This window comes from Salmo salar, chromosome ssa10 (assembly GCF_905237065.1).
Source record: "Salmo salar chromosome ssa10, Ssal_v3.1, whole genome shotgun sequence".
In the NCBI taxonomy this organism is placed as follows: domain Eukaryota; kingdom Metazoa; phylum Chordata; class Actinopteri; order Salmoniformes; family Salmonidae; genus Salmo; species Salmo salar.
The window spans coordinates 20,390,187-20,462,275 of record NC_059451.1 but is presented as its reverse complement, the minus strand read 5'-3'; the positions used below and the strand labels follow the sequence as shown (position 1 = coordinate 20,462,275).

General features: G+C 43.6%; 2 protein-coding genes and 1 long non-coding RNA gene across 7 annotated transcripts in view; 1 reads left to right on the top strand and 2 right to left on the bottom strand.

The window, feature by feature from the left end:
* Positions 1–11,749: 11,749 nt before the first annotated feature.
* LOC106613732 (MAU2 chromatid cohesion factor homolog) lies at positions 11,750–20,054 on the bottom strand. Of its 2 annotated transcripts, none has more exons than XM_014216286.2 (19): positions 19,312–20,054; positions 18,990–19,007; positions 18,737–18,808; positions 18,523–18,618; positions 18,318–18,412; positions 18,131–18,158; positions 17,806–17,961; positions 17,477–17,623; positions 17,251–17,341; positions 17,040–17,143; positions 16,782–16,859; positions 16,575–16,649; positions 16,381–16,464; positions 16,252–16,301; positions 14,531–14,608; positions 14,305–14,416; positions 13,478–13,568; positions 13,230–13,357; positions 11,750–13,072 (listed from the first exon to the last, which is right to left on the bottom strand). In XM_014216286.2, the coding sequence occupies exons 1-19, from the start codon at positions 19,627–19,629 to the stop codon at positions 12,998–13,000; spliced, it is 1,896 nt and encodes a 631-aa protein (XP_014071761.2). In that variant the 5' UTR covers positions 19,630–20,054; the 3' UTR covers positions 11,750–12,997. The 2 variants fall into 2 exon arrangements, with proteins under 2 accessions (XP_014071761.2, XP_014071762.2); XM_014216287.2 differs by having other exon boundaries at positions 16,584–16,649.
* Positions 19,823–37,419, top strand: LOC106613733 (mitochondrial coenzyme A transporter SLC25A42). Of its 3 annotated transcripts, none has more exons than XM_014216288.2 (8): positions 19,823–20,112; positions 20,466–20,602; positions 22,820–22,919; positions 23,047–23,072; positions 25,904–26,070; positions 29,281–29,397; positions 34,187–34,338; positions 34,446–37,419. In XM_014216288.2, exons 2-8 carry the CDS (start codon positions 20,522–20,524, stop codon positions 34,769–34,771), a joined length of 969 nt encoding a protein of 322 aa, XP_014071763.1. In that variant the 5' UTR covers positions 19,823–20,112; positions 20,466–20,521; the 3' UTR covers positions 34,772–37,419. The 3 variants fall into 3 exon arrangements, with proteins under 3 accessions (XP_014071763.1, XP_014071765.1, XP_014071764.1); XM_014216290.2 differs by having other exon boundaries at positions 19,833–20,112; positions 20,497–20,602; XM_014216289.2 differs by having other exon boundaries at positions 19,940–20,179.
* Positions 37,420–53,329: 15,910 nt separating this feature from the next.
* LOC106613731 (uncharacterized) overlaps positions 53,330–72,089 on the bottom strand; it is a 45,767-nt gene continuing 27,007 nt past the window's right edge. For both annotated transcript variants that reach the window (XR_001330548.2, XR_001330547.2), the window contains exons 4-5: positions 69,752–71,114; positions 53,330–53,878 (exon numbers count right to left, since the gene is read on the bottom strand). This is a non-coding gene — a long non-coding RNA (uncharacterized lncRNA). The remainder of the gene's footprint in view (positions 53,879–69,751; positions 71,115–72,089) is intronic.

The following is a 72,089-nucleotide window of genomic DNA, read 5'->3' as shown; positions in this document are numbered from 1 at the left end:
TGAATTCAAAAGAATGTTGTGCTACAAAATGATGCCTATTTGAGAAAATCCTCAGGAGTTGACTAGTAGCAGCAACTGTATAATTGTATTAGTAATTTCAGTGCATAAGGAAAATAACATTTGTACAAAGTAAACCAAGCTGTTTACCACAACCTAATAACAATCCTTAAATTAAAATCAATTATTGAGGGTTGTCATATCTGTTTGGCTATTCTCTCTTAGTTCTTATCTTTGTGTTCCAGCAGCCACATAGTTGTAGACTTGCACAAGGACAACTTGGCCTTCATCCTGACATTTCTTTCCTCCCATTCCTCACTGAGGCCAGACAGTTCTAGTTTCTTTGGCCCAGTGTCTTTGGAACCGTTATTGCGAGTGTTCATATCTCTTTGGCTGCCTATTTCTTTGTTCTTCTCTCTGTGGTCCAGCAGCCACAGTGTACCCTGAAACAAAGATGCCTCTGCCCTTTTTCTGGCATGCCTTTCCTCCTCTTCCTTAGTGGGACAATAATAATGTTTGGCAAAGTCTCCTGTCTCCCCGAATCCTCCCATAGTGTCCTTGTAAACAAATGTCACTGTTCTGCATTTAACCCAGCATTCTGTCAGCTGTCAGCTGGTCATGCATCATCTGCAGCACTTTGTCCATGTTATGCTAGTCCTCAGAGAGGGCTGCAGCTACTCTGCAGTGCTGCTGCCACTGCAACTTATGGTGCAGCTCCTGAAGCTCTGACCGGAGTGGCTGCTGCTGTGAGATGACAACCTTGCGTACCAAGATCAGAAAATGGTGGTCAGAGTAGAGACTCTTGCACTTCAAGGCGACTTTAAGGCCTTGTTCTTTGTCTATATGACTCGGTACTCACTTGTCAGAGTATGGAGCTTGGTCTGGAGGCCCTGGTAGTCTAACCCAACGTCCTGGAGCTTAGACTGCAGGCTGTGCTAGGAGGGTTTCATGTTCAGAGACCATGGTTTTATGTTCAGACATTAACTCCTGGTATTCAGCGAGGAGGTTGTGATGATCCGAGAGGAGCTCCTGAAGCTCCCCCTCCAGCGCCTGGTGATTAACTTCCAGTGGTTGGTGCTGACGGTTTGTTGCTGCAACATCAGGGCTTGGTGCAGTGACATCAGGGCTTGGTGCAGTGACATCAGGGCTTGGTGCTGCACCATCAGGGCTTGGTGCTGCAACATCAGGGCTTGGTGCTGCGACTTCTGAGCCTCACATGCTGAGCTTTCTGTCTGCAGCCTCTCACTCAGCTGAGCACTGTGGACTTTCACTGTGTCCAAGGCTGACTTCAGCTCCTTGACCATGGCTTCACCTTCCACTAATAGGCGGTGGCAGCGACTGCTCTCGGTCTGCAGGCTGGAAGTTAGGTCACTCTGTTCTTGATTGCTCTTTTGCAAAATGAATGGGATTTCTCAGCCTTGACCATCTCTGAGGCCACAGCCTCCTCCAAGTCACTGCAGACCGCTTTGGTCTCTTGACGCTCCTCCAGCACAATCTAATACTTGGAGAGGGCATCCTCGAGGTAAGCCTCAAGGTCAGCCTGGAGCTTCTGTGTCCTGATCTTTCCTCTGATAGATTAGAGGTCGTTCTGACAGCGCTCAGGCTAATTTCTGCATTGACCTCCAGGAAGGCCTTCACTTGAACCCTCAGGTCCTGCACTTGGGAGCTCTGATCTCGCTTTTCAAAGATCTCTCTCTCTCGGCTCTCTCTCGTCTCTCTCTTTTAACTATTCACTTTGAGCTTTATCTGCAGATGTAGTAGCTCTATCACCATGGCCTGCCTCAGATGGGCACACTCTTTCAGTGGTTCTTGCTGCTCATAGAGGGCAGCCTCGACGTCTAACTTTCTGGCTCCTGCCGTGTTCCTCTGCCAGTTCAGAGGCCAGTTGGTCAGCCTTCAGCATAAGAGAAGGCAAGAGATTACTCTGTTCCTGCGCTCAGCTCCAGCTTCTCAGTCTCTTGCTTCTTGGTCTTGCTCTGCTCCATCTTGAGGTCTGAAGCTATTTTCTTGGTTCTCAGCCAGAGCTTCATGCTTGTACAATGCTCCTTGTCCAGTGACGCCTGTAGAACAGCTAGCTGCCCCCCTTTTCTTCAGAGCCTCCCTCAGTGCAGCCATCTCGGAATCCTCCCCATGGGATGGATGTGCAAGGGACGTAGATGACTTGTTCCCTTCCTCAGCCTACTTTGTTTTTGCTGGTAAAGGCAGAGTATGTGGAGGGGGCAGGCTGTTCCTGGACCTCGTTAGCAATAGATGCGGCAGACTTCTCACGTGTCTCCTTAATGATAGAGGTAGATTCCTTTTTCTGCATTTAATCCTGGGGAAGCAGCACCAGATGAAACATAGATATTTTTGTATCAGTATGTGGCCACTCTTAGAGCATCTTTACTCACATTAAAACAATCATATAAAAATAATTCTCACCTGTGTCCTGAGGGATGGAAGGGAATGGGGGGCCTTGTCATGGGCCTGTTCTTCACACTGTACCTGGCTGAGGCAAAGAAGTCAGAGAAGGTGGAAGAGGACGATTGCTCCTAGAGGAGGCAGACTGCTTCTGGGCCTCAACAACAGGGACAGACTTCTTATTAGATTCCTGATGCAGCAACATCACATGAAACAAAGGTATTTAGCGTTAATGTGGCATCTGGGGCCTGTCTTGTTGGATCTTTACTCTTTACTGGCTGCTCCTGGATGTCCATAGAAATACTCTGAAGAGACTCCTCATCAGACTGCTGAGGCAGCAACATCACATGAAACATCTAATATTTGTACGGGCCACATTTAAATAATGTTTGTCCACCCAGTGTAGTAGAACCTGTCTGGGCTAGGGGGCAGTATTTTCACGGCCGGATGAAAAACGTACCCAATTTGAACAGGTTACTACTCTGGCCCAGAAACTAGAATATGCATATTATTAAAAGATTTGGATAGAAAACACTCTGAAGTTTCTAAAACTGTTTGAATGGTGTCTGTAAGTATAATAGAACTCATATGGCAGGCAAAAACCTGAAGAAAAATACAAGCAGGAAATTAAAATCTTGTGGCTGTACTGTTTTCAAGTCATTGCCAATGGAACACACAGTGACTAAGGATTCATTTTGCACTTCCCAAGGCTTCCACTAGATGTCAACAGTCTTTAGAAAGTTGTTTGAGGCGTCTATGATGAACAGAGACCGAATGAGAAGGCAGGGAAGTTGGTGACCCCGGGAAGGATATCAGTTCATTGGTGCGCGTTCATGAGGGAGTATCCTCTGTTCCAAAATGTTTTTCAAGACACAGGAACCGTCCGGTTGAAATATTACTGAATCTTCATGTTCTAAAGGCCCTAAAGATTGATGCTATACAACGTTTTACGTTTGAACAAACGTAAATAGATTTTCTTTTACTTTTCATCGTGACATTGTCCGCGCGCTTCCTACATTTGGAGTAGCTGAACTGAATGCGCGAACAACAAGGAGTTATTTGGACATAAATTATTGTAATGAAACGGCAGGGAGCAGGTTTCGAACCCTCGACCTTCAAGCCCGAAGTCCGGCGCGCTATCGACTGTGCCGCAAAAGCATGCTCAAGCGGCAGAGTCGATTTCCGCGCTTATAAACCCAGGGTAGTCACACTACTCCCTCCTTTCAAAGAGCGCATCCTCGCGCTAGCTTGCGACTCTACGTCTTACAGGAACGCGCTCACCGGCCAAGCACATGCACTGTCGTGGATACAAGGTCCGATCACTTCTGACACCAATGTAATGAAACGGCAGGGAGCAGGTTTCGAACCCTCGACCTTCAAGCCCGAAGTCCGGCGCACTATCGACTGTGCCGCAAAAGCATGCTCAAGCGGCAGAGTCGATTTCCGCGCTTATAAAGCCAGGGTCGTTACATTATGAACTTTATCGAACAAAACAACATTTGCTGTGGACCTGGGATTCCTGGATGTGCCTTCTGATGAAGATTATTAAAGGTAAGTAAATATTTCTAATGCTATTTATGCATTTAGATGACTCCAAAATGGCGGCTATCTGTATTGCGTAGTGTATTTTTCTGAGCACAGTACTCAGATTATTGCAAAGTGTGCTTTCCCAGTAAAGTTATTTTGAAATCTGTCAATGCGGTTGCATTCAGGAGATGTTAATCTATAATTCTTTGAATAACAGTTTAATATTTTATCAACGTTTATGACGAGTATTTTTGTAAATTGTAGTGATGATTCACCGGTAGTTTTGGGGGAAATAAATTTTCTGAACATCACGCGCCGATGTAAAATGCTGTTTTTAGATATAAATATGAACTTGATAGAACAAAAAATGCATGTATTGTCTAACATAATGTCTTAGGAGTGTCATCTGATGAAGATTGTCAAAGGTTAGTGCATAATGTTAGCTGGTTTTCTGCTTTTGGTGACGCCTGTCCTTGCATTGAAAATGGCTGTGTGTAATTTTTTGTCTATGTACTCTCCTAACATAATCTAACTTTATGCTTTCGCCGTAAAGCCTTTTTGAAATCGGACAACGTGGTTGGATTAAGGAGATGTTTATCTTTCAAATGGTGTAAAATAGTTGATTGTTTGAGAAATTGAAATTATTATATTTTTGCTATCTTGTCAAGCAATCCCGTTACCGGGATGAGAACGGGAAGGGGGTCCCCTAGAGGTTAAATGTTACCTGTTTATTGAGGGAAGACTTGTCACTTCCCTCTGCTTTCTGGCTTTGGACAGAAGAGGTAGCCTTGCCATCACTATTGTGAAAGGATGATGCTGAGGAGGCAGGTTGCTTTTGGATCTGGTCAGCAATGGTGGAAAACTGCTCCTTCGCCTCCTCAATGATACAGGCAGACTGCTTGTGGGCCTCCTTGGTGATAGAGGAGGCAGACTGCTCTAACTGTATCTCATCCTGGGGCAGGTATCTCATACATGTATGTGGCCATTCTAAGAGCCTCTTTACTCACACTAAGAACAGCAGGGTGATTCTTACCGGTGTTCTGAGGGATAGAAGAAACCAGGGTTCTTGTCGCCTCCCTTAGTGGACATGTTCTCCACACTGTGGCTGAGTGAGTCAAAGAAGGCGGTATATTTCTCCTGGACTTCAATTATAGAGACAGACTTCTCCTGCACCTCCTCCACAATAGAGGCAGACTTCTCCTGCACCTCTTCAACAATTGAGGCAGACTTCTCTGTCTTCTTCTCACCAGTCCTAATGCAGCAACATCACATGAAACAGAGGTTCCTTATATTACCTTTAGGTCAAATTAAATACATATTTACCCACCCACTGTGAGTATATGTGAAGTAGATATAATCTTACCAGTTTATTGAGGTTGGACTTATCACCTGCCTTGGATGGTTCCTCCACTGCTCTCTGGGTTTCGGCAAAGGAAGCAGCATTGCCAACAGCATTGTGACACGAGGATGCTGAGGATGGTGGATGTTCCTGGATCCCTTCAACAACAGAAGAGTCAGACTCCTCTCTCCTCTTTTCATCACAGGGCTGGGGCAGCAGCATCACATGAAACAGAGGAATCTAGTATGAGAATATTGGTCCATTTTCAGAGCAGCATCTTTACGGACTCCTCCTTGAATATGCGTATTTCTCCAAAACTCAGTCGTCCTGAGGCTGCACAGAACTGCCAGGACGTATAATCAATGGAGACACTCAAGATTTTTTATCCTGTATTTCTCAACACATTCATGAAAATGGCCTCCAAACCTTCCAGCTGGGGGAGATCTTCTTGAGCTATACTCCACCTTGTCTCAGGGTAGTAAGTTGGTTGTCTGTTGATATCCTTCTAGCGGTGTGGGGGCTGTGCTTTGTCCGGGGCTATCGTAGGACGGTGCCACAGTGTCCCTGACCAACCCCTGTCTCAGTCTCCAGTATCTATGCTGCAATAGTCTATGTGCCGGGGGGATAGAGTCAGTCTGTCCAATTTGGTGTAAATCTTATCTTGTCTACTGTGTGAACTTAAGTATGCTCCCTCTAATTCTCTCGTCTCTCTCTTCTCTCTCAGAGGACCTGAGCCCTAGGACCATGCCTCAAGACTACCTGGCCTGACGACTCCAGGCCCCGTCCCTAGTCTACCTGGTCGTGCTGCTGATCCAGTTTCTGCTGCTTTGCCCTTTTGCTATTGAACCAACCCTAAACTGTTCACCAGACGTGCTACCTTGTCCCGGACCTGCTGTTTTCGACCCTCTCTCTCCCTCTCCCTCCCTCTCTCTCCCTCTCTAACGCACCTGCTGTCTCAATCTCTGAATGCTCGGCTATGAAAAACCAACCGACATTTACTCCTGAGGTACTGACCTGTTACACCCTCTACAACCACTGTGATTATTATTTGACCCTGACGGTCATCTATGAACGTTTGAACATCTTGAAGAACGATCTGGCTTTAATGGCCATGTACTCTTATAATGTCCACCCGGCACAGCCAGAAGAGGACTGGCCAACCCTCAGAGCCTGGTTCCTCTTTTCTTCCTTAGTTCCTGCCTTTCTAGGTAGTTTTTCCTAGCCCCTGTGCTTTTACATCTGCTTTACTTGTTCTTTTGGGGGTTTTAGGCTGGGTTTCTGTATAAGCACTTTGTGACGTCTGCTGATATTAAAACGGCTTTATAAATATATTTGATTGAAACCTCACCGATTTATTGAGGGATGTCTTGACACTCTTAGAGGAGTTTTCACCTCCCTCACCATTTATCTCCTGTACTTCCTGGCTATGAGCACAGGACAGTAGCCTTGTCCCCAGCACTTGGACAGGAGGGAACAGGAGTGTTGCTGCAATGGATAGTAGCCTTTTAAAGGGCTCCTGACCAATTCTGCTATTTTGTGTGTTTTTTTTGTGCTGATTGTAACTTTTTTGAAAATAAGGTTTCTGCCATCGTTTCCTATGACCGAAAATAACTTCTGGATATCAGAACAGCGATCACTAACCTTGATTTGGATGAAGTGGAGTCGCAGGCTTAGGACATACTGCTCACCCTGGACCAGGCCCTAATCACAAGACTTGGAAAAGAAAAAGGTGGCGTAAGAGAGGCCAACGTGCGGGCACCCTGACGAAAATAAATTGGTGAGTGCATAAACCGCCTCTACCCTCCATTCTCTTGGCGAACGTGTCACTGGAGAACAAACTGGATGAGCGCCGTTCAAGACTATCCTATCCTAACGGAACCTGAAGAACTGTAATATCCTATGTTTCTCTGAGTTGTGGCTGAACAAGGACATGGATAATATGCATCAAGCTGTTTTTTTATGCATAGGCCAGACAGAACGGAAGCATCGGGTAAACTCAAGGGGGAGGTGTGTGTCTCTTTGTTAAAAACACCTGGTACTTAATCTCTAATATTAAGGAAGTCTTGAGGTTCTGCTCACCTGAGTTACAATACGTCATGATAAGTTGTAGACAATATTATTTACCAAGAGAGTTTTCATCTATATTTTTTGTAGCTGTCTATTTACCACCACAAACCGATGCTGGCATTAATACCGCACTCAGCGAGCTGTATAGGGCAATAAGAAAACATGGGGCGGTCCATAAGCAAACATTCTGAGGCGGCGCTCCTAGTGGCCAGTGATTTTAATGCAGTGAAACTGTAATCGTTTTACCTCATTTCTACCAGCATGTCACCTGTGGCAAAGAAACTCTAGACCACCTTTACTCCACACACAGAAACGCATACAAAGCTCTCCCTCGCCCTCCATTTGGCAAATCTGGCCATAACTCTATCCTCCTTATTCCTGTTTACAAGCAAAAACTCAGTCTGGAAGTACCAGTGATGCACTCAATATGGAAGTGGTCCGATGAAGTGGATACTAAGTTACAGGACTGTTCAGGGATTCATTGAGGAGTTTATCACATCAGTCACCGGCTTCATTAATAAATGCATCGACGACGTCATCCCCACAGTGACCTTATGTATATATCCCAACCAGAGGCCATGGATTACAGGCAACATCCATGCTGAGCTAAAGGCTAGAGCTGCCGCATTCAAGGAGCAGGACACTAATCCGGACACTGATAAGAAATCCGGCTACACCCTCCGACGAACCATCAAACAGGCAAAGTGTCAATACAGGACTAAGATCGAATCCTACTACACCGGCTTTGATGCTCATTGGATGTGGCAGGGCTTGCAAACTATCATGGATTACAAAAGGAAACCCAGTCGCGACCTGCCCAGTGAAGGAAGCCTACCAGACAAGCAAAATGTCTACTATGCTCGCTAAGAGGCAAGCCACACTGAACCATGCATGAGAGCACCAGCTGTTCCGGATGACTTTGTGATCACGCTCTCCTTAGCCGATGTGAGTAAGACCTTTAAACAGGTCAACATTCACCAGGCCACAGGGTAAAACGGAATACCAGGAAGCGTACTCAGAGCATGCGCTGACCAGCTGGCAAGTGTCTTCACTGGCATTTTCAACCTCTCCCTGACACAGTCCGTAATACCTACGTTTCAAGCAGACCACCACAGTTCCTGTGTCCAAGAACACCAAGGTAACCTCCCTAAATTACTATCACCTAGTAGAACTCACATCCCTAGCCATGCTTTGAAAGACTGGTCATGGCTCACATCAACACCATCATCCCAGACACCCTGCCCCAACAGATCCACAGATGACTGTATGGCCATGCACAACTCCAACACTGTCATTAAGTTTGCCAATGACATGACGGTGGTAGACCTGATCACTGACGATGATGAGACAGCCTATAGGGAGCAGGTCAGAGACCTGGCAGTGTGTTGCCAGGACAACAACCTCTCTCCTTCTACGTCAGCAAGACAAAGGAGCTGATCGTGGACTACAGGAAATGGAGGGCAGAACAAGCCCCCATTCACATTGACGGGGCTGTAGTGGAGCGGGTTGAGAGCTTCAAGCTCCTCACTGTCCACATCACTAAGGATTTATCATCGTCCACACACATACCAACACAGTCGTGAAGAGTGCCCGACAATGCCTCTTCCCCCTCAGGAGGTTGAAAAGATTTTGCATGGGCCCTTAGAAAGTTCTACAGCTGCACCATTAAGAGCATCTTGACTGGCAGCATCACCGCTTGGTATGGCAACTGCTTGGCATCCGACTGCAAGGCACTACAGAGGGTAGTGCATACGGCCCAGTACATTACTTGGGTCAAGCTCCCAGCCATCCAGGACCTCTATAACAGGCGATGTCAGAGGAAGGCCCTACTCCAGCCATCCAAATCATAGACTGTTCTCTCTGCTACCGCACAGCAAACGGTACCGATGCACCAAGTCTGGAACCAACAGGAACCTGAAGTGCTTCCACCACCAAGCCATAAGACTGCTACATAGTTAGTTAAATAGTTAACCAAATAGCTACCCAGACTATCTGCATTGACCCTTTTTGCACTAACTTTTTTGAAGTCACATAGGCTGCTACTATTTATTATTATTCCTAGTTATATGTACTGTACATATCTACCACAATGACCTTGTACCCCTGCACATCAACTCGGTAATGGTACCCCCGTATATAACCAAGTTATCATTACTCATTGTGTATTTATTAGTACTTTTATTATGAGGTGCTTTACTTTTCTATTATTTCTCTATTTTCTTTGTCTCTGCAGTGTTGGGAAGGGCCCTTAAGTAAGCATTTCACTGTTGCTCTACACCTGTTGTTTAGGAAGCATGTGACAAATAAAATGTGATTTGATTTGAGAGGTAGGATGGTCCGCCACCACCTCCTTTGATTCTCTGGCCTGACATGGCTCTGCAATGAAGGAGCATTGATTTCAAGATAGACCTATTTGTACAGACACAGTACATCTTTTTTAATGGTAGAAAATAACTGTTGAGATGATAGTATTAGTATTTTAGTATTTTATTAGATCCCCATTAGCTGATGCTGAAGGAGCAGCTACTCTTGCTGGGGTCCACACAAAAAACACAAACATGGCATAATACAGAACATCAATAGACAGCTCAGAGTTGCATATTTGAATACTCTGAAATCTTAGGAACACTTTACATGGAATGGTGGCAAATCATCCAAAGCATACATATCATCTTCTGAAATGGCTTCAATTGCACAAGGAGATACATGTGTTATTTTCAAAGGATACACACAAATACCAACAGAAATAGCAGAAAATAAAATGTCTTCATCACTGGAGCTAAAGTCCTGTTGCACATCTGGAAATTAATTAAAGTATAAATCTAAGTTATAATACAGAATGGGTGTATCACTGAAACAATATTTCTCTGTCCTACTAAACACCTACTACATTGCAAACCTGTTACTGGACTGTTTTAAGGTGCATTGAATTCATATCATACTTTAATAATGAATACTGTTAATTGTACAGATAATTACTGAATTACTTCCTCCTCAGTCGGTTATGGCCTAGTCCTTACCCATATACATCAAATCAAATCAAATGTTGTTCGTCACATGCGCCGAGTACAACACCTTACAGTGAAATGCTTACTTACAAGCCCTTAACCAAAAATGCAGTTTAAGAAAAAAATTGTTAAGAAAGTATTTACTAAAATAAACTGTTGTAAAAAATGTATCACTCCAGTAGCCTGCACAGTAGCCTGAACTCCAGTAGACTGCACATTGTAAATAAGGTACTGGAACTGACTGACCTTGTATATAGCTTGCTTACTTACTTACTTTCTTGTGTTCTTATTATTTCTATTTCTTGTGTGTTTTTGTTCTATCTTATGATATTTGTAGTATTAGATTGCTATTGATTACTGCATTGTCGGGTTTAGAGCTTACAAGAAAGGCATTTCACTGTACTTTTGCATGTGACATTAAAACTTGAGACTTGAAACTTGAAAGGTCTTGGCCACAAACGGTGCAAATTTCAAATGGTGCAAAAGAAGCATCAGTTTTTCTGTAAATTTCTTAGGCCTATTTAATCGTTCTATTTAATTGCTCCCATTTGACTTTAGTCTTGGTGCACTGCACACACAGCCCAACTGACCATTATGCATGAAGTTAAATATGTTTTTATTGTCGCATACAGTAGGTGCAGTGAAATGTGTTGTTTTACAGGGCATTGGGGTCAATAATTTACAATTAATTAATTCAGGGGGTGAATTGCACTCACCTATGACTCATGTTGACATGTCTTTCATAAATATTTTTCATGGTATGAAATCATATGCATGCATTTCACTACATGTTCGTGGGAAAAGTCATGATAAATTGAAGATTATAAAATCAGCCACGGACAAACATTCTCAAACAGAGGGTAGTGTGTACGGCCCAATACATCACTGGGGCCAAGCTTCCTGCCACCCAGAACCTCTGTACCAGGCGGTGTCAGAGAAAGGCCCTACAAATTGTCATAGAATGTTCTCTCTGCTACCGCACGGCAAGCGATACCGGAGCGCCAAGTCTAGGTCCAAGAGGCTTCTAAACAGCGTCTAACCCCAAGCCATAAGACTCCTGAACATCTAATCAAATAGCTACCCAGACTATTTGCACTGCCCCCATCCTCTACGCTGCTGCTACTCTGTTATTATCTATACATAGTCACTTTAATAACTCTACCTACATGTAGATATTACCTCAATTACATCGACAAACTCTGTACCGATACATCCTGTATATAGCTTCGCTATTGTTATTTTACTGCTGCTCTTTAAATATTTGAAACTTTTCTTTTTTTTTAGTTATTTTTCTTAAAACTGCATTGTTGGTTAAGGGTTTGTAAGTAAGCATTTCACTGTAAGGTCTACTACACCCGTTGTATTCGGCACGTGACAAATGCATTTTTCTTTTATTTGAAACAACACAAAATGATGGTTGCAAATACCACATTTATTCAGACTTTGTCCCCAAAAATATTGAAAAACAATATAAGCAATAAAAACATAGGCATTGGATAGAATATGGCAAATACTCAAGCTTCTGACGTGTCCATATAGATTGACTTAAATATCAAGCATTGAGTTGGATTTCTACATGTGATACTGGTAGTTAAAATACATTACACACTTGACTACATTTACTTTATAAAATGTCACTGTACAATAAAGGTTTCCCATGTGGCCTATGTATACAATGTATTGTAAAGAAAACCTTTAACTAGAACTATAAAGACAAATTATAACATAACAAAAAGTAATACATTGACTTTCTTTATCCAAAAGTTTCTTGTATGTTAAAAAAATATCCAACTTCATGATCTATGGAACTCAATAAATGAACTAGAATTCATATGTATAGCCAATAATAGTTATGTTTGTGATGCATCTTCAAAATGATCCCCTCTTCTACCTCCTCTGGATCAACACAAAGGCCTTACACACACACACACACACACACACACACACACACACACACACACACACACACACACACTTCAGGAAACCCAAACGACTCTGTCGGAATCCTGGGATGCTTCAAGAATTCTGGAAAGTTGCAAACCTTTGACATGTCAAATGTTACAAAAAATATTCCTCTCTCAAAGCAGGTTTATCAAATCACAGCTCAAAAGGGACACCTTCTGGTCCATTAAGTAACTGCACTTAATGAACATTCTGACTCTTTCACTATTCTCTCTTGCACTCTTTCGAAATATTCAAACCCTTTATCTCAACACTAACAATTTAACATTCAAGTCCAAACTTAACATGAAACAAAACATGTTGCTGGTTCAATACATGAGAAGTAATGCCAAGTGTACCTACACTAATTCACGTGGATGTGGTGCTACAAAACAATGACTAGCTGTGAAAATCCTCAGCAAATGATTAGCAACAGTTGTAGAGTTAATCAACTTCAGTAACTTCCATGCATAGGAAAAATGGCATTCATACAAAGAAAAGCGGTAAAATATTTTGCTAAAGTTACAAAAATATCAACATTAATAAATTAATCGTATAACTGCTACTATGTTTTCCCAGTACCCCTCTAATTTTCAAAAGACGTAAAGAAACGATAGTTCAATTATAGACATCTTTGAGGCTAGAAGAATGGTAGCCCTTGTGTGTTGTCAGTTTGCACTTGCTCTCTCGTATGCATGTGTATGATGGAGCCATGTGTTCATAGCAGGCTGGCCAGGCTGGTTGTCGGGCCGTTCTGGGCTTGAAACTGCCCAGGTGGCGGGCCGTCCGTCCACTGTCACAGGGAACAGAGATTAGTACTGTTAAGTACCCATCTAAGCCAGACAGACAACAGAAACACAGCTAAACAACCTATATTATCTATTTACAATACACAACTTTGACGCCAGTAATAATTAAAGATAAAAAGTTAAAGATAAATTGATATGTACGCTGATTAGGTTGTGTTCGGGGAGGCTGCAGGCAGCGATGTGGTCCTGGAGAAGCTGCTGGGAGAAGTTCTGGTGCATCTGAGCTGCTTCATGGGCATCTATGGTGTTTCCCAGGGCCTTGTTCAGATCTACAGGGACAAAGACAAAAAAAATGTGGTCAAGGAAACCAACATCAAATACTTTAAGCTTAGTAGGGAGCATTGAAGCTCAAATCCAAAGACAAAAGAAATGCACAGGTAGGGACGCACCTTTTAAAAGGGCAGAAGACCACAGCTGGACAGACATGTCAGGGATCTTGCTGGCCAGCTGCATCGCTGGAACCACCATGTTGTTGCTTTCCTAGAGAAAAACAAAAACATATTGTTACGCAAGCTACAGTTTAAGTCAGAAGTTCACATACACCTTAGTCAAATACATTTAAACTCAGTTTTTCACAATTCCTGACATTTAATCATAGTAAAAATTCCCTGTCGTAGGTCAGTTAGGATCACCACTTTATTTTAAGAATGTGAAATGTCAGAATGATAGTAGAGAGAATGATTTAGTTCAGCTTTTATTTCTTTCATCACAGGCACTGAGTTTGAAGGTAGGCCTTGAAATACATCCATAGGTACACCTCCAATTGACTCAAATGGTGTCAATTAGCCTATCAGAAGCTTCAAAAGCCATGATGTCATTTTCTGGAATTTTCCAAGTTGTTTAAAGGCACAGTCAACCTAGACTTCTGAACCACTGGAATTGTGATACAGTGAATTATAAGTGAAATAATCTGTCTGTAAACAATTGTTGGAAAAATTACATCCACAAAGTAGCTGTCCTAACCGACTTGCCAAAACTATAGTTTGTTAACAAGAAATTTGTGGAGTGGTTGAAAAACGAGTTTTAATGACTCCAACCTAAGTGTATGTAAACTTCCGACTTCAACTGTACACACACACAAATACTTTTTTCCGCACACGTTGAATAAAATGTACACTATACAGTAAGCTATGGACGCATACATAATATTTGAAAAGGGTCAGGGTAGATGTTCCTCGCAAAATATCCATTTCTGACCATTGTGGAGTGATCTTACCCTGTGGTTTCCCAGTACATAGAATATATGGCCTAGCAGAACCAGTGAGCAGGCAGTCAGTCTATTCAGGTCCTCCGCATTGGACATCTTCAGAGTTTCTCTAAGGAACCGTCTGTAATAAGAATATCATTATGAAATGATTTATTTTCCAATTCCCACTGAAAATTTGAGGACCTATGGTATACTTCTCAGCAACTCAGTAAAAGAGGAGGTGGGGGAGACTCACTTGGCCTCGTTGTAGCGTCCTTGGAAGAAGGACAGGAGTCCTCGGATGTAGAAAGCTGCAGCGCGAAGACAGTGAGAGCTGCAACACAACCAAACAAACAAGTCCGTCAGCTTGTAGTCAAATACACTGGGGGAAAAAAGTATTTGATCCCCTGCTGATTTTGTACGTTTGCCCACTGACAAAGAAAGGATCAGTCTATAATTTTAATGGTAGGTTTATTTGAACAGTGAGAGACAGAATAACAACAAAAATATCCAGAAAAACACTCTTAAAGGGAGTGCTCCTAATCTCAGCTTGTTACCTGTGTAAAAGACACCTGTCCACAGAAGCAATCAATCAGATTCCAAACTCTCCACCATGGCTAAGACCAAAGAGCTCTCCAAGGATGTCAGGGACAAGATTGTAGACCTACACAAGGCTGGAATGGGCTACAAGACCATCGCCAAGCAGCTTGGTGAGAAGGTGACAACAGTTGGTGCGATTATTCGCAAATGGAAGAAACACAAAAGAACTGTCAATATCCCTCGGCCTGGGGCTCCATGCAAGATCTCACCTCGTGGAGTTGCAATGATCATGAGAACGGTGAGGAATCAGCCCAGAACTACACGGGAGGATCTTGTCAATGATCTCAAGGCAGCTGGGACCATAGTCACCAAGAAAACAATTGGTAACACACTACGCCGTGAAGGACTGACATCCTGCAGCGCCCGCAAGGTCCCCCTGCTCAAGAATACATATACATGCCCGTCTGAAGTTTGCCAATGAACATCTGAATGACTCAGAGGACAACTGGTGAAAGTGTTGTGGTCAGATGAGACCAAAATGGACTTTGACATCAACTCAACTCGCCGTGTTTGGAGGAGGAGGAATGCTGCCTATGACCCCAAGAAGACCATCTCCACCGTCAAACATGGAGGTGGAAACATTATGCTTTGGGGGTGTTTTGCTGCTAAGGGGACAGGACAACTTCACCGCATCAAAGGGACGATGGACGGGGCCATGTACCGTCAAATCTTGGGTGAGAACCTCCTTCCCTCAGCCAGGGCATTGAATATGGGTCGTGGATGGGTATTCCAGCATGACAATGACCCAAAACACACGGCCAAGGCAACAAAGGAGTGGCTCAAGAAGAAGCACATTAAGGTCCTGGAGTGGCCTAGCCAGTCTCCAGACCTTAATCCCATAGAAAATCTGTGGAGGGAGCTGAAGGTTCGAGTTGCCAAATGTCAACCTCGAAACCTTAATGACTTGGAGAAGATCTACAAAGAGTGGGACAAAATCCCTCCTGAGATGTGTGCAAACCTGGTGGCCGACTACAAGAAACGTCTGACCTCTGTGATTGCCAACAAGGGTTTTGCCACCAAGTACTAAGTAATGTTTTGCAGGGGTCAAATACTTATTTCCCTCATTAAAATGCAAATCAATTTATAACATTTTTGACATGCGTTTTTCTGGATTTTTTGTTGTTGTTATTCTGTCTCTCACTGTTCATATAAACCTACTATTAAAATTATAGACTGATAATTTCTTTGTAAGTGGGCAAACGTACAAAATCAGCAGGGGATCAAATACTTTTTTCCTCCACTGTACACCATCTCAGCAACGGGCTGCATTCTTAGCCTTAAAAAAAACAAGGTATTTGGCTCTGAGAATGTGTTTGGATTACAAAGCAAAATAGAACAACCACTAAAATCTGTGTTACGCAATACGTGTTTACACACCTCACAGGAAAGTTGTGATCAGGGTTTATCCTCTCAAGGAGACTGTAGAGCTTTAAAAGAAACAAGGTTAATACAGTTGACAATACTTTATTTTCAGTAAAATTGAATAGTGTGTGTGTGTCTACTAACCTCCTGGTGTCTGTTTCCTTCCCTGATGTAGACGCTGGCCAGGTTTGTCACAATGAACGCCCACAGCTCCTGGTGTGTGGTTAGCTGGAAAGGAAACACCCACGGATTAACTAAGTATCCAAAACGTGACAATGTAATACATATTGAACACATGCAGAGAGAACCCGTATAATAAGCTTAGCGTTACGACTTACGTCACTTACCCGCAAAGCGGCGGTGAACTGTGCCTCTGCGTTGTCCATACAGTTGACAGATATACAATACAGGCCCTGAAAAATGGAACAGCACATAAAGTTAAAAGTGGGAGTTTTAGAGTTCCAGTTAGAGAAGTGGGTGGTAAAATGTTATTCAAGATAGTGAATTGAGGGTATGTATTCTGGGTGAAGGTTTCAAATACTTACTAGTAGAGTGTGGAGTTGGGCAGCGTGATTGGTGAATAACCTGGGGGACTGTTGGCACAGTTGGCAGACCTGGGAGATCTGGGATATGGAGAGAGTCATCATCTCAACTGTCAATGGGCATGAAATTGCCCATCATATATTCCAGTAGCTACTTTGATTGAACTTTTAAACATTCCACTGTTACTTTGCACAGTGTTTATGTTCAGAGTGAATGAGTAAAACAGAAATAAGATTGGTCCATGGATGCTTCTACATTACCTCTTGTAATGCAGTAGCCTTGTGACCAGTGACTAGCCGACACATGATGATGTGCTCCAGCAGAATGACCTGGAACGTTGAAAGGATGGGACTGCTGTCCAGCACTGAAATAAGGGGGAACAAGACGTTTTAGACAACAGTGGGTGTTAAACAGATTATTTTGACAGTAGTACAGAAGAGAGGCGATGCATGTGGGCTTCAAATCACTTACTTTTTAGTTTCTCAAGCTGCATGAGTGCTTTGTCTGTGTATTTCTGTGCCTTCTCCAAATACCCTGCTTGCATGGAGTGCATGACGGTCACCTGGAACATTTAGAGAACAAGGTTATTACCATGTAACATGTTGCTTTTACCTATCCAATCCTTTCAGATCTGCACCAGTGTCTATGGGGGATCAGTCCTCAGGTATCAGAGGAGAAGGGAAAATATGGGGCTCACCAGGTAGACGAGAACACACATGTGTTCCTTGGGCAGCCAGTGGAAGAGGTCAGCAGGGTTACTGGGCAGGATCTCATCATCATGGAGTGTAGAGATGGTCTGGATGCACTGCTGCAGCTGCTTAAGACAGGGCTTCACACTCTTCACCTGCAACATAACATGGAGGTGGTCAATACCAGTGAAGCTGTTTCAACTACACTACAATTGAGTGGGAAAGCATATAGGCTATCTTGTCCAGGGGTGCATGACTACAGTCTTGGGTGTTATTGCCCTTGGGGACCACAGTTAGTGCATCGGTGGTTTTGATCCAGCCTGACAGGAGTCTTTACCTGTCCGGCATCCAGGTAGTGTGTGACCTGCAGCACCAGGAAAAATACCCTGAGAGACTCTTTCTGGATGGGGTTTCCCTGCCAGTTCTCCACGATCGTCCCGCACAGCGTGAGCAGAGGGTGCACCTCCCCCAGCTTCCTCTCCATCAGTAGGAGCTGATACACAGGATAAACAGAACATTACGGTATGGATTCTCTAGTGCAAAATATTTGTTTATACCCGTGCTATAAGCGCATTGCATACTTAAGATATCCGTTAATACTTAGTAAAACGCAAATGACAGATACAAAACTCTGCATTTTCATAAAAGAATTTGAGACTTACCATTCCTTTACTCAGGAGGAACAGTGCCCTGAGAAACACACATTGCATATTCAGCCGACCGTTATAGAAATGTTTTCATTAAGTTCACTGGAGGGCATCTTTAACATAACATCTACTGTATCTTCTTTTACAGATTATTAATGGGGACAAAAAAAGTAAATAGTTCAGCGCAGCAAGGTTACAATACCTGGTGTATTCCGAGCCCACCACTCTGGCATACTCAGCACCGACCCCTAGGAGGTCACAGGCAGACACAAGGTCTTTCTCCAGAGTGTGCAGTTGCTGATAAAGGAAAAAAATAAGACACATTCAATGCACTGCAATGTAAAGGCCTACAATCAAACATCCAAAAGAGACAAGTCAATTCAGTCAGTATTTACAGTACAACATACCGCTAGTTGAAACAGCAGGCGACAGTGCCAATAGGGAGTTTGCTGTGAGATCTGGATTGCCTTTCGCAGTAAAGGCTTTGCAGAATCTACCAGATTCTGAAAACAACAAATACAGAATCAAAACTACTCCACCTTACACTTGAATGAAAACATGTTCGTCAAAATGGATCTCCAGACATTGCAAAAGCAGGAAATGTATTTTAGCTTTATTTACCGGTATCTGCTGACAATAGAGTTCTGACAAAAGACTTGCTGCTTCAAATTTAACATCTTCAAATTGTGGGATCTGAGATATTCTGTTAAGGAAACCACTTAATTGACATTTAATACAGAATTTTACTATCGAGACACAATGTACCAGATGGAACAGCAAACACAGAACTGAGAAACGTTCTGCAGAATTGCACGACATTGTAATGCTAGTTACTGTAGTGTTGGGGTTGAAACCATAGCATTGAAAAGGATACTTGTTGTGATATTAACCACTGGAAAAAATAGAAAAGAGAAGATGTTAGGAACAAAATGCAGTACAATGTTGCATGCAGTCAAAGCAAGCAACAATAGTAGCAACTTCTAACACATTGAACGAGTGAAAGATGCGCAGGCCTGCCGGCTAGGCTATCATGCTAACAAATTATCTTCTGAGTCCAAATACCTATGACTGATACCAGAAAGCCGGGCTCTAAAGTTAGTTATCGAACTTGTTACTGTTCCCATTTCACTATTCAAGGCCTCGATCAACGCATCTCTGGTTCCATCATCGAGCTTTCCTAAACTCTCCCTCCTCACCGCTTTCTCCAAGTGGCTCCGCGCCAGCTCGCTGTTCTTCGTATGATGATAGAGCACCGAGCCGAGTTGAAGGTGAGTTCTGGCCTCCACCCTTTGCGGAGGTTTAAACTGGAAAACCGCTTGAAGACAATGCACACACAGACGAATTTTGGGTGGACTTGAGGTGCGGAAATGTTCTGCAAAGCCAAGGAGGGCGAGGTACCACGACTCCGGGGCCTCTACGTTGGACGCCATTTTCCCGAAAACAACAACAACAACAACAAGTACTGAACGCTGTGTCAAAAAAAAGAGTGCTGTGTCACCCTCGCGTGATTTCATGTGGAGTCCAATGTTCGGTTTGAAAATATCTATGGGACTTGTAGTCCAAAACAATTGTACGTGCCCTCAAACTGATAAACCCTTGAAAGACAATAATCTCGTGCGCGAGCAAACTCCAATAATTTTTAGGAAGACAACACCTAAAAATAGGCCACCACCTTCCCTGTCGCAGTGTGGCACCTGTCGTTTTCAATCACCTTGGAAAAAAATTCGTAAACGCTGAGATAGACGGACAAGTTGACTGATGTGTTGACCACAGATATTGACCCAACGACATCAAACAGATAGAGAAATGTGGCGACGCATCTCGGAAGACGACAGAGGAGTTGAACACTGAATGTGAAACATTGCTGAAGATTGTTCAAGATTGACCGGATTTGCAACAAACACACGTACAGTAATCAAGATTAAAGGCGAGGAATTCGATTGCGCATTCATTTCCACTTCTTTATTTTTAGCCCAAGTGGTGTGCGTGCTGAAGTGGTGTGTAGCAATGTTTACTTTTTCTCTTAACGTTTGATTATTTATTTTGATTATTTTGCAGAGATTGGTGAGTGTCTCATAATAATAGTAGATCATATATTGTGTTCCTAATAAGTAAAAATGTTACATTTAGTTGGGAATATTCTAGAATGACTTACATAACCAATTGTGATGTACTGTTTTATTACAGAGGAAATTAAACAGTATGTAGTTAGCTGTTAATTATTTTCTGTTACTTTGCAAATAGGGAAGTTGATACATTTAACAGCATATTTATTGAAGGTGACACAGAGCTCATCTATGCATGCAGTGGGAGGATATGTTGTTTATCATCATGTTTCTATCTCATGCAGTGTTTTGTCTGGTGTTGACTGACTGTCATAGATCCTGGGCGTCGTCAAGGGCACACATGGCCCATACAGTGCAGGACCACCAGATGGCACAGCCCCAGGCAGCAGTGTTGTCTCTCCCTCCCTCCGGCCAGGCTAAAGTGAGCCCCCCCCTCAGCCCCTACATCATGGGTTTTCCCTGATGCAGTAGCCTAACAGCAGCCAGGCAGGCCTACATACCACAGAGCTGTTTATAGCAGGAACATGCAGGCCAAGACCAGCCAGCTGAAGGCTGCCAAACATGTTTACCAGAACAGCAAGTAACCTTTGGGTAGTATGGGAGACCCTGGGACATGGGTATGGGGTTAAAGTGGACTAGACTAGATTGCATATTTTATTGTTAAGGAGTACCAAATGGCACTGGCAACATTAGTCATCACTAATTTGGGGCTGTCGAGTGGCGCAGCGGTCTAAGGCACTGCATATCAGTGCTAGAGGCGTCACTACAGACCCTGGTTCGATTCCAGGCTGTATCACAACCGGCCGTGATTGGGAGTCCCGTAGGGCGGCGCACAGTTGGCCCAGCGTCCTCCGGGTTAGGGTAGACCGTCATTGTAAATAAGAATTTGTTCTTAACTGAAGAAAAAAAGTCACTGTAATGCAAGTTATTCAGTTATCAGGGATTTTATTGGGTCCGCCGTCCAATTAACTTTTACAACCCACACCCTCACACACACAAACACATTCTGAACCAGCTAAGAGATTATCTCCACCTCCAGTTAGAGGCAAGTAAAGCTGTTTATGTTTGGAGTGCTGTACACTAAAGTAGCCTACACGATACAATGACATAATGGCACATTACTGCTCTGCAGATCATATGAAGTGTATACTCATGGAGGAGAGGTTTACTACAGTCTACTGTAAAATGGGTTAGAAATCTGTTGAAAGATAGTTAAAATTACACCCTTGCAGTACTCCAAGAGCATGAGAAACCTATATGTGATACCTTTAGCCCAGGGGTCTCCAACCCTGTTCCTGGAGAGCTACCCTCCTGTAGGTTTTCACTCCAACTCCAGTTGTAAGAACTTGGTTGAGTTTATCAACCTATTCTAATTAGTAGAACCAGGTGTCCTAGATTAGGGTTACAGAACGGTAGCTCTCCAGGAACACGGTTGAAGAGCCCTGCTTTAGTCTGTATCTGCAGCCAGTGATCATGACATGTTATAGTCTCCATTACAGCTGTAGTGTTTATTTATTTTATTTCACCTTTATTTAACCAGGTAGACCAGTTGAGAACGAGTTGTCATTTACAATTGCGACCTGTCCAAGATAATGCAAAGCAGTGCTACAAAAACAACAACACAGAGTTACACATAAACAAACGTACAGTCAATAACACAGTAGAAAAAAATCTATATACAGTGTGTGCAAATGTAGAAGAGTAGTGAGGTAAGGCAGTAAATAGGCCATAGAGGCGAAATAATTACAATTTAGCAATTAACACTGGAATGATAGATGTGCAGATGATGATGTGCAAGTAGAGATACTGGGGTGCAAAAGAGCAAGAAGATAAATAACAATATGGGGATGAGCTATTTACAGATTGGCTGTGTACAGATACAGTGATCAGTAAGCTGCTCTGACAGCTGATGCTTAAAGTTAGAGAGGGAGATATAAGTCTCCAGCTTCAGTGATTTTTGCAATTCGTTCCAGTCATTGGCAGCAGAGAACTGGAAGGAAAGGCAGCCAAAGGAAGTGTTGGCTTTGGGGATGACCAGTGAAATATACCTGCTGGAGCATGTGCTACGGGTGGGTGTTGCTATGGTGACCAGTGAGCTGAGATAAGGCGGGGCTTTACCTAGCAAAGATTATAGATGACCTGGAGCCAGTGGGGTTTGGCGACAAATATGAAGCGAGGGTCAGTCAACGAGAGCATACAGGTCGCAGTGGTGGGTGGTATATGGGGCTTTGGTGACAAAACGGATGGCACTGTGAAAGACTACATCCAGTTTGCTGAGTAGAGTGTTGGAGGCTATTTTGTAAATGACATCGCCGAAGTCAAGGATTGGTAGGATAGTCAGTTTTATGAGGGTATGTTTGGCAGCATGAGTGAAGGATGCTTTGTTACGAAATAGGAAGCCGATTCTAGATTTAATTTTGGATTGGAGATGCTTAATGTGAGTCTGGAAGGAGAGTTTACAGTCTAACCAGACACCTAGGTATTTGTAGTTGTCCACATATTCTAAGTCAGAACCTTTCAGAGTAGTGATGCTAGTCGTGAGTTATGGAGTATGTTTATGACTGATATAATTTCAAAGTGACTTTGTCTTTTGTGTCCTGTGTGAAGTGGAACACTGAGTGTTTCTTTGTGTGTGCAGAGATGGACAGTGTGGGACTCCCTGCTATGTGGAGCATTGGCAGGAGCTGTGGCCAAAACAGTCATAGCTCCTCTGGACAGAACCAAGATCATCTTCCAAGGTAAGGCCATTTCCCTGGAAGAACATGCACTCAGAATATAAAGTAGGGGTTCCTTTTGTAAATATATACTAATTTAATTGTTAGTATCTTTGCCTTAATACTTATTTTCCTTCTTCTCCTACTTTAGTGTCTTCACAAAGATTCTCTGCTAAGGTGAGTTTATTATATAACTCACATTAAAATAATAAAGATGTACTTGATGTACTGTATGTCTTCCCAATTGGCAGAGGCTGGCAGAGCAGGATTTAATGGTGTTATCTCCTAGATGGGAATGTTATTTGGCCACTTGGGTGTGTGTCACTTTTTAATCTGTCTGTCTGAAGCTGAAGCTGAAGCTCAAAACATTGCTTTTTCAAAGGTAATGTTCTGTATATTAAATATTACAACGCTGAACAGTCACAAATTCTCTCCATGCTGCCATAATGGTGAATCCTAACTTCCACTTAAATCATATTTTCACATAGTCTCCCATTGACGTCAATGGGAGACTAAGTGACAATTTGAAGTTAGGATTCTCCCCAAGGTGTTGACTGTCTTGTTGAGTTAATAATAATAAATCTAGCTGCAAGCAGCAATTACCTGTGTTAGCCCTTTTCTCTTTCTCAAATATTATGCCCTTATTTTACATAATCAAATTTGGTTCAGGCACAACACCAACAATTCCTCACTGTCTAGGGATGTCTATCTGAAAGTCGCATTGGTGAGATTTGAACCTGGGCCGCTATGGGGTGGCATGTATTACAACCCTCTGAGCCATGCTCACCTCCTGGCAAAAGTCAGGTTTGAACACTATGGAAGAGCATGCATGTATTGTAGGTTCCAGTCTTGACTCCATTTCTTGCACTTACACAAATCTTATAACATGTAATATATGCCATTTAGCAGGTTGCTTTTATCCAAAGCAACTTAGTCATGCGTGCATACTTTCTTTACATTTGAGTGGTCGCGAGAATTGAATCCACTATCCTGGCGTTGCAAGAGCCATGCTCGACCAACTCAGCTACAGAGGACCAACATGTGAATAGTGGACCAGTGCACACTTCAGGAAATAGTATAGATTATTGAGATGCTTAGCCAGCAGGGATGTCCAACCCTCCAAGAGCCCAAACACAGATGCCTATTTGGCCCAAACATTACCAGTCTAATGTATTGTACTCTACTCAAGTTTACTCTACTGATCTTGTTTTTCCCCATTTAAACTGGTCTTGGTCTAGTCATGGTCTCGATACACTGGTCCTTGGTCAGGGTCTCAGAAAGTCTAGTCTTGTTGTGCGTCTTGATTAGGGAGGCACATTTCTGTCAATTTTCCTGCTGACTAACCGACCCTCATTAATCAGTCAAAAAATGGTAAAAACAATTCCAAACAGTAAAATAGCGTGACCAACAAAAAATACTATGCATGCATACAAGGAACCGACATTTTTCATTAATGAAAACATGCAACAATAAGCCTATCGTCTTAGTCAAAAGGCAATAGCCTATTATGGAACATGCAGCTGCTGTAATGAAGCAGCTAATAAAACATCATTTGCTAAAATGCAATTTGTGGGAAAACAGTTTTAAACCTAATGCGAGCGGAGCTGAAAACACTGTTTTAAATAGCACACCTAATGCCAGTGGAGCTGAAACCACTGTTCTAAACAGCTCACCTAATGTGACAGAGGTAAAAATCTCAGCAACTTGTAGAAAGAGGGGGAATCTGATAGCTGCAACTAGGATGGGTTGCTAATAAGACTAGGATTGTGCCTCTGGCTTCTGGACAATGAAATGAAGTTTATATGAAACTCAATAGAACAGGAGAGAAATTCTGGTTAATGGCATGAGGAAGTCTTTTATAAAATAATTATCTTCACATTTCTATGGTTGGATTTTGGCTAGGCTACTTTGAAGCAAGGTAAGACATTCCTCATTATTTGAGGTAAAGTAAAACGTTCAGGTTTCAAATAATTATACTGTCTTAAGGTCACATTGTAAAGTGGTGGGTGACTCTGCTTACCGTTGACTATAGCCTATGCACACGAATGGCGAATGGGAGTTGCGCTTTAATTAGAAGTTGAGATTGAGAAATAAAAATAGTCGCTTTTTTAATCGTGGCCATCAAAAAAGTTTTTAACACGCAATTGCCTTTAGAATTATAATCTTTTGTGCAATGACTGGGCTTATAAAAGCATGTTTCACTCCAGTACCAGCTTTTTGAGGAGCTGCTCTGACAGGTGATAGGCCATTCCGCGCCTCAAACTAGGCTGAGTATGCTGTTGCGCGTGTGATAAGACACATGACGACTAACGAAAATGTAATTCCACACAATTATGCAAATTAACCTATAGACCGATAAGCATGGTCAAATATATATTTTCGGCGGCTAACCAATTTAATGGTTAACCATTAACATCCTTAGTCCATTCCCTCCAAGAGCGACTTAAATTGTCAGGCCCAACCGCACTCAACTTCATTGGCTCACAGCGGCCATGACGTTTAAGATATCAACTTCATTTATAATACATTTACAAATCTTGGTCTCTAGATGTTTTACACCAAGTTTTGGAGAAATCGGTTTAGTGGTCTCTGAGGAGATGCTGTTGAAAATTGTAAAACCTTTTGAAGTCAAATGTTGTTTGTAGCGCCACTATTCGGCCACCAATTTACACCATCCCACCAAGTTTGTAGTTACCATTTAAGAGCTATAGCTCTCCAAAAATAGGAAAAAAATAAATAAATGTAATATTAATCCTAGCAATTATAATAGGGTTCCATCCCTTTCAGGGCTTGGACCCCTAATAATAGTAAAAATAATTTGGTAGGTGCTTATATTTCTCCTATTTCACACACGTACAAGTGGGTATTAATATGCATGTGTGATTTGGAAAAGTTATTTTTTTTGCATATTCCACTCTCAATGAGACACCCTCGAAGAATGGGTTCAGGACCACGGATGTCTTGTTGAGTTAGTGTTAAGGTTGTTGTTGCTGTGCCCCCCCCCCCAGGAAGCCTTCAGACTCCTCTACTGTACATACATGAAAGATGGCTTCCTCAGTCTGTGGAGGGGCAACTCTGCCACCATGGTGCGGGTCATCCCCTACGCTGCCATCCAGTTCTGCTCCCACGACCAGTACAAGAGAATCCTGGGGGGATACTATGGCTTCCAGGGAAAGTGAGTAAAGTACCCCTCAGTGAAAATAATTGAGAATACACATATGTATCATGGCACCGGAGAAGATGGCTCACGTTTTACATGCTCCTAACCGAATGTGTTTTTTTGTGAAAAAAAATGGCGTTGTTTGTAACTTATTTTTTTACTTATTCTGTACATAATGTTGCTGCTACCGTCTCTTATGACTGCAAATAACTTCTGGACATCAGAACAGCGATTACCCACCACGAACTGGCAGAAGCTTTTTTTTCCTTTAACGAGCCCGACGTGAAGGACCTACTGCTTTCCCGGGAACAGGCCCAAATCCCCGTCATTTGCGAGAAGACGGAGAACAAGAGGACGGAGGTCGGGCTGCCTTCTGAGAATTCGTAGGCAATCGAATAAACCCCCACTGCCTTCCATTCTTCTAGCTAACATGCAATCATTGAAAAATAAAATTGATGACCTACGAGGAAGATTAAACTACCGACGGGACATTCAACTTTAATATCTTATGCTTCACGGAGTCGTGGCTGAACGACGACATTATCAACATACAGCTGTCTGGTTATACACTGTATGGCAGGATAGAACAGCGGCGTCTGGTACAAGGGGGGGCAGACTACGTATATTTGTAAACAACAGCTGGTGCACGATATCTAAGGAGGTCTTGAATTTTTGCTCGCCTGAGGTAGAGTATCTCATGATAAGCTGTAGACCACACTATCTACCTAGAGAGTTTATCTGTATTTTTCTTAGCTGTTTACATACCATCACAGACCAATGCTGGCACTAAGACCACACTCAATGAGCTCTATTCCGCCATAACCAAACAGGAAAACGCTCATCCAGAGGTGGCGCTCTGGGAGGGAAATTTAAATCCGTCTTACCAAATTTCTATCAGCATGTTAAATGTGCAACCAGAGGGAAAACAACTCTAGACCACCTTTACTCCACACACAGAGACGTGTACAAAGCTCTCCCTCACACTCCATTTGGCAAATCTGACCATAATTCTATCCTCCTGATTCCTGCTTACAAGCAAAAATTAAATCAGGAAGCACCAGTGACTCGGTCAAAAAAAAAAGTGGTCGGATGAAGCCAATGCTAAGCTACAGGACTGTTTTGCTAGCACAGACTGGAATATGTTCTGGGATTCTTCCGAGGGCATTGAGGAGTATACCACATCAGTCACTGGCTTCATCAATAAGTGCATCGAGGACGTCGCACCCACAGTGACTGTACGTATATACCCCAACCAGAAGCCATGGATTAGAGGCAACATCCACACTGAGCTAAAGGCTAGAGCTGTGACTCTAACCCGGAAACGTATAAGAAATCCCACTATGCCCTCCGACGAACCATCAAACAGGCAAAGCATCAATACAGGACTAAGACCGAATTGTACTACACCGGCTTTGGCGGTCCTTGGATGTGGCAGGGCTTGCAAACCATTACAGACTACAAAGGGAAGCACAGCCGAGAGTTGCCCAGTGACATGAGCCTACCAGACGAGCTAAACTACTTCTATGCTTGCTTCGAGGCAAATAACACTGAAACATGCATGAGAGCACCAACTGTTCTGGACGACTGTGTGATAACGCTCTCCGCAGCCGATGTGAGTAAGACCTTTAAACAGGTCAACATTTACAAGGCCGCAGGGCCAGATTAATTACCAGGACGAGTACTGCGGGCATGCGCTGACCAACTGGCAAGTGTCTTCACTGACATTTTCAACCTCTCCCTCTCTATTGTATTCCACACTGCCCTTTCCTACCTGGACAAAAGGAACACCTATGTGAGAATGCTATTCATTGACTACAGCTCAGCGTTCAACACCATAGTGCCCTCAAAGCTCATCAATAAGCTAAGGACCCTGGGACTAAACACCTTCCTCTGCAACTGGATCCTGGACTTCCTGACGGAACGCCCCCAGGTGGAAAGGGTAGGTAACAACACATCCGGCACACAGATCCTCAACACAGGGGTCCCTCGGGTGCGTGCTCAGTCCCCTCCTGTACTCCCTGTTCACTCATGACTGCACTGCCAGGCACGATTCCAACACCATCATTAAGTTTGCCGATGATACAACAGTGGTAGGCCTGATCACCGATAACAACGAGACAGCCTATAGGGAGGAGGTCAGAGACCTGGCCGTGTGGTGCCAGGACAACAACCTCTTTCCTCAACTACAGGAAAAGGAGGACAGAGCACACCCCCATTCTCATTGACGGGGCTGTAGTTGAGCAGGTTGAGAGCTTCAAGTTCCTTGGTGTCCACATCACCAACAAACTAACATGGTCCAAGCACACCGAAGACGGTTGTGAAGAGGGCACGACAAACCTATTCCCCCTTAGGAGACTGAAAAGGTTTGGCATGGGTCCTCAGATCCTCAAAAGGTTCTAGAGCTGCACCATCGAGAGCATCTTGACTGGCTGCATCACTGCCTGGTATGACAACTGCTCGGCCTCAGACTGCAAAGCACTACAGAGGGTAGTGCGTACAGCCCAGTACATCACTGGGGCCAAGCGTCCTGCCATCCAGGACCTCTATACCAGGCGGTGTCAGAGGAACGCCAGCAACTCCAGCTACCCTAGTCATAGACTGTTATCTCTGCTACCGCACGGCAAGCGGTACCGGAGTGCCAAGTCTAGGTCCAAGAGGTTTCTAAACAGCCTCTACCCCCAAGCCATAAGACTCTTGAACATCTAATCAAAATGGCTACCCAGACTATTTGCACTGCCCCCCCCCCAACCCCTCTTTTACGCCGCTGCTACTCTCTGTTATTGTCTATGCATAGTCACTTTAATAACTCTTCCTATATGTTCATATTACCTCGACTAACCGGTGCCCCCGCACATTGACTCTGTACCGGTACCCCTGTATATAGTCTCGCTATTGTTATTTTACTGCTGCTCTCCTTAATTACTTGTTCCTTTTATTTCTTAATTTTTAAACTGCATTGTTGGTTAGGGGCTTGTAAGTAAGCATTTCACTGTAAGGTCTACACCTGTTGTATTCGGCGCATGTGACTAATACAATTTGATTTGTTAATGTAGCACCATTCTGAACTCTGGTGGTTATCATCAGCCTCCAAGGCAACCCTTCAGTGATCTTTCTTGAACAGAACAAACCATTTTCTCTAGTGTGAAAAAAAATCATAATAATTCAATGATATCCATTGTCGAAACCATAGCTGCACTCTGATGTAATTTGATCTGTCTGTTTCAGAGCCCTTACTCCTTTTCCACGTTTCCTGGCAGGGTCGTTGGCTGGCACCACAGCTGCCATGCTCACCTACCCCCTGGACATGGTGCGGGCCAGGATGGCAGTGACACCCAGACAAATGTAGGGCTCTCCAACAACACTCATAAATGTCAATCTTTGAATGTATAAATACACAGGACTCTAAAGTGTGACAAAAAATGTGACCAAATATTTTGCTGTGAGACCAGGAGTTTTATTTTGGGAGCACTGTGTGACTATGAACAAAATCTCCCATAATTGTTGTTTCCGAGTGCCTTAAAGAAACAAGCGAGTGCAGATGTGTTAGCGTCATGGTTGCACCATTACTACAGCGAAAACAGCTAGCTTCCTTCTAACCCAACCAAGATCTGACTATTACCGCCTCAGCATTTTTATATTTCTATAGCGGATCGCATTGACCACATTTTACATTCATAAACCATTTCGTGGGCCATTCTAAAACTACTCAAAACCACAGAGTTTCTAAACCCAAAGGCGCAACATCGTGAAACTTCCGGGAACACTTGCGTAACAGACCAAGCAGACTAGGCCAGGGTTTGGGCTTTGAGAAGTCAATGAGAGAAGTGAAAAATTCATCCATAGTTGTGCATTTTCTCAATCTAAAGACACAACCTAGATTCTAGCGAATGTCTTAAGTAGTTAAACATGTTATTACTCCAACCTTGTGAAAGTGATTTTCGTCAAGAAATGACTTTATATTGAGGAGTGCCTTTGATTTGACGGCCTGCACATGAACAGTTTGGCGCGATACGAAAGTTAGACCCGATGACGTGTTTCTACCCATGAGATTAGCTAGCCAACTTCGCCATGACATTGCCTACAAGTGTAATCTGGGTTTTATATTGAAGAAGCAGTTTCTGCCTATCTTCATACTGTACTGTCTTTGTCCAAACATTTGGGGCCATAGAAAGAAGGGACAATGGATAGATTCTTCAGGAGATCAATGATCGTCAATACAAACCTTACATTTTTAAGAGACTGTGTACAATTTTCAATGTAATGACTCTCAATAGAAAATAGTGATTTATACACAATGTAGAAACCTACAATTCCACAAATGACTTTGTCATTTCAATGACAGGTATTTATTTTAGCTTTTATAATAAACGAATGTGTTTAACGGTGTTCCATATTAGTTAAAGGCACAACAATTGTTTTATTTCCCTGTTTAACTCTCTTGCAGATTAACATGTGCCTTACAAAAACGAAGGTTTAAAGACCGATGCAATCCATGGTTTACAGGAAAAAAATTTAGCTTGGGTTAAGGCCAGATGAACTGATTCTGCTTCTGATTGGCAGTCCTTCAGACATTTGAGAAATAGATGTCTATCCCTGTTTAAAAAAAAAATCAACATGCTTCTTGAATTGTGTATCTGAGAGTGGTGGTAATCTAGCCAATTTCTGGAAAGTGGTCAAATCTTTGAAACAAAACTCCACCCCCTCCTTTCCCCAGCAGGTTTTGACAGCCTCTGCACCCAATCTAGACTAAATAGAAATGTGTGATGCTTTTAATAAGCATTTTGCCTCAACTGGCCACCTGTTTGAAAGGATAATCTCTGAAAATCCAATAACCTCAAAACAGATTGTAGAGAATGATGCATTAACAGACTCATATACTTTATTTTTATTTCAACCCTTTGATGTCTATGATGTACTAATGATGTACAGTTGAATTCAGAAGTTTACATTACTCCTTAGCCAAATACATTTTAAACTCACTTTCACAATTTCTGACATTTAATCCTAGCAAAAAATGTCCTGTTTTAGGTCAGTTAGGATCACCACTTTATTTCAAGAATGTGAAATGTCAGTAATAGTAGAGAGAAATATTTATTTCAGCTTTTATTTCTTTCATCACATTCCCAGTGGGTCAGAAGTTTACATACACTCAATTAGTATTTGGTAGCATTGCCTTTAAATTGTTTAACTTGGGTCAAACATTTCGGGTAGCCTTCCACAAGCTCCCCACAAGTTGGGTGAATTTTGGCCCATTCCTCCTGACAGAGCTGGTGTAACTGAGTCAGGTTTGTAGACTTTGCTCGCACACACTTTTTCAGTTGTGCCCACAAATGTTCTATAGGATTGAGCTCAGGGCTTTGTGATGGCCACTCCGATACCTTGACTTTGTTGTTTTTAAGCTATTTTGCCACAATTTTGGAAGTATGCTTGGGGTCATTGTCCATTTGGAAGACCCATTTGCGACCAAGGTTTAACTTCCTGACTGATGTCTTGAGATTTTGCTTCAATATATCCACATATCCTTCCTCATGGAGCCATCTATTTTGTGAAGTGCACCAGTCCCTCCTGCAGCAAAGCACCCCCACAACATGATGCTGCCCACCCCCGTGCTTCACGGTAGGGGGTTGGTGTTCTTCGGCTTGCAAGCCTCCCCCTTTTTCCTCTAAACATAGCAATGGTCATTATGGCCAAACAGTTCTATTTTTGTTTCATCAGACCAGAGGACATTTCTCCAAAAAGTACGAGCTTTGTCCCCATGTGCAGTTGCATACCGTAGTCTGGCTTTTTTATGGCGGTTTTGGAGCAGTGGCTTCTTCGTTGCTGAGCGGCCTTTCAGGTATCGATATAGGACTCGTTTTACTGTGGATATAGATACTTTTGTACCTGTTTCCTCCAGCATCTTCACAAGGTCCTTTGCTGTTGTTCTGGGATTGATTTGCAGTTTTCGCACAAAAGTACATTCATCTCTAGGAGACAGAACGCATCTCCTTCCTGAGCGGTATGATGGCTGCGTGGTCCCATGGTGTTTATACTTGCGTACTATTGTTTGTACAGATGAATGTGGTACCTTCAGGCTTTTGGAAATTGGATGAACCAGACTTGTGGAGGTCTACAATTATTTTCTGAGGTCTTGGCTGATTATTTTTTTCCCCCATGATGTCAAGCAAAGAGGCACTGAGTTTGAAGGTAAGCCTTGAAATACATCCACAGGTACACCTCCAATTGACTCACATGATGTCAATTAGCCTATCAGAAGCTTCTAAAGCCATGACATAATTTTCTGGAATGTTCCAAGCTGTTTAAAGGCACAGTCAACCTAGTGTATGTAAACTTCTGACCCACTGGAATTGTGATACAGTGAATTATAAGTGAAATAATCTGTCTGTAAACAGTTGTTGGAAAAATGAGTTGTCATGTACAAAGTACATGTCCTAACTGACTTGCCAAAACTATAGTTTGTTAACATGAAATTTGTGGAGTGGTTGAAAAACTAGTTTTAATGACTCCAACCTATGTAAACTTCCGACATCAACTGTACATCTATGATGTACTAATGATGATGTACATCCATGATGTACTAATAAAAATAAAACATAGGGCCTGATTCACTTCAAATCTAATTTTATTGTTCACATACACATATTTAGCAGATGTTATTGTGGCTGAAATGCTTGTGTTCCTAGCTCCAGCAGTGCAGTAATATCTAACAATACACAACCATACACACATCTGAAAAGTAAAAGAATAAGAAATATAGCAATATTAGGACGCGCATTGTCAGAGTCCGGAGTATAAATACTGTGTGTGTATATACAGTACCTTTCAAAAGTTTGGACACACCTAATCATTGAAGGGGTTTTCTTTACATTGTAGAATAATAGTGAAGACATAAACATTGATATAACATGTAGTAACCAAAAAAAGTGTTAAACAAATCAAAATATATTTTAGATTCTTCGAAGTAGCCACCCTTTGCCTTTGACAGCTTTGCACACTCTTGGCATTCTCTCAACCAACTTCACCTGGAATGCTTTTCCAACAGTCTTGAAGGAGTTCCCACAAATGCTGAGCACTTGTTGGCTGCTTTTCCTTCACTTTGCGGTCCAACTCATCCCACACCATCTCAATTGCGTTGAGGTCGGGTGGTTGTGGAGGACAGGTCACAATGTTTTAAAACATACAGATGAGCTAGTTAAAAAGCTAAGATTTAAAGGGGGCTTATTTTTTTTTAAATAGATCTTGCCTCTCCCTAAATAGCAGGAAGCAGATTGTACAGTCAGTTCCTGATTATGGTGACACCGTTTACCAGATTGCAACAGCCACTACTCTTAAACCTTTGGATGCTGTCTACCATAGCACCATTAGTTTTATCACTGGTGACAGTTTTGATACTCACCACTGCAGCCTGTAACAAAAGGTTGGCTCGTCCCCATTAAAGTGCTGCAGATCAATTCATTACTCCCTTTCTGTTTCCAAAGCCCTACTACACAAGCTTCCAACTTACCTAACTTCATTGCTAAAGAATGAGCTACCAAACCCACTTGACCAATTTAAGTCAATCCTCCTTTAGTTTTAGTGCCCTTCATTGTTCGAATAACCTGCAAAATTCCTTGTATCTTCAGTCCCTTTTGCCGCTAGGGCAGTTTAGGACTCTGGTGTTAAAGGAATTCATTGAGGATTGCAGTTGTTTCGATTGATTGTAATGGTTTATTTGTTGACAGTGTAGTATTGTACCTTGTAGTTTTTTTTTGTACCCTTTTTGTTTTATTTGTAATGTTCATTTTCTTGATTGTGAAAATGTTTGTACTCAGGGCACTATTGTGAATGAGACCCTGGTCTCAATTGGGCTCCCCTGTGTAAAAGTAAAAACAAAAAAGGTAACTAGAATTCATATAGGCCCAATATAGGCTGTATCTCAATCAAAAATTTTTATGTGGTGCTCCTAACTTTAAGTTGGGTGCACCAGTGCTACCAATGAATTTTTTTAATTTCGAGCACTGCCTGCACGTGGTTCCCCCTTTGCCCACTTATTCAAAGTTTAACAGGTATATAGGGTAATATAGGTAATGTTTTTATCCTTATCTAATATCCATATAGGTTAATATCCTACTCTAATCTTTCTTCCCTACAGGTACAGCAACATTATGCACGTGTTTGTGCGCATTACACAGGAGGAGGGCATTAAGACCCTGTACAGAGGCTTCTGCCCGACCATCCTGGGAGTGATCCCATACTCAGGAATCACCTTCTTCACATATGAGACCCTCAAGAAACTGCATGCAGGTACAGCCTCCTTTTTCTTTTTGGATTGTCTTAATTTAATGATTAGCTTTTTGATTAAGGGCTTAATTTGATCTCTCTTTCTCTCCTTATCCCATTCCTTTCTCCAGAGAGGACCAGGCGGTCCCAGCCGTACTCCTACGAGCGTCTGGCATTTGGCGCGTGTGCTGGCCTGATCGGCCAGTCGGCCTCTTACCCGCTGGACGTGGTTCGCCGACGCATGCAGACGGCAGGGGTGACGGGTCAACAGTACGGCAGCGTCCTGAACACCATGAAAGCAATCGTGGTGCAGGAGGGTGTGGTGCGTGGACTCTACAAGGGCCTCAGTATGAACTGGATCAAAGGGCCTATCGCTGTGGGGGTCAGCTTCACCACCTTTGACCTCATGCACAACTTCCTGCACAAGATGCACCAGTTGGGATACTTCACACACTGAGCCAACAGAGGGAGCCAGAGGAAAGGTTCACTGTTGGGACTAGAGTTGTCGTCCGTCGGTCACAGACACAAGATGGGTCCTCTACAAGTCAGATAGGGATTGAAAGGGGAGGGTGGATACTGGACAGACAGGTGGAGGCAGAAGCTGTCAGTTTATTTAAGCGCACATCCTCTGACACACATTAAGCACGCACAGCCAGACCCCCCCACTCTTGCTGTTGATGGATGGGGTGTCTGTACTAAGGCTAAAATAAGTGTCCTCAAACAGGGTAGATGTGTGCATGAGTTTGCAATATGAGAGGTATGAGAATGTGAATGATTTTACATTTCCAGTCCTGATATTTGTTTGAGATTGTGGTATTATCTCTGGTAAGGGCACTTAATGGGGCTGGAGATATTCAGAGGCGAAGAACTTTACGATCGGTTCATTTTAGTATGGAATTTTATCAACTATGCTCACAACGTTTTCCGTTGATTTAAACTTTAGATTGACTTATATTTTCAACCATGCATTGCTGCTTTTTTTCTTGATTATTTCAGGGCTTGTTGCAGCTGTAATCCGCTGCTCTGCTCACTTTTGCATTTAGCATCAACGTTTCATGGAAGAGTCACCTAGTGGGCCTTGCTGCCAGAAAATATAATCTGATTGTTGATAGTTTCTTGATTGCTGGTAGTTGGGAATGTAGATTTGTTCCAAAGAGCTTGTTGCTGTTTTTTTACAGTTAAAATGTAAGATGGAATGTACTGTCAGGAAAATTATTGGCACCCTTGATAAAGATGAGCAAAAAATACTGTATAAAATAAATACAAGTACTGAGCTATATTATATGCTCAAAAATTATAAAATTATATTTTATACTAATACAATTGCTCAGAGAAAGAGATTTTGTTTATCAAGTAAATATTTGTTCTCCAAAAAATATAGGTCAAAATTATTGCCACACTTGTTTTCAATACCTCTCCTTGCGAGGATAACGACACTGAGCCTTTTTCTAAAATGTTTTATGAGATTGGAGAACACATTGGGAGGGATCTTGGAGAATATTTCCAGAATCTTTACAGATCCTTGATATCCTTCATCTGCGCTTATGGGCTACCCTATTCAATTAAAACCACAGGCTTTTCATGTGGTTCAAGTCCGGAGACTGATGGCCATTGGAAAATGTGGATTTTTGTGGTCAATTAACTGGTGTGCGTGGCCAAAGAGCTCAATTGTCATGTCATCTAACAAATGGAGATTGCTAAACGGCATTGGCAGTTGGTTTGGAATCTTTGCTATGGTCAGATGACACGAAAATAAAGCTCTAGGCTTCCACAGAATGATGCATATGAAGAGGGAAAAAACACTGTTCCATATGGTGGTGGATCTTTGATGTTATTGGACTAATTTGGTTCCACTGGTTCTGGGGCTCTTGTTAAGGTCAACGGCAGCATGAACTTTACCCAGTACAAGGACATTTTAGCCAAAAACCTGCTTGCCTCTTCAAGAATGCTGATCTTGCTGGATCTTCCAGTAAGACGATAACACCAAGCACACATCAAAATCCACAAAGTAATTGACCACAAAAATCAACATTTTGCAATGGCCATCTCAGTCTCCGGACTGGTTTAAATTGAAGAGGGCAGACGAAGGATATCAAGGATCTGGAAGGATTCTGTATGGAGGAATAGTCTGAGATCCCTCCCAATGTGTTCTCCAACTCATAAAACATTTTAGAAAAAGGCCCTGTGACGTTCTCCTCGCAAGGCGAGTTTTGAAAACTAGTGATCATTTTTACCCCTCTTTTTAAAAAAAGTTTTTTTTAATTGTTAAATTTTGTTTCTGAGCATTTGCATTAGTATATATTTTTTTTCTTCTCTCCATTGGACCTGACCGTCAGTGTGTGATAACTGGCAAATGCCCTCTCACGTTGATGAGAAAGAGATGGTGATATCATAAATAGTTTATTTTTATTAACAACATGCCTGCAGTCCCTCACACACTGAATGCCATCCTCCATTTAAACAAACTGAAGCGTTTCAGGCAGGAGGCCACAGGTGTGTGCAATCAGCATATTAGCAAGGCTCGCAAGCAGTCAGCTGACAATAAAGGGACATGTCACTCATTCTAACGTTCAAACAAACAGTTAAAGGTTGTGCTGATGAATAAAGATGAATTAACTGGATTTGCATGTGATAATGGATTGACAATTTAGCTAGGATCCTAGATATATAAACACACCATAAATACATTCATTCATTTTACAGTGAAGGCTACTCCTTCACAGTCAGTAATCATTTCAGCAGGACTGCACAGTTTCACTATCCGGTGTCTAGAAATATAGAGTTGTAGTGTCTAACTGGAATCTAATGGACATCATCCATATTTGCCCGCTACATGTAGCCTAAGGAATAAATATATAATCAGTATATTTCTAATATTAAGGTAGTCTTTCTATTATCTGTAGTCTTATTGTGAAGGAAATCCAGTTTGTCATAAATCTGTTTCTATGTTTATTGAAACTTTACACAAGAATGTTGCTACACCCGCAATAACATCTGCTAAATATGTGTATGTGACCAATAAAATCTGCTAAATATGTGTATGTGACCAATAACATCTGCTAAATATGTGTATGTGACCAATAAAATTTGATTTGTTTGATTTGATATTGATGTCTTGAATATACTAAAAAACGTACTTCTTGAGATCAGTGTATATGTGAAATAACAATTAATTGATCAACACAAATTATGCTAAAAACACATCCTGTATTAATTACTGAACTTGACGTCTAATTGCAATATTTTTTATGAATGATTCATTTATAGCAGTGTTTCCCAACCCTGGTCCACGAGTACCCCCAACAGTGTACAGTTTCGTTGTAGCCCTTGACAACACTGGCTCCGACACTCGTTGGATGTGGCAGGGCTTGCAAACCATTACAGACTACAAAGGGACAGACTACGAAGGGAAGATTATCAGGACATGTACTGAGAGCATGCGCTGACCAACTGGCAAGTGTCTTCACTGACATTTTCAACCTCTCCCTGTCCGATTCTGTAATACCAACATGTTTCAAGCAGACCACCATAGTCCCTGTGCCCAAAAACACTAAGGTAACCTGCCTAAATTACTACCAACCCGTAGCGCTCACGTCTGTAGCCATGAAGTGCTTTGAAAGGCTGGTCATGTGTCACATCAACACCATTATCCCAGAAACCCTAGACCCACTCCAATTTGCATACTGCCCTAACAGATCCACAGATGATGCAATCTCTATTGCATTCCACACTGCCCTTTCCCACCTGGACAAAAGGAACACCTATGTGAGAATGCTATTCATTGACTACAGCTCAGCGTTCAACACCATAGTGCCCTCAAAGCTAATCAATAAGCTAAGGACCCTGGGACTAAACACTGCAACTGGATCCTGGACTTCCTGACGGGCCGCCCCCCAGGTGGAAAGGGTAGGTAACAACACATCCGGCACACTGATCCTCAACACAGGGGTCCCTCAGGGGTGCGTGCTCAGTCCCCTCCTGTACTCCCTGTTCATTCATGACTGCACTGCCAGGCACGATTCCAACACCATCATTAAGTTTGCCGATGATACAACAGTGGTAGGCCTGATCACCGACAACAACGAGACAGCCTATAGGGAGGAGGTCAGAGACTTGGCCGTGTGGTGCCAGGACAACAACCTTTCCCTCAACATGATCAAGACAAAGGAGATGATTGTGGACTACCGGAAAAGGAGGACAGAGCACACCCCCATTCTCATCGACGGGGCTGTAGTGGAGCAGGTTGAGAGCTTCAAGTTCCTTGGTGTCCACATCACCAACAAACTAACATGGTCCAAGCACACCAAGACGGTTGTGAAGAGGGCACAACAAAACCTATTCCCCCTCAGGAAACTAAAAAGATTTGGCATGGGTCCTCAGATCCTCAAAAGGTTCTACAGCTGCACCTTCGAGAGCATCCTGACTGGTTGCATCACTGCCTGGTATGGCAACTGCTCGGACTCCGACCGCAAGGCACTACAGAGGGTAGTGCGTACGGCCCAGTACATCCCTGGGGCCAAGCTTCCTGCCATCCAGGACCTCTATTCCAGGCGGTGTCAGAGGAAGGCCCTAAAAATGGTCAAAGACTCCAGCCACCCTAGTCATATTCTCTCTGCTACCGCACGGCAAGCGGTACCGGAGTGCCAAGTCTAGGTCCAAGAGGCTTAGCTTCTACCCCCAAGCCATAAGACTCCTGAACATCTAATCAAATGGATACCCAGACTATTTGCATTTCCCCCCCCCCCCCCTTTTACGCCACTGCTACTCTCTGTTATTATCTATGCATCTACCTACATATACATATTACCTCAATTACAACTAACCGGTGCCCCCGCACATTGACTCTGTACCGGTACCCCCCTGTATATAATCTCGCTATTGTTATTTTACTGCTGCTTTTTAGTTACTTGTTCCTTTTATTTCTTATTCTTATTCATCTTGCATTGTTGGTTAGGGGCTTGTAAGCAAGCATTTCACTGTAAGGTGTTGTTTTCGGCACATTTGACTAATAAAACTTGATTTGATTTAATCACTACTGTACATGAAATAAACGTATTTTCGTAACATGAAACAATATCTCTATTTGTCCACAAGGTAGAGCCAAGTGTTCAGCAAACTGAAAGCTGTGGCTGAAACGGTTTCACCATATGTGCAGAACACCGAGAAATGTTATTATCTGGTAGACTGGAAGTCAAGTCATAATTCGTTGACCTGAAATAAGACTGTCCAAATGGAAAATAATCTTAAAGTAATTATAGTTTTTCATTAAAAAATCATTAGAAAGTACCATTGTTCTTTGTATGTTGACTTGACCTTTGATTGTGGCATTGGAGCCATAGGCAGTAGGTTGATGTAAAGTATCACTAGATGGCAGTAGTTAGTTAGTTCAGCCTCTGATCACAACCTGCCTGCCTGCCCTGAATTTGACCTTCACATTGCTCACTGTAGGGTTTGAGTAGGATCATTGTTATTACTGAAATTAGACCTTTATACACGTTTCTACACCCACCAGTGTGCAGTGCAAATCTTTTTTCTTTTTTGTTGTTGTAAAATTTCATTTTCTAACAAAATAAAACATACATAAACAAAAGACAATAAACAGACTCGCACACATTTCAGCAAACATCAGTGACATGACACCTGCTCAGACCCACCTGTTCCTACCCCAACAATACACATCACGTATGTCTCGCAACCACACTCCCACTCATCCTTCATCTCCTGGAACTTTCCAGTGCTTGTAACACAATGCCATATGACCTGAAATTACGCTATTATGTTTCTCTCTGTAGCCCACATTTTTTCTATATTTAAATAATAATGCATTTGATTCATCCACTGTCTTAACGATGAAGGATCATTTGATTTCCAGTTTTTACGTCAAAGTTTATTTCAAAATGATTGATGAGAAAAGTATGGTCCAGTCCATTGGGTGTCTCACCCACCCTCATATGCCACGTCTTGAACTATGCAAATAGATGGATTAAAAGTAAACTTACAATGCAAAACTGCAGTGCAGTAAAAACATATATACTGTTTAGTTATTCTACATATTGAGAGATTGGGACTATAAGGTTCTATAAAGCATTTTTGGCAACATTTAGTTATTGACACAGCCTTTTTCTGTTCAATGTTCTCTACCTTTATAGTACTCTAAATACCCCCAATTCATGTTGATAAGTTCAAAAGAACACAAGACAAAGAAAATTGCTGACACCTTTCAAAACGATGAGGGTTCTGTACTTTAAAGCCAATTGTCTGAGAATCATCTTTTTGCAGATAGAACCTTCTAGTCCTAAGCTCTTGATATCACTATGGCAATGGACCACAGTTGATGAATAAATATCCTGAAAATATCTTAAACATCTTCAAAAGATACATTGTATTTTTTTTTTAGAACATCGTAATTGGGCTCAAACCCATTCCAGTCTTTGTAGTTACACAGAAAAACTGCAGTTCAGCCGAGTCATGCATCATTTCATAGAGACTTTCAACCTTGAGTTCTTTCTTTGATATGAATGTTTTTATTCCCTCTAGCTTTTTACCAAAGCTTAGCAATTATAAGTCAACCTGTGAGATGTCACAATGTCAGAGCTGAACTGAACTGACGCTGCACTTAAGGGCATACCTGCCTCACAAGCACAGATAACCATTGCAGATATCTCAATTCATTTTAGAAAGAGATTCAAAAAACTACATTTAAAACAACAATTGTAGTAGTCCCTTAAATTACCAGGCAAATTCCAGCCAAAAAAAGTATACCTTCACCTTCTGCGTTATCTCGGAATCTTTTATTCAGCAAATGCATTTGCTTCAGTATGCTTTGGCCACGGGTCTCAAAAGATGAGAGGAGTGGTATCGCCTCAGTCTGTCCACTAAATGGACTGCGCATGTGCTGTGATCCTCAAAGTATGGTTGAGATGATACTGTGGCCAATGTGGAGTGATGGCGCCACCTCACCCCCCTCCAGTTAATGATATACACCCGTGGGTGTAAGCCTGGGTGTCTGCTGCCGCCTGACAGACTGACTGACCGACCGCTTGGCTGGAGAGAAGACCCTGTCTCTATCCCTCCCTGCCTCTCTGCATTCCTACCTCTCTGCCTCCCTGCCTCCCTCCTTCTGCCCTTGACCTTGAATTCTGGGATACCTTGCCACCCAACAGTGAGCAGCCACCCTGGTATCGCCACAATCTAAACAATAGAACCAGGCAATAAAATGGACGGAGGGGGCCTGGGATTGTGAGAGTGGGGCGGGGACAGGGATGCTTGGTGGAGGCGCGGTTGCCATAGGTACCTGTAACTGTGCCAGAAAGGAGACCGACGAATTTGCATTTATTCAAATCATGCATGAATAATTTGCTATCCAGCCCTGGAACGCAGGCAGCAAACAATGACGGTTCACACATCCGCACCCCGGTTCTCTCTCCCCTCATATCCCATGGCTGTGTGGAGAGGTGAGAAGGTTATACTGGGAGGTATGCAGGAATAAAAGCTGCTTGGAAATGCATCTGATTTGAATGTGTCAAGACAGAGGAAACATGTCTGGTTAATATAGTTTCCCACAGAGTAATACAACGGCTGTGGGTGCCTTTCCGGATGAGGGTGCATTGGGTCCACTGCGCTCCCTTGAAAATGCAGTCGGATTTTGACACATGCTACATTACCAGGTATAGACGTGTAGGGATACAATGCAAAACGGAGCAATGTGAAACGGCGTATTGTTAACTTTGAGCCTATACCCAGAGCGTAGAGGCTCAGTAGAGGGGTAGAATATAACTGCCCATCAGTGGAGACAGACAACCCTGTGGCACTGCAAAGGCATGCTCGGTAAAATCCTGTGCAGTCACTTTGATAGCCAGCCACTGTCAGGTTCAAAAGCAACGGCCACTACTACAGTAGCTTTCATACATTCCACCGCATTAAAAACGCCTCGAAAAACATTATGGGGCACATAAATAGCCTTGTAAAAGTAGCCAGGAAAAACCTCTAAGACAACAAGAAGGACAGTGAGAAAAAATATCACATCAAAATGCACAAGACAATAAAGTCTCAGTCAAGAATGTGGGATAAATCCCTTCATTCATACAGGCGATATTCTCAAGTGCTATAAGATGTCGCCTCCCCCACCTCAGCCCCAGCCCACTCTCCCTACCTCAGTCTTGTTAATTCTATAAGATACAGCATATTGCCACTTATCGGCTGGCAGCGTTGTAAAAGCACTGAGGTCACTGCATTACGGAGCTGCTGGGCTCAATACTTCCATTAGAGGGAGTGTTCAGGCTGCACCGGGCTTCACTCAATCAAATACAGCCTCCATACTGCTGTTCCAAGTGCAGGGGAGGGGTCACGCTCACAAATGGAAACTCCCTCAGTGGTCTAGAACTAAGCACACATAAATCTAGTTATATACCCCCACTCACTCTCTACATTTTTATTTCTCTCTCTCTCCCTTTCTCTCCCTTTTTCTCTCATCTCTCTCTGTCACGCACACGTGCACACATGCACACATACAACACACACACACACACACACACACACACACACACACACACACACACACACACACACACACACACACACACACACACACACACACACACACACACACACACTTCAATAGGGCTCCTATTCCAAATTCCAACTTAAACTTGAAGCCCTTAGTGGAAGTATGTCTATTTTCATAGTAAGAGTGTGAATACTAATGAAAATAAATGTCGTTTTTGAATTTGAATGTTTAATATAAATGACATTTTCCCCATTGAAGACATTTAACATGTAACTATATATGTTTAATGCTGACATCCACTGGACTAAGAGCAAATGAGTTGCAGCTCCACAGAGCCTTACGAATGAGAAGAGAAAACAGAAAACAGAGAGGAGACTGTAGCTGCTCCGTATACTTCAATGACACTCCATCAATGGAAAACCTACACTGAGTGTACAAAACATTAGGAACACCTGTTCTTTCCATGACATAGACTGACCAGGTGAATCCAGATGAAAGCTGTGATCCCTTATTGATGTCACTTGTTAAATCCACTCCAGTCAGTGTAGATGAAGGGGAGGAGACAGGTTAAAGGATTTTTAAGCCTGGAGACAATTGAGACATGGATTGTGTATGTGTGCCATTCAGAGGGTGAATTGGCAAGACAAAATATTTAAGTGCCTTTGAACGGGGTATGATAGTAGGTGCCAGGCGCACTGGTTTGAGTGTGTCAAGATCTGTAACGCTGCTGGGTGTGTATCAACAATGGTCCACCACCCAAAGAACATCCGGTCAACCTGACACAACTGTGGGAAGCATTGGAGTCAAAACGGGCCGGCATCTCTATGGAACGCTTTCAACAACTTGTAGAGTCTATGGCCGATGAATTGAGGCTGTTCTGATGGCAAAAGGGGTGCAAATCAATATTAGGATTGAGGTTTTGAAGGTTTTGAACACTCAGTGTAATGAGGAAAACACCAGTGTTTTTCCCCTCCATATTTCTGATTGCGTCCCGTTTTTAATTCAGTATTGTGCATGAGATAAATAAATCAATGTTGGGAAAGAAAATAACGCTTTTATCATATCACAATAAAATGCAACAATTGAATGACGTTCAGATCATTTAGGCTACTGCAGGAGTTGAGGTTAACTTTATGCCACTGCCTTTTCAAAAAGGAGGGGAAGAAGAAAACGGTAAGAAAAGATGTTGGGGTGCATGGCTAGGGAATGAAAAGTTCAACACAGAATGAGTTGAAATGCATTCATTCCCACTCGTACATTTGCTGTTGATGGAGTAGCTTTGCATCTGACCTCACTTCCCTCCTCTCCCTTCCCTCCCAGTCTCTCTCCCTTCCCTCACAGTCTCTCTCCCTTCCCTCCCAGTCTCTCTCCCTTCCCTCCCAGTCTCTCTCCCTTCCCTCACAGTCTCTCTCCCTTCCCTCCCAGTCTCTCTACCTTCCCTCCCAGTCTCTCTCCCTTCCCTCCCAGTCTCTCTCCCTTCCCTCCCAGTCTCTCTCCCTTCCCTCCCAGTCTCTCTCCTTTCCCTGCCAGTCTCTGTCTCTTCCCTCACCGTCTCTCTCCCTTCCCTCCCAGTCGCTCTCCTTTCCCTGCTGGTCTCTGTCCCTTCCCTTCCAGTCTCTCTCCCTCTCTCCTTTCAGTCACTCTCCCCTCCAGACTCTACTCTACTATGAAATGTTGGTGCACCATTGTTTCCCCACATATCCCTGTGTCTCTGTTGACATGCCGTGGACACAGAGTATAGACAGAGGCGGACTCCTCAGCAATGTGTGGGGCTCTGCCCTGCCTACTGCATTAAGATGGGGCCCATTTTAAACAGCCATGTATTTTCCAAGGGGGATGGTCGGTGCGTCGGACAGACTTTGCATGAGAAAAGCCAGGGTCCTGTGAACCTTCTGCTCCCTGCGTCCACATTCAATAGCTCCACCATGGTTAGCATGACAAACTGCGCCTCCAAGTTCTCATACTTTCCTGAACACACCCTCATCCCCCACTTCACACTCCTCGAGCCCCTCTTGTCTCTCCCCTGCACCCCACTTGCACCTCCTTGCACATCCTTGCAGCCTCTGGGCTGAGCTTGTTCTTTTCATTAGTTGCCTGGGCCAACAAGTCCATAGAGTTAGGGAGGTGACCCCTGAACTCAGAGCAGTCCCATAGATACAGTAGCTAGTACACATAATTACCCCCCATGAAAATAGAAATAACAGCACAGGAAATGAAATGTATTCAGTACAACTTTACAATATCAGATTTGGGATTGTAAGAATTTTCAAAATCATGAGCAATAAAATGTATTAGGTAAATTAACTTGGACTATAAAAACATATAGGAAGGAACAGGATTTTTTCCATGGACCTTATTTCGATGGAAAGCTATGTCCTGGTCTGGACATATTATAGACAGATTTTCTTGCATATGACCACCAATTGACATCAGTGCAATTTACCCTGAAGCTGACATTGAGTTGCACACCTTACCTCTATGGCCTGTACAGTAGCACTATGAACATTACTGACCCTACAAAACATTATGAACCCCGGCACTTTCCATTACAGACTGACTAGGTGAATCCAGGTGAAAGCTATTATCCCTTTTTGATATCACTTGTTAAATTCACTTCAAACAGTGTAAATAAAGGGGAGGTTAAAGATGGATTTTTACACCTTGAGACAATTGAGACATGGATTGTGTATGTGTGCCATTCAGAGGGTGAATTGGCAAGTGTTACGTTCCCCTGTTCCTGTGTTGTTGTGGGTTTGTATGTGTGTGTCTATTTCAGGAAATGGAATTCTGGATTCCTCAAGCAGCTGATTGGTCGTCCCCATCGATGATTGGAGCTCTGAACCCTCCCTCTCGTCAGGGGAAAGAGCTGTCTTCAATTACCAACACTTTCTACAGCTGGATAAAAGCCAGTGTTCCTTTGTCAGGAGGAGAGAGCTTCTTTGATGTTCTGTGTTAGTTATTGGTCAGTGAAAGTTTTGTTGAAAGTATTTTGTAGCTGCTATTTCTGAGGTATGTGTATGCCAATAGGACTTAGTGTTTTTGATTATTGAAATTGTTCACTTTAATTTAATAATTATTCTGTTTTATTTTTTTCCGGGGGAGGGGGAATCACCTTGGGAGTGTTTAGGCAAGAGACCTGCGGGCATACATAACCCGTAGTATTTACTGTCTATGCACACTAGGTAAGACCTGGGCGGACCACCCTGTCTATGCACACTAGGTAAGACCTGGGTGGACCACCCCCTGTATTTTGGTTAGTGTGCTAGGAGGTGCTAAAAGATTAGGCAATTAGTTGGTATGCAGGTAAGGTAGGAGAGGGGACTCTATCTTTTACTTTCTTTGCTTTGGTTCCGTCCAGCCCCTTTTCCCCACCTTACCGTGTTCAGGAAGAATAAATTCCCTGTAAACTGTATTTTTCTCTGCCTCTGTTGTCCTATCCTCCGCACCTACGATCACATACCTTTTTCACTCCACGGGAAGTTGAGTTGTAGCAGGGTGTTGGGTTCCCTCCGTCAAGAGGCGTACGTAACAGCAAGACACAAAAATGTAAGTGCCTTTGAACGGGGTATGGTAGTAGATGCCAGGCGCACCGGTTTGTGTCAAGAACTACAACCCTGCTGGGATTTTCATGCTCAACAGTTTCCTGTGTGTATCAAGAATGGTCCACCAGCCAACTTGACACAACTGTGGGAAGCATTAGAGTCAAAATGGGCCAGCATCCCTGTGGAAGGCTTTGGACAACTTGTAGAGTCCGTGCCCTGACGAATTGAGGCTGCTCTGAGGGCAAAATAGGGGGTGCAACTAAATATTAGGAAGGTGTACTCAACATGTTTAGTAGACTTGAGGTTAATAAATATATATACAATTACTGTGCGAGGCACTTCATTTTGATCCATAATGAGTCCATTGTGTGGCATATGTTTTTTTTAAATAGCAGTTTTGATAAAGACTACAAAGGTTTGTACAGATGCCAGTCCGTTTGACCATGTCGTAAACATGGGACATTTTGCAGAGAAGGAAATCACTTTTCTGTAAGCACGTATTCACATGAGGAGCAGTGTGTGCCTTTTCCTACACCCAGAAAGAAAGTTGCTATCTAGAACCTAAAAGGGTTCCTCGGCTGTCCCCATAGGAGAACCATTTGAAAAACACTTCTGGGTTCTGTGTAGAACCCTTTCTACAGGCGGTTTTACATGGAACCAAAAAGGGGTCTCCTATTGGGATGGCCAAAAAATCCTTTTGATTTTATCAGTGCACTAAAAACTAAACAAATAAAACTGCCCTGGCTAGGCAGAATGGGATAATGTCCCTAGTTCTTTAAGGCCAGGGCCTCTCCTCTATTCTGTAATTAGAAACATGACAGTGTTATTTTATCTGTGAAACCACAATACACTGTGGCTATTATGCCAATCATTGATTGTTACAGTAGAGAGTTGAGAATTATCTGTTTCCTCACAATGTAATTTTGTAATTTGATTATTCTTTCATTCCTCTGGCTAATTCATTATTCCATATTTATATTCATACAGTTTTAAAGGGATCCTGCAAAAACCATGTTTTATTCTACATGTACAGGGATCAGTCATGTGAGCATATGTGAGCTAATACAACCAATCAGAGGCAGGTGTACAAAGAAAATGGAGGCTCAAAATGTGCATTTATTATCCAAACAGAAATACACAGGAAACATGACATGACCCATATCTAAAGCAACAACGTGGCATTGGAAACTGTTAATTTGCTTTTCTGAGATATAAACATTTGTATTTGAGGAGTGTTATTTGTTCAGGTTAAATGACATACATTTAGATGTGATGCATTTCCTACTCATATAGTTCATGAATATACATTTAGAAAAGATTTAATAGTATATTTTTCAGTCAGTCAAAATTAAAGGAATTTTCTGTACCTGAGCATTTAGCCTCCTTTTCCTTCCTTCAATAGTCTGAATATAGCATACATGATTCCTTTTAATACTCTGAATATAGCATACATGATTCCTTTTAATACCGTACTGGTCCCATGTGGCAAAGTTGGTAGAGCATGGTGTTTGCTATGCCAGGGTTGTGGGTTTGATTCCCACGGGGGACCAGTATGGGGAAAAAAATGTATGCATCGCTCTGGATTAGAGCGTCTGCTAAATGACTAAAATGTAATACTCTGAATGTAGCATACATGATTCCTTCAATTGTCTGAATATAGCATACATGATTCATTTTAAAACTATGAATATAGCATACATGATTCCAATAACAAATAGAAATGGCCATTCATGTTCAATAATATTTAATCTAATCATTGATAGAATTTTCTACAAATAATTATGTGAAGGAAATTGTTAAATAAAATTCCCTGTGTTATTCTTTTGACTCTTTTATTTGCTTTAACTGGTAATGAATGACATAGGCATGCATTGTCTACTGCTCTGTCATTGTAAAGGTCCTTTGTGTCAGTAATGTTTGGGGTTGTTAGGCACCACACTTTGCCTCCTAATAAACTACCACCACTAACTGACCAACAGTGCCTCAATTAAAGGACAATGGCCGACCTCTATCCCTTTGATTAGAGTCTATAGGACTCTACTTTTACTTTCCTGCAGGGAGGAACTGGTTGTTGTCATAGAAAGTCATTCTTGTGTCAGCAGAGTGGCTATAGGATCAGTACATATGATACACCATAGTAAATGGGAAAATAATGGGGAAATTAATTCAAACAGCATACAACAGCATTTGGTTGAGGAGATTTCATTCACAGGGGTTGTCTGTTCGCACATTTTGTGGTCCAGGTGTTAGATAGGTGAAATTAATAGAAAAAATACAGAATTATGGAATTTAGATTTTTCCACATTAGGGAGATATGACTCACAATAAATGTAAAAACTAACTCAAACATACAGCAATTGTAATCCAGGGACAAACATCAACATTGGGTCTTTGTGGTATAAGTCATTTGCAGACTTTGCATGGCAAAAACTTCTGGAGTGTTTAGTGTAACTGTGGCTTCACTGAAAGGTACCATTCATCTGAATATAACTGAACATATGAAATACATTTAAGCCATTTACTGGTCCAATGCTCTTAACTGGTAGGCAACCTGCCATCTCTTACAATAAACAAATAGGCCTATAGGTTTTCTACAACCATAGTCAAAATATCTTGAATTTACTTTAATTTAATTTTAAAATAACCGATTCCCCTTAAAGTTTGCCAACATCGACTTTATCACTAGATGGGACATAAAACCTGTTGACAGGAGACCTCAGAACTGCAGTGGATAGTGTTAACCCAGGGTTGAGTTTTAATTCCCTCACCATGTGACGTGATACAGTAAATGCCAATACAGTGCATTCGGAAAGTATTCAGACCCCTTGACTATTTCCACATTTTGTTACGTTACAGCGTTATTCTAAAATTGATTTAATAGTATTGTGTGCAGAGCCCCTACACACAATACCCCATAATGACAAAGCAAAAACAGGTTTTTAGAAAAGTTTGCAAATTGAATACAAATTTATAAAACGGAAATATCACATTTACATAAGTATTCAGACCCTTTCCTCAGTACTTTGTTGACGCACCTTTGGCAGCGATTACAGCCTTGAGGCTTCTTGGGTATGACACTACAAAATTGGCACACCTGTATTTGGGGAGTTTCTCCCATTCTTCTCTGCAGATCCTCTCAAGCTCTGTCAGGTTGGATAAGGATCGTCGCTGAACAGAAATTTCCAGGTCTCTCCAGAGATGTTAGATCAGGTTCAAGTCCAGGCTCTGGCTGAGCCACTCAAAGACATTCAAAGACTTGTCCCAAAGGCAATCCTGTGTTGTCTTGGCTGTGTGCTTAGGGTTGATGTCCTGTTGGAAGGTGAACATTCGCCCCAGTCTGAGGTCCTGAACGCTCTGGAGCAGGTTTTCATCAAGGATCTCTCTCTACTTTGCTCCATTCATTTTTCCCTCAATCATGACTAGTCTCCCAGTCCCTGATGCTGCCACCACCATGCTTCACCGTAAGGATTGTGCCAGGTTGTGCCTAAACGATATCATAACTGCCATCAATAAAAGACAGTACTGTGCAGCAGTCTTCATCGATCTGGCCAAGGCTTTCGACTCTGTCAATCACCGTATTCTTACTGGCAGACTGAAGAGCCTTGGTTTCTCTAATGACTGCCTTGCCTGGTTCACTAACTACTACTCAGATATAGTTCAGAGTGTCAAATCAGAGGGCTGTTGTCCGGACCTCTGGCAGTCTCTATGGGGGTGCCATAGGATTCAATTCTTGGGCCGACTCTTTTCTCTGTATATATCAGTGATGTCGCTCTTGCTGCGGGTGATTCTTTGATCCACCTCTACGCAGACGACACTATTCTGTATACATCTGGCTCTTCTCTGGACACTGTTTTAACAATCCTCCAAACGAGCTTCAACGCCATACAACACTCCTTCCGTGGCCTCCAACTCCTCTTAAATGCAAGTAAAACTAAATGCATGCTCTTCAACCAATCGCTTCCGCATCCGTCTGCCCGACTAGCATCACTACTCTGGACGGTTCTGACTTAGAATATGTGGACAACTATAAATACCTAGGTGTCTGGCTAGACTGTAAACTCTCCTTACAGACTCACATTAAGCATCTCCAATCCAAAGTTAAATCTAGAATCGGCTTCCTATTATGCAACAAAGCCGCCTTCACTCATGCTGCCAAACATACCCTCGTAAAACTGACTATCCTACCGATCCTTGACTTGGGCGATGTCATTTACAAAGTAGCCTCCAACACTCTACTCAGCAAATTGGATGCAGTCTATCACAGTGCCATCCATTTTGTCACCAAAGCCTCATATACTACCCACCCCTGTAACCTGTATGCTCTCGTTGGCTGGTCCTCGCTACATATTCGTCGCCAAACCCACTGGCTCCAGGTCATCTATTAGTCTTTGCTAGGTAAAGCTCCGCCTTATCTCAGCTCACTGGTCACCATAGCAACACCCACCCATAGCATGCGCTCCAACAGGTATATTTCACTGGTCATCCCCAAAGCCAACACCTACTTTGGCCTCCTTTCATTCCAATTCTCTGCTGCCAATGACTGGAACGAATTGCAAAAATCACTGAAGTTGGACACTTATATCTCCCTCACTAACTTTAAGTGTCAGCTGTCAGAGCAGCTTACCGATAGCTGCAGCTGTACACAGCCCATCTGTAAATAGCCCATCCAACCAACTACCTACCTCATCCCCATATTTGTTTTATTTTTCTGCTCAAATACAACAGTATTTCTACTTGCACATCCTCATCTGCACACATATCACTCCAGTGTTAATTGCTAAATTGTAATTACTTCACCACTATTGGCCTATTTATTGCCCTATCTCCTTACTTCATTTGCACACACTGTATACAGATTTTTCTACGTTTATTTATCCCATGTGTAACTGTGTTGTTTTTGTCGCACTGCTTTGCTTTATCTTGGCCAGGTCACAGTTGTAAATGAGAACTCTTTCTCAGCTGGTCTACCTTGTTAAATAAAGGTGAAATAAAAAATAAAAAAGGTTTCCGCCAGACGTGACGCTTGGCATTCAGGCCAAATAGTTCAATCTTGGATTCATCAGACCAGAGAATCTTGTTTCTCATGGTCTGAGAGTCCTTTAGGTGCCTTTCGGCAAACTCCAAGCGGGCTGTCATGTGCCTTTTACTGAGGAGTGGCTTCCGTCTGGCCACCCTACCATAAAGGCTTGATTGTGGAGTGCTGCAGAAATGGATGTCCTTCTGGAATGTTCTCCCATCTCCACAGAGGAACTCTGGAGCTCTGTCAGAGTGACCATCGGTTCTTGGTCACCTTCCTGACCAAGGCCCTTCTCCCCCGATTGCTCAGTTTGGCCGGGCAGCCAGCTCTAGGAAGAGTCTTCATGGTTACAAACTTCTTCCATTTAAGAATTATGGAGGCCCCTGTGTTCTTGGGGACCTTCAGAAATTTTTTGGTACCGTTCCCCAGATCTGTGCCTCGGCACAATCCTGTCTCAGAGCTCTATGGACAATTCCTTTTACCTCACGGCTTGGTTTTTGCTCTGACATGCACTGTCAACTGTGGGACCTTTTATATAGACAGGTGTGTGCCTTTCCAAATCATGTCCAATCAATTGAATTTACCAAGTTGTAGAAACCAGGACGATCAATGGAAACAGGATGGACCTGAGCTCAATTTCGAGTCTCATTGCAAAGGGTCTGAATTCTTGTGTAAATAAGGTATTTCTGTTTTTTCTTTTTTATACATTTGCAAAACATTCTAAAAACCTGTTTTCGCTTTGTTATTATGGGGTATTGTGTGTAGATTGACGAGGAACAACATGAATTTAATCAATTTTAGAATAAGGCTGTAACGTAAAAAATTTGGAAAAAGGCAAGGGGTCTGAATACTTTCCGAGTGTTTTTCATTAGGCCACTGTAGGATGTTTGGTCTGATGACCCCTTTTCGGCTCTCAGGACAGCGACATTGAGAAGCCTGGCCAAACTCCCAGTGGCAGTCTGGACAGAGGATAGGGTGAGGTCTGCCCAGTTTGTGTGTTTCCACCCAGGGGGGGGGGGGTCACTCCTATAATCTCCAGAGCAGTGTTTAAGAAAGTGTCTTGTACGGTTTGGTTTATCCCTGGTGAGAGTGAGGGAATCTGTCCAGCTCAATAAGCATGTATATCAGGCCATCTCACGGCTCACTGGACCCTCCCTGGGTGGGCCCTGGTCAATACCACCACTGCTGACTGGCCGGGCAGAATGGGATAATCTCCTCCTTTCTTTCAGACCAGGGCCCAGGGCCTCCCCTCCTGGCTTGGCCCTAATTTCAGGTCATTACCAGTCAGGGCGAGGCAGGAGCTAGGCGGGCAGCCCAGTGCAGGGAACAGAGAGCCCATTTCAGCCAGAGCACTGAAGCGCACTGGGGGTTTTGGGGCATCGCATGAACCGGCTGTTGTGGGAAAACAATAGGAGGCGTGATCACTAAAAAACAAGGCCTGTGTGTAGCTCCTTCTTCAGCTCCAGCAGCTTCCTTCCACACCCACTTTGCTCTCATACACAGGGACCTAATTGGCACCAAAGACGTAGGCCACTTGGTTTAACTGTCTCCTTTCTGGTCCTTCAAGATAACTCTGAGATGATCTGAATAGCTGTTTCAAATGTTGGACCTCCTGTGTGAAATTACCCACGTTCATATTGTATACAGATGTAGGATCTTAATTTGATCACTCTTTTGTTGATGCGAATTTTCCTGCACTGCTTCTAAAGTTTGTAGTTTCCACTTTGATTTGACCTAACATTACACATGTATCAACCCCTACAAAAATGTTGTGTTCAATTATAATCCACATAATAATTTCCTGTTGCTGCAGCATTATTTTCTTGCTGTAGCAAACTGGCTCAAATTAGAATCCTACATTGGTACCTACAATATGCAGTGTATGGTCATTGATAAACTTTCATTTGATTAATTTAAATGGAAAAACAAAAATAAAACTACTGAGGCAGCTTTTCTTTTTTCAATTAAGTTCACTTTATTTTAATTTTGTACCACAAGACACTGAAACATGTAGCAGTCTTTAATTTTTTACATAAAAAATAGTTATTACGATCAATGATATGAAAATTATAGGTTAGGGAATGAAGCTGAAGTGCAAACGCATACAAAGACTAGAGCAAATCAAGGATTTTACATTTAAAAGCTTTACTCTGAAATAGAAACGGCAAAGGATCCCTTGGGATCTCAACCAATATCCCCCTAAAATTGGTTTCAAAATCTTTCATTAAGACCTAATGAAACTATTCCAAAAAATATATTACTTTTTTTACACTTATAAATGTGCCTTTCCCTTGTTAAGACTCCCACTTACCTGACCACACAAACATTTGGTGATAATCAGTAGATTGGAGAACTGAATCCTCTTGACTGTGGTGGGGTATTTCTATTGACCTTTATTACAAGAACAGTGGACGGCTTTACATCTCTGTGTGTCTGGTTTGGTCTGCACGGGACATGATGCTTGATGCTTCCACTGCATCTCCATTGGAACCTCAGCATCTGAGAAGACACAAGACAACAAAAGAAGCTGATTAGGACAATGAAAGGATCTACAAGGTCTGACAGGTTAAAGATGAGGAAGAACCATCTGCCCTTAGATCATGTACACACGTGCAGTGTCAGCCTAGTCCTAGATAACGCTGCCTTGTGTGATGTATCTCTGTCTCCTCCCCTCCCCAACCACGCTGTGTTGTTGTTGTTTACTACCGGTTGGGGGGGATGTGTGTCTGTGTGTCTATTTGCCGTTTGGATCAGCGTTGAGGGTGACCCCTGAGCTTGCAGACAGTCAGGGGTCAGAGTATGGCCTGTCTGGGCACACCGGCTGACCCCCAGCGCCTGCAGCCTATAGGGGGACGGCCACCCCAACCCCCCCAGACCAATATTACCTCTGGGAATAGGATCCAGACACAAACACAATGACCCAAATCCCTGCTCCCAAACACACACACACTCGTCTTAGACATTGGTCCCTGCATGGTCATAAACTGATGTCACGATAGCTTACGCTGCATAACGCAGAGGAGGGAGGGAGGGAGGATGCTGAGTCTGGGACAGTCATCTAATTATCATTCTGCTCTATGATGAGACTGCATGTGGGGGTTCTCTATGGGCTCTTAACCTTTGGTATAAATGATCTGATGTAACGCTGATGTAACACCATTGAAACATACTGCCAGATATCTAGTTTCAGTATAAAAATAATTTTTCTGTATAATGACAACAAGAGACCAGAGGACCAAACAGATACAGTACATCATATCACAAACTCACCAGACCCTGTCGGAGTATCTTTATAAAATAACCAAATAGCCAATAAGTTCCCCGTAACGAGTAAAAGGTCAAGGCACTAACAGGGAACTGAGCTGAGCTCAACCCAAAATAGTCCTATGGTGTTAATACCACAAAACCTCATTTTATTAGCAGAACATCTGTGGGGGTCTGGAGAGGAGAAGAGGCTCTGCCGGTGATTAAAGCCCAACCAGGAGATCCTAGATCCCAGACAGACATCAACAATAACCTAGCTGGTCTGGTCTGGTGGAGCAGAAGGCCTGGCTGATTTATCAGGGTATTATACAGGGGAGGCTATAGAGGAGACACTGGGGTTGGGGAGAAAGGGGAGATAGGGGGCAGGGGTGACATGGGAGGAAATATGTGGCAGGGGAGGCAGGGGTGTGGGGGTAGGGGAGAGAGGGAGAACGAAGAGACAGGGGGGCAGGGGAGGAGAGGCAGTGTGGGGGTGTTGGAGGGACCAGCTTGGGAGACAGCCGGTGTGGCGCACCCCAACCTGCTGACTGCACGGAGACACCAGCCTAATTTATGCATAGTTTGGCTGAGGGGTGGAGGGTGTCTAGGACCCCCTCAATAGCCCTGGGTGGTGGCTGAGGCTGAGGGTGCGTCTATGGAGCTATTGGGGTTGGGGTGGGGGTGTATTTTCTGGGGGGGGGGGGGGGCTTGCTCGGCTCCATGCTCAATGCAGCCTGTCTATCTGTTGTTCCATTAAGGTTTGGGACAGGCCAGGGCTGAAGAGCTGGATGGGGGGGCTTGCTGGGCTCCATGCTCAGTGCAGCCTGTCTGTCTGATGTCCCATTAAAGGTTTGGGACAGGCCGGGGTTGAGGGGCTGGAGGGGGGAAGGTATTGTTCACCCCCCCGGTAGACTGCTGCTCTGCTCTGCCCCATTAGAACAGAAGGCCTGTCTGCTCTGTTGCATACTAATTCTGCATCCCCACCACAGCCATGAATACAAGCTAGTTGCGAGGCTCGCGTGAGAAGAAGGGTGCATTGAGAAAAAGGCAGCCGGCTCAGTGAAAAAAGGCTCTGCAGATGGAGAGAGTGGCATATGCTGGATGTGTGTGAGTGCAGCTGGGCTGTTGGCCTTGGGCCTGTGGTGGGAGCCTGGTTGTTGAATGTGGACGAGGGCTAGATGATGGTTGAGTGTGGTGATGTGGTCAGACAGTTTAACGACTGTTCTCAGCCATGGACATGCCACACAGATAGGGATGACATATTGCTCCAGATGTACACACAGCATATGACATGTGAAATGTCCACATAAGTGGGATACATGGTGGGATGCCTCTGAAAGAGAATGTACGGCCCTACAACAAAAAACCCCAAAACTGAAAATGAGACTGGAAAATACTCTGATATACTCTACAATACACCAATACTGTATACACTATAAATACAAAAGTATGTGGACACCCCTTCAAATGAGTAAATTCTGATATTTCAGACATACCCATTGCTGACAGGTGTATAAAATCAAGCACACAGCCATGCAATCTCCATAGACAAACATGTAAGTAGAATGGCCTGTACTGAATTGCTCAGATATTTTCAACGTGGCACCGTCATAGGATGCCACATTTCCAACGAGTCAGTTGGTCAAATTTCTGCCCTGCTAGAGCTGTCCCGAGCCAAATGTAAGTGCTGTTATTGTGAAGTGGAAACATCTAGGAGCAACAACGGCTCAGCCGCGAAGTGGTAGGTCACACAAGCTCACAGAACGGGACGGCCGAGTGCTGAAGCGTGTAACGTGTAAAAATCCTCTGTCCTCGGCTGCAATAGTCACTACCAAGTTCCAAACTGCCTATGGAAGCAACGTCAGCACAATAACTGTTCATCGGGAGCATCATGAAATGGGTTTCCATGGTCGAGCAGCCGCACACAAGCCTTAGACACCATGTGCAATGCCAAGCATCGGCTGGAGTGATGTGAAGTTCGCCGCCATTGGACTCTGGAGCAGTGGAAATGCGTTCTCTGGAGTGATGAATCACGCTTCAGCACCTGGCAGTCCGACAGACTAATCTGGGTTTGGCAGATGCCAGGAGAACGCTACCTGCCCGAATGCATAGTGCCAACTGTAGAGTTTGGTGGAGGAGAAATAATGGCCTGGGGCTGTTTTTCATGGTTCGGGTTAGTTCCAGTGAAGGGAAATCTTAACGCTACAGCAAACAATGACGTTCTAGACGATTCTATGCTTCCAACTTTGTGGCAACAGTTTGGGTAAGGCCCTTTCCTGTTTCAGCATGACAATGCCCCCATTCACAAAGCGAGGTCCATACAGAAATATTTGTCGAGATCGGTGTGGAAGAACTTGACTGGCCTGCACAGAACCCTGACCGCAACCCTATCGAACACCTTTGGGATGAATTGAAACACCGACTGCAAGCCAGGCCTAATCCCCCAACATCAGTGCCAATCTCACTAATGCTCTTGTGGCTGAATGGAAGCAAGTTCCAGCAGAAATGTTCCAACATCTAGTGGAAAGCCTTCCCAGAAGAGTGGAGGCTGTTATAGTAGCAAAGGAGGGACCAACTCCATATTAATGACCATGATTTTGGAATGAGATGTTCGACGAGAAGGTGTCCACATACTTTTAATCATGTAGTGTAAGTTGTCTCATTTCAAAATGTTGATCGGTAAATGTATTCAATCCCTCAAGTATCAAAATTCAATTTAGATCAAATCTTACCATTTTTGTTTTATGCATATCAATATTTTCATTGTTAAAACTGTTGTAGCAGCAGAAAGTGCTGTTGTCTGATGACATCATCATGGTAACTACCAGCAGTGGGTTTAGAGGAGCAGCATAAAGCCTTTCACTGAGGCTATTCTGAGGCTGCTCCTGGGCTGTGGGAGCTTTGTCTCTGGTCCGGGTAGGCCACAGAGGGCCTGAGAGGAGAGAGGAAACATAGAGAGAGTGAACAAGAGAGTGAAGCGAGACGGGTAGAGAGAGAGTTTGGGCTGGCCTGACTGACAGAAACCTGGTGAAACCTGGAGTAGTGTGTCCGTCCAGTCCATCCCAACAAAGACGTAAGCCCTCATTAAAAATACATGTCATTGGATCACACTTCGCATGAATCGTGTGATTTTCCCTCCGCCATAAGGGACCATGACTGAGTGGTGAATGGGGGCCAGGGAGAGCTGGGCCAATAGAGCACCATGCTGAGTCCCCATGGGAACCAGCCCCTCACCGAGGGGGGCTCATTTAACCATTGTTCCTCTCTTAACACAGCTTTTTAAAATGCCTCTTTATGGACTCAGCAAAGCAAACTTCAGCCCATGTCCCCACAGCCATAGGGAGAACGTGTCAGAAGGAGGGTGAGGGGGACAGAGGAAAGAGGCAAAAGAGGAGTGTGAAAAAAGAAAGTAAAGTTGTAAGCGAGAAAGTTAGAAAGAAAGTATAAAAATATGTTAAGATTATTCTCTTAACCACGATCAAAAACAAACTACTCTCAGTGGACTTCCTTATAGTACAACTTTAGGATTTCCATTTCTCCCGCATCTACCTATTGCACATCCCCCAGCAGCCACGTCGTATAGTACTGGTTCTTACGTCACGTGATTGTTTTTCTTGAATATATTTGTAATTTTCATTTTGAATATATTGTATTTTGTCAATTATATGTATGCAGGGCTCCTTTGATAGAGACCTTGGTCTCAATGGGACTCCCTGTTAAAATAAAGGTAACAAAAATATATACAACAATGATCCTCTGATTACCATGGGGATGAGGTTTACAGTATCTGTGTTATCAAACCCAAGTCATTTGCCAAGCGGCAGTCACAGTGGCTGTCTGTGATACAGTCAGCACTGGCTCATGTCCTCTCAGGACTGTGGAACTCCTACAGTACAGCAGACATAATAGGAACACCAGCATCAACCTGCAGTATGTGTCATCCTTCAGTGGAAACAACAGACCTGTCTCCTATACAATACGGCTGCTGAACGGAGTCTTAGTCAGTCTCACAGGGCAGCCAGGAAAACAGTGAAATGAATAACAATGAACTGGCTCACAGTGAAGTTCACAACGGTAGAGATGATGGGGAGAACAGCAAGCATAGCAGAGAGGGAAAGTGTATGTGTACTGTATGTGAGATGTGTTGATGCACTCAGGAATATCTCAATATGAATACCAAACTGCACTCTAGAGAGGAGCCCCCACAAACATGTAAATGCTCACGCCTCCCTCCTCTCCCTCTCCCCGTCTCCCTACGCTCGCCGAGTGAGGACCCCTTGATTTTATCTGTAGCAGTCTGCTGTGTGCCTGATGGAAAAGCAGAGTGACACAGGGTTGCTACACCAAAGGCCCATTTGCAAATCACAGTCCAATATAAACATAGTGTTTAACAGGGGTTTCTATGTCTTTTTGGCAGGGGTCCACCTCATAGCTGCTAGCATTAACAGCAATCTAACACAAGCCCAGCCAGCTTTAGCCTAGTGTGGAAACACCTTCCTCCCAGCCTCAGCCTGGTCCATGCAGCCAGCCGAGCTGATGGTCTTTGGGCAACACATTCATCTGAATACATTTACATAGAGATTGTGCTATGTTGGCAGAAGCTGGCCACTGCTGAGAACGCACCATCCAAGTCCTCGTGCAAAAAAGCACAATGATTGAAATAGAAAAAAAGGTGAGGTGAGGTGAGTTGAGGATGCAGGCTTTATATTGCAGTGAGGAAGAGGAGGCAGTTGCTGAGGATTGTCAAATAAGCCGGGCTCCCAATGTGCCCATGTTCCCTCTTCGCTAATGACATCAGTGGCAGATGGGGGAGACGGGCACAGGCAAGCACAGCTCAGACACACGATAGCACAGAGACACAGACTGAACAAAGACACTTTTACTGCCTGCGAGGCTGACACCAGCTGGGCACTCTGCAGCAAGATATACTGAGGGACAACATTGGACAAGGAACACTCATCAATATGAACACACATGTACCCACAGACACAATCGGACCTTCATCAGCATACAGCATAAGCCCTGAAGAATTCACACACTCTCCATCACCTAACTGTATATATATATATATATATATATATATATATATATATATATATATCACACACACATGCACACACATCTGACGAGACACAACTGCTATATCTCTCGCATCATTGATAAGCAAATATAGGCAGCCATCTAGCTTTGCAAGCCAAAAATGGCTACTACCTCAAGAATAACAACAAGAAGCAGCAGCATCAACTTCATGTTAGCTGATATGACTGAATATACATCTTTGTGATCTGAACCAATGCCAATACAAGAGGGGCCTATAGGAGTAAATCAGTGGAGGCTGGTGGGAGGACAGGCTCATTGTAATGGCTGGAATGGAATAAAAGGAACGGAGTCAAACGTGGTTTCCATGCCATTCCACAGAGTCTATTCCAGCTATTACAATGAGCCCGTCCTCCAATAGCTCCTCCCACCAGCCTCCACTGGAGTAAATGGAAAAGACTCGTAGTATAATACTAACGTATCGTGACGTCAAACAACCATTTCTTGTGATATAATAATTTTATGTTCAAATCTACTTCATTCCAAGTTATACATCTTCTCCCCTGCAATTAAAAGGGTAAGTATGTTTGTAGAATGGATGAAATATACTTGGCAAGGATAATATGTCTCTATTAGAATCAGAAAGTTGGACACTGAACTTTAAGCAACTCACCTCAGAACATCAACGTAAAGCAATATTATTCACTAATAGTTCTGCTAAGCATTTATCGTACAAGAAAACATGCAAACAACAAACGGGCTGCATCTTCTGTTTTGGTATACAGCACAACTTGCCATGCTGGATAAGAAGGACTTGAGAGAGAGAGGGGGAACGAGAGAGTGGGGAGAGAAAGGGTTCTGCAGGGACGAAGCTCAATGTGTGAGATTGTGTGTGTGTCAACCCCAGCTGAGCAGACATTTTGTTGACATGCTGATAGGGATTTAAGCAGTGGGAGGGTGGGTGGCAGACCAAGGTGAGAGAATGACGGGAGAAAGGGAGCTTTGCATGGTGGGGGGGACGAGAGAGAGGGGCTGACAAACGTGCCGTTACTAAGCTTGATTTCAGCGTGAGTTGAGACGATTAGGGCCGGGGAGAGGAGGAAAGGATAGGGGAGGAGAGGAGAGGAGGGGGTACGGTTCCTCCAGAGGAAAGGACAGGGGGACAGGTCTATTGATGAAGTGATGGGTGAGAAGTGGCTCTCTTTCAGTCCGGCGAATAAAGCAGAAGCCTGTGTGAATAATGGTATCTACCACAGGGTGGCTAGGCGCTCGTGTCTTCAGTTCCCCGTCAACCACTTTCTCTGACAAACATCTCATGAGATAAAGTCCCTCCTCTTAAAGGGATATAATTGTTTATACTGCTGCAGGGTAGTGATACTGGACGCACGGTGCTGCACAACTTATGCACCATCATGCAATGATAGGGTATCTGAACATTTCTAATAAATGCTAATTATTATTTAACCCTTTCTGAGTGATATACTGCTTCAAATGTAATTTCTCAAATTTCAAAGTGATATTAAATGCAGATTGTCTTATCAACATGGCATAATACAGTAAGTATGTGATCATTAAGGATCATTACAAAAAAATGGTCCCCAAAATAGATCCAGTCAACTGAATGAAAATAATTTTCACAATACCTCCTATTTTCAGATTCAATTCTCATATGTTAACCGACATCAGTGTGGGTCTGCTAATGCAGTAATACCGACTAAAACAGCCGCATCCTAATCTGTAGACAACCCTAGTTTGATTGTGGACCAGCCACGTACACCGAGACGGCAAGCCAAAAGGGACATGCTCTGTCTCTACCAGACTGGGGGAGGTGGAGGTCTGGGGGGAGGGGTCCCCGGGAGGCAATAAGTAGCAGCTTATGAAAATAAGCAAACACATTTGATGCAGCACCCAAACAGGCCAGTCTGCACAGCGGACGACATCCCTCCTCTGACCTTGACCCTTATGGTCTTTCTTCACCTGCTCCTGAATGGAAGTCAGTGCAGCTGGGCAGTCTAGCCATTTGCCTGACTGGATTACCATCCCCATTTTCACCCCGTTCCCACGCTTGGTTACCATCCCCCTGTTTGGGGTTGCGCCGAGACTAAATGGTCAAATATAATATTGATGTGGCGCATTGTGACTGGCCGTCAGCAGGCTGAGTGTCTTGGTGACCGCCATCTCTGCTGCCTCCGATGGTTTGGAGGTGGAGGGGCTCTATATGTTCAGCGAAATCATCAAACAGGTTCTTTCTATTTACCCGCAAAAAAATGTCTCCTTTCTTTCACACTATTCTTCCCCTTGGCTTTACGTTCCACCCTCCCATCACACCACCATCGGTACGTTTTCAGAAGTACCAGTTGTTTCAGCCCATTCTCTTTCTCCACAACGCACTCCTCTCAACTTCCTCCTTTCTTCCAACGAGTATAGAGAGGAGAGTTTGTGGATACTGTTTGTTGAGTTGAGCTTTGTGTGTTCTACGGATGCTGGCTAGTGTTTCGAGGTAGCCCTTTCCTGCAGTGAAATGACCTAGTGGCCTCATGGGTGGAATGTTCTTCATATTTTTCATAATTGAATCATTAATAAACATTGTTTCAAAAAACCTGCCAAAAATCCATTGTTTCTATGTCAAATGGTTTTGTTATATTTCAGTCTTCTGTAATGTATAGAAAGTGTAATATTGGGATGAAAACTCAACATTGAACACATTTCAACTCTATATCTGACATGGTACAGGTGTCTTCTGTCTTTTAAGCCCATAACCATGTGTGTGAGGTGTATACTTTAGTTTCAAAGTAGATTTGTTTAAGACTACCAAGAAACACTCTGTGTGACCCTGATTTAGCCCACTGCAGTAAAATGTTAAGCAAAGTGTTGGGCTGTAAGGTATCTGTGCTGATCTGTGTGTGTTAAGCTGTGGTGTGTGTATGTTTGGTACTGATCTGTGTGTGTTAAGCTGTGGTGTGTGTATGTTTGGTGCTGATCAGTGTGTGTCTGTATGTTTGGTGCTGATCAGTGTGTGTTAAGCTGTGGTGTGTGTATGTTTGGTGCTGATCAGTGTGTGTTAAGCTGTGGTGTGTGTATGTTTGGTGCTGATCAGTGTGTGTGTGTATGTTTGGTGCTGATCAGTGTGTGTGTGTGTGTGTGTGTGTGTGTGTGTGTGTGTGTGTGTGTGTGTGTGTGTGTGTGTGTGTGTGTGCGTGCGTGCGTGCGTGCGTGCGTGCGTGCGTGCGTGCGTGCGTGCGTGCGTGCGTGTGTGTGTGTGTGTGTGTGTGTGTGTGTATGTTTGGTGCTGATCAGTGTGTGTTAAACTGTGGTGTGTGTATGTTTGGTGCTGATCAGTGTGTGTTAAATTGTGGTGTGTGTATGTTTGGTGCTGATCAGTGTGTGTTAAACTGTGTGTGTGTGTATGTTTGGTGCTGATCAGTGTGTGTTAAATTGTGGTGTGTGTATGTTTGGTGCTGATCAGTGTGTGTTGTGTTGCGGGGTTCAGAGCACCGCCTCAGCCCCTCACATTTTCATTATGGTCCAAATCACAGGCCTGTACTTGAGCTTGGCCTCTGCCAGCCAAGCCACCAGTTTAATCACACATAGAGCACTCCATTTTAATTTCCCTTTCATAACCCCCCCACCCCCCATTCCACTCCCTACTGCTTCATAATTCTGCCCTCAGAGCTGTCTGTGTGGCTGAGTGTTTGGGCCCTTTGAAATGACATAATCAGTGACTTGGATAAATGCCTGCCTGTTTTCCCTCTGCTGCCTGTAATCAGAAGCCAGCCAGCTCTCCGTACTGGAGCGTTGAAGCAGTGCTGTGTTACTAAAGCAACTCATGGAAGTTGTTCACTAGTTTCTCTGATGCCTGAGGAGTGATGTCTACAATGATACTGATTAAGAGACTGTTCTCACGGAAGTGCTCCTAGTCCTTCACTAATGGCTGAGGACTGGTCTCTACATATACAAATGCAGGCCATTTTGTTTGAGGTTAATAAATGTGCCAGCTCAATGATACGATAGCTCCCTCAAGTACATGATCACAAAACACTCCAAAATATCAGATTATTATCATGAGGATACAGGCTTAGAATAAACATACACCGGAACTAGATTTGGCAATTATATAGTAATAAAAATTAACATATTCAGTAGGTCTCAAAAGGGAAGTAAATCCTACATTTCATAGCAGCTTCTTAATAATATAATAATAATGATAATAAAATAAATGAAAATAACCTTGATAACCTACAAGTAACAACCTATTGAATGTATGCTTTTATTTCTGCTTTTATAAAATAAATAAAAACCTATCGCAAATCAGCACATATGTGTCTTTCCAAATGCCTGGGATGAAAGCATGAAAAAAAAAACATCCTGTTTATCGCATTTTGTCATTGATGTTTGAAAAGAACTAAACACAGAATGTATGCAAATGAATTATTTTTCATTTGAATTAGAAAGTAGGGCAATGTAAAAAAAATTTTTTCAAAAATGCTAAGCAGGTCTAGGAGAATTGAACAACGGCTATAAATGCTTTCAGCAACTATTACTTCTGTGGGTGGAACACATTCAATCAATATCTAACCATATAAAAGCAGCGGGTACTCACAGTGAGGGAAGCTTCATGAGACGAGGCTGCATTGACACAAATGAAGCATGTGCCCACTAACACCACCACCACCAGCCCTACCAGTGAAGTGGTGTACAGTTCATATCCTACACAATAACTAAAACTAGGAATCTATAAACAGCCATACAAGAAGCATAGAAAGAGAATGACTCTTGTTCTGTGGCTAGAACGGTTTGTCCTATAGATATTGTATATGTTTTATGTTTGAAGTGACAGTATGCTTTAAATCATCCAAATGTCTTCATACTTCTTCTGCCTGATATGCTGATTTAAATTAATACATCCAATCACCGCTATTTCGAGCTATTAAAAAAGAAATCAAATGTATGGGTAGACAATTCTGTATTTAATGTATGCTTATTCTGGGAATTAACAGCACCAAGATACAAAACTAGTGTTATTCCACCTCACTCAATTCATACCTTGATTAAATAAAACATCTACAGCTTGGTTTGAATTACCATGTCATGTCTTGGGCATGGAAGAGGACAAAGCCAAATAAGAAGTGAAAGAGAGAGAGAGTGTGTGTGTGTGTGTGTGTGTGTGTGTGTGTGTGTGTGTGTGTGTGTGTGTGTGTGTGTGTGTGTGTGTGTGTGTGTGTGTCTGCCCTCCTATCTGTAAGGATGGTGAGGATATATGTCTGTATGTGTAATGATAGAGGTGTGTGCTGCTTCAACTTTGCAAACTAACGGTCTGCACACACACACACACACACACACACACACACACACACACACACACACACACACACACACACACACACACACACACACACACACACACACACACACACACACACTGCATTGTTGAGAAGGAACCTGCAAGTAAGCATTTTGTTGGACGGTGTATACCATGTGTATCCCGTACATACGACTAATAAATCTTGAACCCCCCCCCCCCCCGACCCCGACCCACCCACACAAACTGCATCCTCCCTCCCTCCTCTATGTAACAGCTCCAGCTCTAGCAAGATGTACTGTACCCAGCCTCCCTTCCTCCTTGTACTGCCTGCACCAGCTCCAGCAAGATGTACTGTACCCAGCCTCCCTTCCTCCTTGTACTGTCTGCACCAGCTCCAGCAAGATGTACTATACCCAGCCTCCCTTCCTCCTTGTACTGCCTGCACCAGCTCCAGCAAGATGTACTGTACCCAGCCTCCGTCCCTCCTCTCTTTGTGCTGAATTATGCATAATTGCAGTGGTGTACTTACACACATGGCTATGGGCATCATTACCATAAAAGCTTTCTCTTTTGGGGGGCAGAGGTAGGGGGTACGGGTGTTTTTGTGTTTTTAAGTAAGAGCGTGAATGTCCAGATGCAATCCCAAATGGCAGTTGATTTGTGTGTGTGTGTGTCTGTGTGTGTTGAGAGGGGGTCTATGCCTTGGGGTTTGGTGGGCTTGCGTGTATGTCTGAATGTCATTTTTGTCTGGCGCTGCTGAAAACATATGGGCTCCCCAGCTGTTCTCAATATGCAAATGAGGGACCAGCACACACCCACTGACCCAGACAGACTATTCTCTCTCTTCCTCCCCTCTTTAAGGACCTACTGTCCCCCCATCCTGACACCACCCACCCCAAACAAATCCTACCCCCTCCTGTTAGACCCCCACCCCCATAGCCTGCCGTCTCAGCTGCACAGAACACCATTAACCTGGCTGCCATTTTACCCACAAAGGAGATGGGATACAGTAGCCTGGGTGTCGGGCTAGCGTTTCAGCTTGCTAACAGGCTAGCCTGGGCAAAGCTAAGTTAACCACGAAGCGCTCTCCTCCTCACAGAGTCTGAGCTGATTAGACAGGCAGCTTGATTAAACCGACCTTATAAAGAGGGAGATAGAGGGACGAGACTGCTTTGAATATGTAAACGTGCATATAGCCTAGCGAGGCTAGCTTCTTATCCCTCTGGTGTCGCCTATATTTAATCCACTGCCAGTGCTCAAGTCACTCTCCCTTGATGGGTACTATGTCCTTTATTAACTGTAATATGACAACTAGGCGACAAACCATCAAAACCCGTCAGAGGAAAACAACACTATACATTTTCAAGGTGCCGCCACAATGACATAGGAAATATTAATGAACATGAATTTTCTGGAATTTCACACAATGAATTGCATCATCCATCTTGCTTGCCTTAGTTATACAGTATAGTAGTGTACCGTATCTAGTGTTATTCTATATGATTATGTACAACAATGGATCCTCTCTGCCCTCACTCTGGATTGTCAAACATATTTCACTCTCATACACTGCATTGTGGTCTGATCGTGAAATGGTCGTGAAATGGCCGAATGCTAACCAGTGTTTTCTGGAGTGATTCAATTGCTGTGAGTTATGAGAGCGAGAGTTAAAATGATTTGATTACTTTGGCTTCAGTTCCGTGTCATGGTTCCCCCATGGAGACGAGCCTGTGTGTGGTAGGTGTGTGTGTGTGTGTGTGTGTACACTACACTGTGTCTGTGCGTGTGTGTATGCATGGTGGGGCTGCTGGTGTGTACTATGTTCCCGCCTCTGCTCAGCGCGCACACACACACACACACACACACACACACACACACACACACACACACACACACACACACACACACACACACACATCAAAGGGCTTTAGAGCAGATGATAGCATATTTCCAGGACACAGATAATTCACAGAGGGCTCAGTGCAGTAATTAGCATTGACAGGTGAAAATGTCTGTGAAAGGCTGAGATTGTAACGTCCAGCGTAAAACACCAGGGCAACAGTACATCCATCCCCACTAACACTACATTAAGACCAAAAAGCACAAATATATTGCCTCATCCACGTTTAGCGTGCCGCCCGCTGTTTCCCTCCTGATACCCCTGATCCCCAGTGCTTTGACAAGGCATAATAAAAGGAGTATGAAGCGGCAGCATTGTGCGGGGGAACACAGTGTTGCATGCTGAGCGCTGTGTGAAGGGCGTACACTGCTGGGTCCCACGGTGCAGCAGCGCACCAGGCCCTATAGCGGGGAGTGCTGTGCATGCTAATGAGGCCATTATGTGGTGGAGATGGGCCGGCCGGGCGTGGACTCCCCTCCTCGATTGCCTTTACAGTGGGGATTTAACAGTATGTTAGGAGGCTACCTAACGGCAGCCAGTCACCAATGTCACATATGGCACAATGAGCAGACAGACAGACAGACAGACAGACAGACAGACAGACAGACAGACAGACAGACAGACAGACAGACAGACAGACAGACAGACAGACAGACAGACAGACAGACAGACAACAGACAGACAGACAGACAGACCGAGCAGACAGACCAAGCAGACAGACAGACCAGAGACAGACAGACCGACCAAGCAGACAGACAAAAGCAGACAGACAGACAGACAGGCAGACAGACAGACAGACAGACAGACAGACAGACAGACAGACAGACAGACAGACAGACAGACAGACAGACAGACAGACAGACAGACAGACATGCATGACAGACAGACCAAGCAGACAGACAGACCAAGCAGACAGACCGACCAAGCAGACAGACAAAGCAGACAGACCAAGCAGACAGACCAAGCAGACAGACAGACAGACAGACAGACAGACAGACAGACAGACAGACAGACATGCATGACAGACAGACCAAGCAGACAGACCAAGCAGACAGACAGACAGACAGACAGACAGACATGTGGTGGAGATGGGCCGGCCGGGCGTGGACTCCCCTCCTCGATTGCCTTTACAGTGGGGATTTAACAGTATGTTAGGAGGCTACCTAACGGCAGCCAGTCACCAATGTCACATATGGCACAATGAGCAGACAGACAGACAGACAGACAGACAGACAGACAGACAGACAGACAGACAGACAGACAGACAGACAGACAGACAGACAGACAGACAGACAGACAGACAGACATGCATGACAGACAGACCAAGCAGACAGACAGACCAAGCAGACAGACCGACCAAGCAGACAGACCAAGCAGACAGACCAAGCAGACAGACCAAGCAGACAGAGCAGATGCCGACTGCCGCCCCATATTTCACTCACACCAAAACCAGAAACAGTAACGTTATCAAGGCCTTGCATAAAGGAAGATGGGGTGACAGAGAAACAAAGAGAGGAGGCTCAACCAACCAGCGACATTTGTTTTGTAATTCTCCTGAGCGCCTTCATTAACGCAGCAGCTTGCGTTGTTTCTCTGAACACTCTGTGTTAGTTATTTAGGAGAACAAGTCAGAGGGGGTTAAGACTCAAGCGTATGCAAATGTAATTAGGGCCATTTGCATACCCGTTAAGCAGATGGCGGGCGTTAAAAGCAGTCCGCAGTCGCCATCTTGGCTGAGCAGACAGCTGGCAGACAACGGCAGCCATTTTGTAGGCGCGCGGCACGGCGTTGCCAGGCTGAGACACAGCGTGGCGCCTGTCTCTCTGTGCCAGCAGATTGACACGGGACTCTTAATACTAATCTGTAAGCCACGCAACTACTCCACAATTCAATTACAGCATTATCACACCCTAGGGCATTATGTTTGATGAAGGTAAGCAGCAAAAATAAAAGACAATTGTCTGTGCTACATTGCTGTGTATACTGTATATTACTCAAACCGATTATACAACGGGTGGTTTGGAATTCCCATTGCTAGAGCCTATCCTGCCCATGATATACTAAACAACATACACATGGCCAGTGCATTCATAAAAAGTGCCATCATTTACGTTGTTACCTAGCAACACACTACTACTACTACTACTACTACTTTTACAGATCCACTGTCTCATCTGCCCAGCCATGCAATTTATAAAACTTGATCTCCACTGTAAAAAGCATCTAGACATTATCTCAGGATTTGCAACATTGTTGCAATATTTAAAATTAGATATCTACTCTGTCCCATAGTAATGAACGTATTCCACATCTTTTCTCAGCCAGTTGAAATCATGAATCAGCATCATTTTATGGATAAAAACAAAGAAATGTCAATAGAAAAACAGGTTAAACGAAATGAAATGCAGCTAGTTTTCTGTCTTTCCAGCTTCATTCTGAAGTGATTGTGTTAGCTGTGTGGTTGGCTAGCTAGCAAGGGTGGAAGACAGACCCTCCATAGCAACCACTTTTGTATGCTACAATGTTCAACCAGCACTTGGGTACAGGGCAGTCAATACTTTACAGGGCTCCCGAGTGGCGCAGCGGTCTAAGACACTGCATCTCAGTGCTAGAGGCATCACTACAGACACCCTGGTTGGATTCCAGGCTGAACCACAACCAGCTGTGATTGGGAGTCCCATAGGGTGGCGCACAATTGTCCGGGGTGGGCCTCTCATGTATTATTGCTTAACTGTAACCTGTCTTTGACGGTTTTATTTGTTTAAGATTATGAATATTCCTCACACATTTCACACAGCATTTGAATATACACCCAGCAATTGTCACATGACATGTCACATCTGTGTAAAAGGCTCAAACAATAGAACAGTGAAGCTGGAGGCCTGCTTACCAAGTGAAGTCTGCAACATTGTGTTGTTTGTAGATCTCACTCTGTGAAGTTGTTACTGTTTCAGGTCCAAACAAGCTCTGTCCCTTTTGTCCTCTCCAGCCCAGCAGTTTTCAATCCTTTTCTTCTCCAATGAAATAAATGTAATTCAGCTTTTTGTGTGTCCATACAGCACTTACAGTCATTCTTATTTAATCAAATGTTTTCTATTTCTATGTATCTAAAGATAGGGTTTCTTGCGTAGAAGGTCTTTTCAAAGCTTCTTATGTGGAGAGATTGATTCAAATATGGAGGAGAAAAGTCACATGAAATAGTGGATACTGTTCAGGCCACTGTTCAGGCATTATCTGCTCACCGTCCTTTTCATCTCTCACTCAGGACTCGTTCACTCCTGAATATAGTTCAGCTGTACAGTGAATGGGTTATCAGCCACTACTATATAACCATCAGACAGTGAACGGTACTGTATTAAAACCAGCACCTCTTCCTTCTCCATACAGATCAATAACCTCTGCCACCTCCTCTGATAGTAACCTGAGTGGTGAGGAAGAAAACTGGAGGCGAAAAAGATTTTCTCTGAATCTGCAGACGAGAGAAAAAAGTTCAAATTGTCCTTTTATCCTGGTTCATCACATGTGGAGAGCATGGTGACTGTACAGTACATGCTTGGAGGGGGACTGACGAGAGAGCCCTGTTCAATTCAATATAAGAACTCTCGCTCAAACAGTCAGGTGGAATGAGTAAGAATGAGTAATCAGAGAAAAAAAAAGAAAAAGACCTTTGACGTCCGTTTTTTATTCTCTCTCTTTCTCGCTGGCAAAGCTTTAGCAAGTGGTCTTGGACCACGAAAGCCCCTACGGCAGAACCACACATACAGACATGCTTACACACACACAGATAGAGAGAAAGCAGGTGGTTGAGGGTTAGGATCTGACTGATGTGCTCCATACAGTGGCTGGTTCTGGTCCTGCTACTAGAGGAGGAGGAGAGCGAGAGCTGGCAGCGCTGGGTCCCTGGGCTCTAGGGCCGGGGGCAGTGATGGGCGAACCCTGCTAGCCTCTCTCCTCCATATTGATTTGCTGCTCCGCTTTGCTGAGGAGCATCTTGCTAGCGGGGATGAGAGCCTGCCTCGCCTCCCCTTGCCTCGGCTCGCCTGCCCACTCTGCCGCTGCCTGGCTGGCCCCAGCCGGCTCCCTGAGAACCCGGCACGGCGCAGAGGGCCACGGGAAGAGAGGAGCCAGAGAGCCCATGGCCATCGACAGCTGGGTTCACCTGCTCCCTGGTTCATCATTCACTGCTTCCAAACAGGCATCATTCCTATCCTCTCCTTCTCTTCCTATTTTTCTCTCTGTTTCTCCTCCTCCTCCTGCAAACAACAAGAGACAGGGAGAAAGAAAAAGAGTTGAGCTTAACTTGCAGCATTTTGCCCACAGTATACAGATGTCAATCCTGTGCTTTGATCAGGGAGGTGGGGGGGTGGGGTGGGGTGTTTTGGCATCCTCTCAGTTTGTGATGTGAACTTCATCACCCCCTGAGTAAAGAAAAGCTGAAATGGGAGAATGTTGAGTTAAGTGTGTCAGGCAGGAAGAAACTGCCTGCCAAGTGTACTCTGAGCTATTACTCTGACGATTTCCCATTTCCCTCCACACAGCAGCCAGTGACAGGATTTGGCTGATGATGCCCCTCCACACAGCAGCCAGTGACAGGATTTGGCTGATGATGCCCCTCCACACAGCAGCCAGTGACAGCATTTGGCTGATGATGCCCTCCACACAGCAGCCAGTGACAGCATTTGGCTGATGATGCCCCTCCACACAGCAGCCAGTGACAGCATTTGGCTGATGATGCCCCTCCACACAGCAGCCAGTGACAGCATTTGGCTGATGATGCCCTCCACACAGCAGCCAGTGACAGCATTTGGCTGATGATGCCCCTCCACACAGCAGTCAGTGACAGCATTTGGCTGATGATGCCCCTCCACACAGCAGCCAGTGATAGCATTTGGCTGATGATGCCCTCTCCACACAGCAGCCAGCGATAGCATTTGGCTGATGATGCCCCTCCACACAGCAGCCAGTGACAGCATTTGGCTGATGATGCCCCTCCACACAGCAGCCAGTGACAGCATTTGGCTGATGATGCCATCCACACAGCAGCCAGTGATAGCATTTGGCTGATGATGCCCTCCACACAGCAGCCAGTGATAGCATTTGGCTGATGATGCCCCTCCACACAGCAGCCAGTGATAGCATTTGGCTGATGATGCCCCTCCACACAGCAGACAGTGATAGCATTTGGGCCTATTATAAAAATCACCATAGCACTGGTGGAATTCATAAAA

Coding starts and splice junctions, on each gene's coding strand:
- LOC106613732 (XM_014216286.2), bottom strand. CDS start 19,629: ATGAAATCACGCGAGGGTGACACAGCACTCTTTTTTTTGACACAGCGT. Junction 18,159..18,317: donor GTGGGCTCGGAATACACCAG/GTATTGTAACCT, acceptor TGTGTTTCTCAG/GGCACTGTTCCTCCTGAGTA. Junction 17,624..17,805: donor ACTACCTGGATGCCGGACAG/GTAAAGACTCCT, acceptor GTTATGTTGCAG/GTGAAGAGTGTGAAGCCCTG.
- LOC106613733 (XM_014216288.2), top strand. CDS start 20,522: ATGGCCCATACAGTGCAGGACCACCAGATGGCACAGCCCCAGGCAGCA. Junction 22,920..23,046: donor AACCAAGATCATCTTCCAAG/GTAAGGCCATTT, acceptor CTCCTACTTTAG/TGTCTTCACAAAGATTCTCT. Junction 29,398..34,186: donor GCAGTGACACCCAGACAAAT/GTAGGGCTCTCC, acceptor TCTTCCCTACAG/GTACAGCAACATTATGCACG.